The 69,202-nt window shown below is 53.7% G+C and overlaps 2 protein-coding genes and 1 non-coding gene across 11 annotated transcripts in view; 2 read left to right on the top strand and 1 right to left on the bottom strand.

Annotated features, from left to right (window-relative positions):
- MAP2K5 (mitogen-activated protein kinase kinase 5) overlaps window positions 1-11,107 on the top strand; it is a 271,177-nt gene extending 260,070 nt beyond the window's left edge. For all 6 annotated transcript variants that reach the window (XM_060175660.1, XM_060175659.1, XM_060175661.1 and 3 more), the window contains one exon: window positions 10,736-11,107. In XM_060175660.1, coding sequence (XP_060031643.1) covers window positions 10,736-10,840 — 105 coding nt within the window. In that variant the 3' untranslated portion in view covers window positions 10,841-11,107. The remainder of the gene's footprint in view (window positions 1-10,735) is intronic.
- Window positions 11,108-29,380: 18,273 nt separating this feature from the next.
- On the top strand, window positions 29,381-37,585 carry SKOR1 (SKI family transcriptional corepressor 1). 4 transcript variants are annotated; one of them, XM_060175636.1, is made up of 8 exons: window positions 29,381-31,390; window positions 32,086-32,179; window positions 33,014-33,121; window positions 33,583-33,654; window positions 35,027-35,101; window positions 35,209-35,283; window positions 35,748-35,813; window positions 36,833-37,585. In XM_060175636.1, exons 1-8 carry the CDS (start codon window positions 29,387-29,389, stop codon window positions 36,925-36,927), a joined length of 2,589 nt encoding a protein of 862 aa, XP_060031619.1. In that variant the 5' UTR covers window positions 29,381-29,386; the 3' UTR covers window positions 36,928-37,585. The 4 variants fall into 4 exon arrangements, with proteins under 4 accessions (XP_060031619.1, XP_060031618.1, XP_060031616.1 ...); XM_060175635.1 differs by having other exon boundaries at window positions 33,538-33,654; XM_060175633.1 differs by lacking the exon at window positions 36,833-37,585 and adding an exon at window positions 36,666-36,810 and having other exon boundaries at window positions 29,382-31,390; window positions 33,538-33,654.
- A 2,877-nt stretch (window positions 37,586-40,462) lies between these two features.
- On the bottom strand, window positions 40,463-40,569 carry LOC132533569 (U6 spliceosomal RNA). The gene has a single exon (XR_009545433.1). It is a non-coding gene; the product is annotated as a U6 spliceosomal RNA (small nuclear RNA).
- Window positions 40,570-69,202: the final 28,633 nt, after the last annotated feature.

Genomic DNA, 69,202 nt, shown 5'->3' with positions numbered 1-69,202 from the left:
GGTTTAGAGTCATCAGTAAAATACAATAGTTTGCACATGCATAACATTTCCCAGTTTTCCACATAACAATTCGACCCCACTAGGTCCTCCTCTGCCATCGTGTTCCAGGACCTGAGCCCCCCCTCCCCCCAGTCTTTTACTTTGGTGCAGCACCCCAACTCCAGTCCAAGCCCTGCTTTGAGTTTTCCATTCTATATGAGTGACATCATCCCACGTTCATCCTTTTGTTTCTGACTTATCTCGCTTCGCAGGATTCCTTCAAGCTCCATCCAAGATGGGGTGAAGAAGGTGAATTTATCATTTTTCATAGCTGTGTAGTATTCCATGGTGTATACAGACCACAACTTGCTCAGCCGCTCATCTGTTGTTGGACACCTGGGTTGCTTCCAGGTTTTGCCTATTACACATTGTGCTGCTATGAGCATAGGCATACACAGATCTTTTTTGGATGGGTGTGTTGGGTTCCTTAGGATCTATCCCCAGGAGAGGAATTGCAGGGTCATAGGGTAGGTCCACCTCTAGCCTTGTGGGAGTTCTCCAGACTGCTCTCCACAGAGGTTGGACCAACTGACATCCCCACCAGCAGTGCGTGGTGATAAGTGCACATGACAGGGTGTGCCTGGGCTTCGAATGCACGGGCCTGGGATCTCTGTCAAATGGTGCAGTTGGCTCAAGGGGGTGGCTGTGACTTTTGAGCTGGACAGTGAACTCAAAGATGTGTTGCAGAAGACGGTCCCTCCACTCGCTGCCAGCACCTGGCAATACCTGTGTCTCTCTCCCGCGGGCTTATACGGGGTCACCTTTGAATAAGTGCCCTCCCTCACAGCAAAAATGATAAGAGCAAGGGTTCTGGGATGGCCCCCACTCCCCAACCAGGGGGCCAGATGTGGGCTCACAGCAGAACCAGGTGTAGGACAGCCTGCCCTCTTCCTGCCAGCAGAACAGAGGGGCAGGGCAGCATCTGTACCCTCCCCCCAGTCAGGCATGGAGAGCCAGTGCCCGCTCAGGCTGTGCCTTGGCGCTCAGGACAGTGACAGGGAAATGAGGGAACCACCTTGAAGTTAATCTGAGCACCAAGAAGGTCCTGGAGAGACGGGAGGAGATAAAGCCAAGGCCAGCCGGGCCCCCAGTCCCTGGCAGAGTCCCCAGGATTGGGGAGAGACCGGCACTGAAGCTTCCAGGACCTCTCTTTTGACTTTTGGTGAGAGACCAGCACTGAAGCTTCCAGGACCTCTCTTTTGACTTTGAGCTGTGCTAGGTTTGGACCCAGGACCTTTGGTTTCCCTCAAGTGGGGACCAGAGGTCCCTCAGGGGTTAAATCAGTCTCAGTAGCCACCAGGACTTGAAAACCAATCCCGTGTCAAGAAAACCAGAAGTGACAAGTCCATTTAAAAAGCCTGGTTTGTCATTGTTTATCTAATTTTCAGCGTTGACACAGAGGATTAGAGCAGCTGACAGTCACTCTGTCACCGCCAGGGCCACCCCCCCCCCCGCCCCATTCATTCCCTGGCCCTCTCCCGCTGACCCCTGCACATGTCCAGGGCTCTGCTGCTGGCAGAGCTGCCCGCTGAGCTTCCAGGTCACCTTCCCCTGGGTGAGGCTCACCCCCAAACCAGGACAAGCTTGAAAACCCACTTTCTGAGGGACCCTAAGTCTCAGAAGTCACCCAACTCCCTGCTGAGGAAGCCATGAGAAGCTTAACCCGTAAGTGGCTCCCAAAGCCTGAATTCAGGGCTCAGGGGTCAGCCCCCGAAGTGTGTGACAGTGACACTGGGACACCCACAGGACAAGTGTCTCTCTCTCCTTCAGCACCTTCGGTGACATTCAAGTCCCAGCACCTCGTGGGAGCACAATGGATGGCCCCGGGGGAGGTTCCTGGAGATGGCGGGCCAGTGTTGTGGTGCTCTCTCTCTCTCTCTTTAAGATTTTATCTATTTATTAGTGAGAAACATAGGAGGAAAGAGAAACAGCCAGACATCACTCTGGTACATGTGCTGCGGGGGATTGATCTCAGGACCTCGTGCTTGAGAGTCCGATGCTTTATCCACTGCGCCACCTCCTGGACCACACTCCTTCCTCTCTCTAATGAAACTGTTGACCTAAGGACGATGGTGTCACATTCAAAAGACCCTCACACCACAAAAAAGGAAATAAATCAGGATTGTCTTAAAAGACTGAGATGTCTAGGTAGAGTGCATTCCTTACCTGAGCCAGGTCTGTGGGTGGTGGAGACCTGCTTCGGTGTCTCTCTCTCTCTCTCCTCCCTCCTCTCTCACTTTCAAATAGACACAACAAAAAATCATGCTCTGGGGCATGGCACTTGGCAGAGTTGCTCACGCTCACGGTCCTCTGTTCACTTCTTAGTAGTAAAAATGCTTTCCTTGCTTTTTTTTTTAATGTGCACTTTTCATTTTTTTAATTTGTGGTTAACAGTAGGTTACAAGACTGTCTAGTTCCAGAGCACGCCCACCAGCAAATGTCCCCACCCTCCCACCTCCCATGAGAACAAGCCTTAGAAACGGTTTGCCTGCTTCTGTTTTGTTTTGTTTTCAAGTTCATGCATATCAGATCTCTAGATTCCACAAGTGAGTGAGCCATCCAGTAAGTGTCTTTAGTCTCTTTACTGATTTTCACTAAGCACAAGCACCTCCAGTTCCATCCATCTAGTCCCAAAGGACATGATAACGTCTTTTTGATGGCAGAGTAGTATTCCATGGAGTATATATCCTATAACCTCTTTAACCAGTCATCTGTTGAACATTGTGTGTGTGTGTGAGAGAGAGAGAGAGAGGGAGAGGGAGAGGGAGAGGGAGAGGGAGAGGGAGAGCGAGGGAGGGAGGGAGAGGGAGAGAGAAAGAGAGAGGGAGGGAGAGGGAGAAGGAGAGGGAGACAGGGTTATCCCTGGGGCTCAGTGCCTATATGATAACTGACCACTCCAGTTGAATTTTTTCCCTTTTTTTTTCCTTTTAACAGGACAGAGAAATAGACAAAGATCAGGAGAGAGAGAGTGAGAGTGAGAGTGACAACCCACAGCCCTGCTCTACCACCCATGAAGCCCCCCACACACACACACACACAGGTGGGGACTCCAGGCTTGAACTTACGTCCTCACGTATGATAACATGTGTGCTCTACCCAGCATGCCACCTCCCAGCCCCTTAGTGCCTTTTCCTTAGATCACTATGATGAGCTCAGTCCGAGGGCAAGCTGCCCTGTGAGTTTGTCTTGTGTGGAGCTGCTCACCGCTGTCACTCCCTGCCCTGGCCCTGGTCCCTCCTGACAGTTCTCCTTCTTCCCCTCCCACAAAGCCAGGTCTTCTGGGAGGTCAGGCAGCCTGTGGGTTAGCGCTGAGTCAGGCACAGACACACACACTGGCTTGAGCAAAAACTTGGGAGATAAGTCCCAAGTCAGGTGTCCAAGCTCGAGGTTGGCTTCCAGGCTCTTCTGCCTCCCTCGAGGTGTCACATCACGGTGTCTGCAGGCAGGAGATGTAAAGCAGGTTCTTTGGCTAACTATGTGGAAAGCAGATGCGGAGCCCGGCCCAGAGGAGCCCTTCTCAGAACCTGGCTGCACTTCATGGAATCAAAGACCCCAGATGTGGCGCAGCGATGAATCTCCACACTTGCAAGGTCCTCAGTTCAGTCCTGAGCTTAGCAGCAGCCAGAGTGATCTCTCTCTCATGAACAAATAGATAAGTCTTGGGAATCGGGTGGTGACACTCCCAGCTAAGTGCAAAGACCGGGGTTTGAGCCTCCCACACACACACACACCCCATCTGCAGCAGGCAGGGGAAAAGCTTCACGAGCAGTGAAGCAGGTATGACTCTCCCTCTCCCTCTCCCTCTTCCCCTCCCCTCTCAATTTCTGTCCATCTTATCAAGTAAGATGGGGAAAAATGGGAAGAGTGGTCACCAAAGGTGGTAGAGTCCTCGTGCTAGCATTAAGCCTCAGCAATATCCCTGGTGGCAATAAAAAAAATCAAAGAAAGGAAGGCAGGCAGGCAGGAAGGAAGGCAGGAAGGCAGGGAAAGAAGTCAAGAAAGAAATCTTTAAAGAGAGCAGAGAAAGCTTTTCCGTGGGCAGTCCCGTTGTACAGTGCAGCGTCAGCACCGAGAAACCCTCTGTCACGGAGTGACCCCCCTCTCCGTCACTGTCTCTGTCACCCTCCGGCCTGGGGAGCACCGGGGGAAGGGGGCCCTGGGCGAGGTCATGGGTGCGTGCTGGGGTCTCACTGCAGACCTGCCGGGGCAGACAGACCAGCCCGCCCCCCACACACCCCCGGAATCACATCCCAGGCTTGCGCATTCTCCATTTTCTCCCACATCACCTTGCAAACCGCGGCAGATCAATAACAGAATAGTTAAGTGTCACGGGTCCTGGCGTCTGGTGTTAGGAAAGCTCGCTCAAGGCTGCAAGGGGGGTGGTTCTGCTGATGGCTGGAATTCACAGCCAGGACACAGGAGGAGCAGAATTTTCCAGCAGTTTTTTCTTAAAAAAAAAAGGGGGGGGAGGTGGTTTCAGAAAAGGCATGTTGGTGGCCGAGGGCGCCATTCTAGAGTCTTTTTGAACCCTGTGTTTCGTAGAGGAGCCTTCGTGAAACTCCCTGTTTTCCAAGAGGACTGCCCCCAGCCAGCTTCCTGGGCACCTCAGTGAGGGGGCCCTAATTTAGCAAGACTCCGACAATGACAACTCCCAGTCTCACAACTGAGCAGTTAAAAAAAAAAGTAGTTGAGGGTCAAGCAGGGGCACGTCTGGCTAAGCACTCACATGACAGTGCACAAGGACACCAGTTCAAGCCCCTGGTCCCCACCTGCAGGGGGAGAGACTTCAGGAGCCGTGAAGCAGAGCTGTAGGGAGGTGTCTCTCTCCCTCCCTACTTCCCCCACCCCTGTCAATTTCTCTCTGTCTTAGCAAAAATATATATTAAAGAGAGAGAGAAGAAGAAAAATTGCTGTGAAGCAGTCTTAAAAAAAAAATTGGCAAGGCCAGGCAGTGACGCACGCATCACCATGCAGGAGGACTCAGGTTCAAACCCCTGCCACCCCCCCAGGTCCCCACCTGCAGGGGGGAACTTCATAACTGGTGAAGCAGGGCTGCAGGTGTCTCTCTGTCTCTCTTCCCCCCTTTTTAAATCATTTTTATTTATTCATTATTGGATAAAGATAGAGAGAAATTGAGAGAGTAGGGGGAAATAGGGAAAGAGAGACACCTGTAGCCCTGCTTCACCACTGGAGAAGCTCTCCGCCTGCAGGTGGGGACCAGGGGCTTGAACCTGGATCCTTGCGCACTGTAATGTGCGCTCAGCCAGGTGTGCTACCACCTGGTCCCTCTCTCTGTCTCTCTCCCTCTCTGTCTCCCCCTCCTCTCTCAATTCCTCTCCGTCCTATCAAATTAAAAAAGTCTTTCAAGAAGATTTTTTATTTTTTAATTTTTGTTGTATTTATTTATTTAGTCCCTTTTGTTGCCCTTATTGTTTCGTTGTAGTTATTATTTTTGTTGTTACTGATGTCGTTGTTGTTGAGTAGGACAGAGAGAAATGGAGAGAGGAGGGGAAGACAGAGAGGGGAGAGAAAGACAGACACCTGCAGACCTGCTTCACCGCCTGGGAAGCGACTCCCCTGCAGGTGGGGAGCCGGGGCTCGAACCGGGATCCTTACGCCGGTCCTTGCGCTTTGCGCCACGTGCGCTTAACCCACTGCGCTACCGCCCGACTCCCCAAGAAGCTCTTTTTAAAATGACACTGCAGTCAAAGTATCTGCCCCCAAGCCATGCCACTGTCTCTAGGGACATTTCCGTATCTACCCACCCCCCCTGCTCTCTCTCTCTCTCTCTCTCTCTCTCTCTCATTGACCCGATGGCGTCAGGAAACCCCACTCAAGCTGCGCTTTGCAGAGAAGCTTGAGGTGCTGCCATGGGATGGGCGCCAGGAGAGAGCCGGCTGCGCTTACTCCGGTGTTTCAGTGAGATGAGAGAATGTCCCCGAAAGGGCTTTGAGAAGGCACAGCGTGTGACCAGGGCCGGAAGCCCTCGGCGTCCCAGTCACGACGATCGTCACCCTATACTGCACTGTCCCTCGGGGGGACAGCCACTGTGCTTTCAGATCTCGGCCCCGGCACCCATAGGGTCTGTCCTGGCCGCTCAGAGTGCTTTGCTGGATTTGAGGCTGGCTGTCCTCTCTGTGCCTCCTGGTCTGACCAGCTGACTCACCTTTAAAGATGTCTTGCTGCGGGGGGAGGAGGTGGGGGGTGGCAGCGGGTTAAGCGCATGTGGCGCAGGGACCGGCGGAAGGATCCCGGTCCGAGCCCCCGGCTCCCCACCTGCAGGGGGGTCACTTCACAAGCGGTGAAGCAGGTCTGCAGGTGTCTATCTTTCTCTCCCCCTCTCTGTCTTCCCTCCTTTCTCCGTTTCTCTCTGTCCTATCCAACAACAACAGCAGCAATAACAATAGTAACAACAACAAAGGCAACAAAAATGGGGGGAAAATGGCCTCCAGGAGCAGTGGACTCAGTAGTGTAGGCACCGAGCCTCAGCAATAACCAACAAAAATGTCTTGCAGATTTGCTGAGCTTTTATTGAACCGGTCACCCCATTGGTAGCTCTCTATTTTACTGGTTTGTGTTCTTTGGAATTTACCATCTTGTGTTTTCTTTCTTTCTTTTTTAAAATTTAATTATCTTTGTTTATTGGACAGAGACAGTCAGAAATCCGGAGGGAAGGGGGTGATAGAGAGGGAGAGAGACAGACACCTGCAGCCCTGCTTCACCACTCGCAAAGCTTGCCCCCTGCAGGTGAGGACGGGAGACTCGAACCTGGGTCCTTTAGCACTGTAACATGTGGGCTCAACCAGGTGCGCCACCGCCCAGCCCCCAATCTTGTCATTTCCTAGGATTTACTCTTGGGGACTCGTAAGGATAAGTACTGAGTTGAATTCTTGCTTAGATTATGCATTTCCGTTTCTCCCACCCCCAAACCTGGATGTCTACGTAGGCGGCCATAACTTCCTCTAAAAATCACTTTAGCGGGCTGGGGCAGATAGCTCTGCAAAAAAGGGTTTCCTGCCAGAGGCATCACAGATCCCAGGTTCAAGCCCCAGCACCACCTCAGCCAGAGCTGGGCAAGGCTGTGTGTGGTACAGACTCCAGGGGTTCTGGTGACGTCCCTGTTGTCACTCAGTGCCACACAGCTGCCTGTCTCACTTGGGATTTCTTGGTAGCCGTGACTTACATAGAAGGATCTTATTTTTATCTCTAGTGCCCAGAGGCTTAGTATCTTGCTTCTGGTTCACCGGGATCAGGTGGTACGGTTGGTATAATCTCAGATCTTTCTTCATCTAGAGCTGGCTGGGCTTTTTGTCTGTTGTTGTCTTGGTGGGGTTTCTTACGTCTTCTTTGAGAGCGGCGCTGACGGAGGGAGGGGTGCAGTGAGTGCCCTGTGCACATCCCTTAGGCCAAACTTCCTATCGTACCACTGAGGTTTGCCACCCTTGACTGGCCGTCCTAACTACGAAGCAAGTGGGACTGGCGTCTCCCACCCTTGGTGCGGCTTTGTCTGTTTCTCCTTGCAGTTCTGTCCCTGCTTGTCTGTCTGTCTGTCTGTCTGCAGCAACACTCAGTGCCACCAGGCTGCTCTCTGTCACCTTGTCTCAAAGTACCTTTTGTCTTTACGCAGTACCTCTCTGTGGCACGTGTTGTGCTTTAGACTTTGACTTTGATGTCAATATACCTACACTGGCTGCTTCCGGTCAGCACTTGTCTGCTGTTTCCTGCCCCTTTGCTTTGACCCTCCCTCCCTCCCTCCCTTCCTTTCTTCCTAGCCCTCCCCACACCCTTCCCTGCCTTTCTTCCCCAGAGTCCTTTACTCCGGCTCAATATGCCAAGCCCAGTCCAAGTTTTACTTTGTATTGTCCATTTCTGTTCCTGTTTCTCCGCTTCTGTCCACGAGTGGGACCATCCCATATCCATCCTTCTCTTTCGGGCTGATCTCACTTCACAGGGTTCCTTCCAGCTGCACCCAAGATGAGGCAAAGAAAATGAATGAATTCATCATTCCTTATAGCTGAGTAGAATTTCATGGTGTATACAGACCACAGCTTTTTCAGATACTCATCTGTTGTCGGACACCTGGAATCTACCAAGTCCCTCCTCTGCATGATGTCACAGGCCACGGCTTCACTGTCCCCTGGTTTTCCAAAAGTAGCTCTTGTTTTACTTTTTTAAAGTCCTATTTACGTATTAATGAGCATCGCTTTGGCACCTGTGACCTGAGCTTCCCCTAGTGCGGTGGTACTTCCACGAGTGCCTGGGGCAGGGGGTGGGCACGCCTTACCTAGTGAGTCATTTCTCCAGCCCTCAAGTAGGTAAATTCTTCTTCGGGAAGAAACTCAGAGACCAGCTAAGATGTCCTTTGACATGCACCAGAGTGTCCTTGGGCCTCCGGCTGGCTCACTGTCCCCTGCCACACACAGGCTCCGAGCTGACCAGCTGTCGGTCACCGGATGGCACATGTCCACGGCAACTCAGGTGGAGCCAACACTGGGGACCTGACTGAGGAGGGAGCTCAGACTCCGGCGAGACGCCCCAACATGGGGACAATTGCTGGCTCCAGGGGCCTGAAGTTGAACCTCCGGAGTGAACACAGGGACTCTGTAGGGAAGTTGGGACAAGTCCTTGGCCAGGAGGTGACTGACAGCACTTAGTCGGTGGTACTGAACACAGTACTAGTACCCAGTAGACTCGGACTTTGGCGCTGATCTCAGTATTATCTAGTATATTCCTGTCGTGGTGCTGAGCTCAAGTCCTCCTTGGTGTTGCTCAGTACTGCCTGGTGTGCTCAGGCTGTGGGTGAGGTATGTGACTAATCAGCTGTCTATCCTGGTCACATCTGGGGTACTCATGGACACCCCACATGCCTGCAGTGCCCATGTCCCAGGGCTGCCAGCTGGGGGGAGGGGGGACAGGACATGGACATGGGGACGCCCTGCCGCAGGTGTGGGGTGCAGAGACCCCCTGGGTGTGGACCCAGCCCCTTCACCCAGGGCCATTCACCCAGACGTCCCCCTGCATGTCCGTCTGTCCTCTCCATGTCCCCTGAGCCCCCTCAGGCCTCCCACACCCAGCTGGGGTTGTGCCCTCACACGGGCCATCCAAGGGGTGCCCCCCGCCCCCCACCCCAGCCACTGGCCTGCAGTCAGCCTGGCTCCTCCTGGGCTGTGCCCCCACCTCCACGCTTTTGCCCTGCAGAGTTGGAGCATATGGCCCCCAAAGTCACCGGCTGCCTGGCTGCAGGGAGGGGCCCTGGCTGCTCCTTTGTTCTCGGCAAGGGCACGAGGTCGGCTCCCCAGAGAACCAGACACTGGACACGGACAGGGGCACCTCCTGGCCGCCCAGGGCAGTCTCGGGGCGCCTGTGGGCAGATGGGGGGCCTCTGCCGTCTGCCGGAAGTCTCTCTGCCTGTACTCCTCCTCCACTCCCCCTGGACAGCCTGCCGCAGCCCCTGCTTCCCCAGCGGTCTGCCAGATGTGTGAGCCCCCCTGCCCCAGGGCCAGGCCAGACCGCAGGGAGCAGCAGCTGGGCCCCGGCACTGCACCCCAGCCCCCAGCCCAGCACCCGACTTCCTTTTCTTGGTGAAAGAGCTGTGCTGATTGGGCTGGGAGCCAGTGTGGCCGCAGAGCCCTGGACTTGCACAGTGGGACCAAGGTTCAATCCCAGCACCACCATGTGCTCAGGGGGAAGCCTCTGGGACATCCTTCCTGACCCCAGTGGCCCCTCTCCCTCTGGCCTGGTCCCCAGGGCTCCCGCCAGCCCTGGGTGAGGCCCTCAGCTCCCTGTCCTGGCCCCCTCCCCACGTGCCAGGTGCAAGGCCAGCCCCCAGAGGAGCCCCGCAGGCCCAGTGGAGTGGTGGGAGGGGCCAGAAAGGAGCAGGACAGGCCCAGGAGGCACATCTGAGGTCCTGGGTTCGATCCCCAGCACCGCAGGAGAATAGCAAATACAAAACCCATCAGTGCTCTGTGTCCTCCCTTGACAGATAAAATAAATGTGTGTGTGGTGGGGGGGAAGTGGGGCAAGGAGCAGGAAGGTGGGGGAAGAGAGGGAGTTTGTGGTGGGGGGAAGGCAGGGGACCCCCATCCCACCGCATCCCCAGTAGCCAATGTGTTTGATAGAGGAGGAAATTTCCAGAAGTCCCTTCCTAAGTAGTCACCTAGCAAGGCAGCATCCAGAGAATCCTTGACTCTCTCCCTTTGACCTTTGGCTTGTAGCCAAGGGGGACCCCTGGGGACCCCAGCTACTTGGTGCCCCCCCCCCCCCACACACACACACACACACACTACCTCCCCCTCCAGCTCTAGCTCGGAAGGCCTGGCTGTGAATCTTGATTCTTATGGTCTGGAGAGGCTTCTAGAAGAATATAGCCCCCTTCCCTGCAGGCAGTGAGGGCAGGGGTGTTGGGGGGGGTGTGTACAGGACATACAGGGTGACCAGCACTCCCGAGTCCAGCCTGGCACCTTGCTTCTCACAGGGTGTCAGGAAGGGTATCCATACAGCACCACCCCACACTGCCCTCTGTCACACGGGCTGTGACTTACAAGAGAGACAGAGACAGACGACGGGGTGGGGGCTCCAGACTGTGCACCCCCAGAGAGAGGAGTGTGTCAGAGAGAAGTTCTGCTAAAGTAATGGGGAGGGGGCGGGCGGGAAGGCCGCCCCAGGTCCCGTCAGTCACACCCCTCCTGTCCCACAGGGTCATCCGTTCATCCTGCAGTTTAACGACGGCGACCCCACCGCCGTGTCCATGTGGGTGTGCCGGGCGCTGGAGGAGAGGCGCCGCCAGCAGGGGCCCACCTGAGCCCTGGGGCGCCCCGAAGCCGGGAAGACTCGCCACCCCACCCCCCAGCTGCAACCCCCTCCTGTCTCCACTCACTGCTTCCCGCTCCGTCCACTGCCCGCAGCTGGCCCTGAACCTGGGATCTGGAGCCTCTCCCTCGGGACAGGGAAAGGGGGCTGGGGGGGGGGGGGCTTCCCCGACCTCTCTCCTCACTCGCAGCTCTGTAAAGGTCCCCCTGAGCCCCCAAGCACTGATGGGAATAAAGTGTCCCTGCTTTTCTCTGCAGAATCTGACGCAGGTGGGGGCACCACTTCTGCAGGGGCGTAGGGGGCTCCCCCAGAGTCCAGAGCTGCCTGCCAGGGCCAGAGCCCCTTATGCGTGAGCCCCCACACAGATGAGAAGCGGGGGTCACCCCCTGGAGCTGGGGTTCCCAGCACCCCCCATCCTGGTCGTCTGCTGGGTGGGGGTGTGTCCAGCTGGGCCGCAGGCAGCCCCCCGACACGCACACTGCTGGGGCTGGAGTTGTCAGGGGAGGCCAGGAGCTGGGAAGGGCCACCCCACCGCATACTACCCACCCTCTGCAGAAGGGGTGCTCTCAACCCTGTGCCCCCTCGGCCATGCTCCCAGGTGACACCCCCCCCCCAGGTAAGTGTGGCTGCTTGCACAGGTGAGGGAGGCGGGCTCAGAACCTCCCCAGAATCTCTGGCTGGGTGGGGGGGACTCTGTGGCCTCTGGACATGGGAAGAATCCCTCCCTCCTTGCCGCCCTGCACCTTCACTCCCTGCACCCTCACCCCCTGCACCCACGCCCCAGCCTCCACACACCTCCAGGTTAATACCATGCCATCCCCTGTGGTCTTGGCTGCCTGCCCCCCCAGCTTGCTGCCCCCCCAGGCCCCCTTGGCCGCTCTTCCAAGCCCAGAGGGAGCCTTTAACTCCAGGCAGATGCCCTCTGCCACCCTCTGGGCTGGGGAGCGGGTAGTTCAAGGACTGGGGAGATAAGAGCTCAGTGGTGGAGCACCAGACTTGCATGTCTCAGGCCCAAAGGCTCCAGGTTCAACCCTAGCACCACTGTATGCCAGAGCTGAGCAAGACGCTGGTGTGTGCCCCAGTGTGTGTGTGTGTGTGTGTGTGTGTGTGTGTCTGTCTGTCTGTCTGTCTGTCTGTCTGTCTCTCTCCCCAAAATAAAGGTTTAAAAATAGAAACATCAGGGGTCGGGCCGTGGCGCAGTGGGTTAAGCGCCTATGGCGCAAAGCGCAGGGACCGGCGTAAGGATCCCGGTTCGAGCCCCCGGCTCCCCACCTGCAGGGGAGTCGCTTCACAGGCGGTGAAGCAGGTCTGCAGGTGTCTGTCTTTCTCTCCCCTTCTCTGTCTACCCCTCCTCTCTCCATTTCTCTCTGTCCTATCCAAAAACGAATTGCGTCAACAAGGGCAATAATAATAACCACAACAAAGCTACAACAAGGGCAACAAAAGGGGGGAAAAAATGGCCTCCAGGAGCGGTGGATTCATGGTGCAGGCACCGAGCCCAGCAATAACCCTGGAGGAGGAAAAAGAAAAAAAAAAAAATAGAAACATCAACCCCACAGCCCATGTGGCCCAGTGCAGCCCGCTCCCTCAGCTCTCGCCCCTCACCCCAAGCTCTGTCAGCTCAGTGTCTGGGGAACCCCACCCCCACCCCACCCCTCCCCAGGGACACAACAGAGGCATCTCACCAAACTGGGGCCATGGGGGAACATGGGTACTGGGTGCTCGGTGCCCAAGGCTGAGGGAGCCTGAGGAAGGAAGGACTCCGGGTACGTGAGCTGAGAGACAGCAGGTGAGACATACCCTTCCACCCGGTCTCCAGGTGTCCTCAAACGGCATCTCCTAGAGGGTGTGAACCCATGTCACTCCTGTAAATAAGAAGTCACAGAGGGACCGGGCGGTGGCGCACCTGGCTGAGCGCACATGTTACCATGCGCGAGGACCCTGGGCTCAAACCCCCTTCACCTGCGGGGGGGGGGGGGGGGGGGGCTGATGAATAGTAAAGCAGGTCGGCAGGCGTCTCTCTGTCTCTGTCCCTCTCTGTTGCCTCTACCCTCTCTATTTCTGTCCCATCAAATAAAATTAAAACAAGGAAGGAAGGAAGGAAGGAAGGAAGGAAGGAAGGAAGGAAGGAAGGAAGGAAGGAAGGGGAGGGAGGAAAAAATTACCTTCAGAGTGGTGGATTCCTAAGTGCCAGCACTGAGCCCCAACAGTAACCCTGGTGGCAATTTACAAAATGTGTCACAGCAAGCCCTGTCCCCACCTCTGTGACGTCCCAGCTCTCCACAGATGGCACCTGGGAGTAGCACAGATGGTGGAGCGGTCCTGTGGTGTCTGTCTGTCTGTCTCTCTCACTCTCATAAAGAATGAGAAATTGGGTTGGTGAGATAGCATAATGGTTATAGAAAAGAAAAAAGGAAAAACTCTTGCCCGAGGTACCAAAGGTCCCACCCAGGTTCAATCCCCAGCACCACCATAAACCAGACAGAACTGAGCAGGGCTCTGGTAAAGAAGAAAAAAAGAGGGGGCTGGGCGGTGGCGCAGCGGGTTAAGCGCACATGGCACAAAGCCCAAGGACCAGTGTAAGGATCCCGGTTCGAGCCCCTGGCTCCCCACCTGCAGGGGAGTCACTTCACAAGCGGTGAAGCAGGTCTGCAGGTGTCTGTCTTTCTTTCCCTCTCTCTGTCTTCCCCTCCTCTCAGTTTTTCTCTGTCCTATCCAACAACAGCAATGGTAACAATAACAACAAGGTCAACAAAACGGGAAATATGGCCTCCAGGAGCAGTGGATTTGTAGTGCTGGCACTGAGCCCCGATGATAACCCTGGAGGCCATAAAAAAGAAAAAAGAGGTCAGACACTGAGCCCTCACCGGCATGAGACCCAGGCTCGTCCCCAGGGAGGGGCAGCATGTGGGGGTGCTGAGCCCCCGACCTTTCTGTCTCTGGGGTCACAGTGGGGTGGATGGCTGCTTCACCCTTATCCAGTTCTGGGTCACCAAGAGGGGAGAACCAAGGGGGTGGGCAAGCCATGGGGGTAGCACTCAGGGCCACGGGCAGGCAGTGGGGCAGTGGTGGGGCAGGGGCACGGGCCTGGCATTTCAGCAGTTGGTCCCCAAGCCTGTTCTTTGGGGGCTCTGACTGCTGGCATAGCAAGGGGCACGGGGAGAGTGGAGGGCCAGCCAGCTAGCTGCAGCTGCCTAGGGGGGTGAGGAGGGCTCCTTAGTCTTTTTCCCTTGTCAGAACTAAGGCCTCTGCCCAGCAGAGACCCTCCTAAACCAGGGGCCAGGCAGTGGCTAGGGTTTGGGGGAGGCCAGCTGGAGTCAGGGGTCCCCCTACACACACACACACACACACACACACACACATCAGCACCAAGCCACCATGGTGGTCACAGCACAGGGCAGGGGGCAGGCAGTGACAGATTTCCCACTGAGCAGTCACAAATCTCGGCTGGGACTTGGGACCGGGTCCGAGAATGCCCGGCTCCCTCCCTGGGCGGTGTCATTTGTCTTGTTTTGAAGCCCGGTGATTGCAGCCACCGAACTTGGAGCCAGAAGTTTGTCTTAATTGCCGCCTCGCCGCCACCTTCCTGGCAGATAACAGCACAGTGAGCGAGTCGATGGGGCCGAGCCCTCCAGCTCCTCCTGCTAGAGTGAGACAAATGTCCTCCTGCGCAGAGGCCTCTCCAGCCCTGTCATTTATTTCCCGCCCTAACGCTTTGCATTAACTTGCGAGGGATAAAAAGTGTCTGCCCGCAGACTGCATGAGACAGACAGCCACAGAGGAGGCTGTGACGTGAGTCCTACTGGGAAGTCTTTCCCTTTCTTTGGGGAGGGGGAGGGGCAGAGAGGAAAAATACCAGGGTAGGCCAAGTCCACAGGGCTCAGAGATTAAAAATAAAAGTGCAAGGGGCGGAAGACAGTTCACTGACCATGTGCAAGGCCCTGGGTTCAAGCTCCAACACTGCATGGAAGCACCAGGGAGCCACAAGCTGTGCGGTCTCTCCTCTCTCAGCACCCTGCACAGCACCCAGGGAGCCCATGGAGGGTAGGCAGGGCTGTGGGGTCTCTCCTCTCTCAGCACCCTGCACAGCACCCAGGGAGCCCCATGGAGGGTGGGCAGGGCTGTGGGGTCTCTCCTCTCTCAGCACCAGGCACAGCACCCAGGGAGCCCATGGAGGGTGGGCAGGGCTGTGGGGTGTCTCCTCTCTCAGCACCCTGCACAGCACCCAGGGAGCCCATGGAGGGTGGGCAGGGCTGTGGGGTGTCTCCTCTCTCAGCACCCTGCACAGCACCCAGGGAGCCCCATGGAGGGTGGGCAGGGCTGTGGGGTCTCTCCTCTCTCAGCACCCTGCACAGCACCCAGGGAGCCCATGGAGGGTGGGCAGGGCTGTGGGGTCTCTCCTCTCTTAGCACCAGGCACAGCACCCAGGGAGCCCATGGAGGGTGGGCAGGGCTGTGGGGTGTCTCCTCTCTCAGCACCAGGCACAGCACCCAGGGAGCCCATGGAGGGTGGGCAGGGCTGTGGGGGTCTCTCCTCTCTCAGCACCCTGCACAGCACCCAGGGAGCCCATGGAGGGTGGGCAGGGCTGTGGGGTGTCTCCTCTCTCAGCACCAGGCACAGCACCCAGGGAGCCCATGGAGGGTGGGCAGGGCTGTGGGGGTCTCTCCTCTCTCAGCACCCTGCACAGCACCCAGGAAGCCCATGGAGGGTGGGCAGGGCTATGGGGTCTCTCCTCTCTCAGCACCCTGCACAGCACCCAGGGAGCCCATGGAGGGTGGGTAGGGCTGTGGGGTCTCTCCTCTCTCAGCACCAGGCACAGCACCCAGGGAGCCCCATGGAGGGTGGGCAGGGCTGTGGGGTGTCTCCTCTCTCAGCACCCTGCACAGCACCCAGGGAGCCCATGGAGGGTGGGCAGGGCTGTGGGGTCTCTCCTCTCTCAGCACCCTGCACAGCACCCAGGGAGCCCATGGAGGGTGGGCAGGGCTGTGGGGTCTCTCCTCTCTCAGCACCCTGCACATGTACCCAGGGAGCCCCATGGAGGGTGGGCAGGGCTTTCTGTGGGGTCTCTCCTCTCTCTGCCTGTCTCCCTCTCTAGACAGAAAGCGAGTGAACTGCGAGGGTCCCCCAGCAGTACTGTACTTCACAGGGGCCCAGGTTTGGTCTCTGGTGCCACATTTTTAAAGTCTAAACAGACAGTGAGGAGGGTGCTAAGAGGTTCCAGTTGAGTGAATGGTGGGGGAGGGGTGTGTGGCTTCAGAGAACTTAGAGACGTGGCCCCAGCCTCCCTGCTCAGGACGTGACCCTAACAAGCACGTCTGGTCTCTTGTTTCCAACACAACACATCTTTTATCAGTAATAAAAGTTGTTTATTTCTAAAAGACCTTAAATCTGCAGGGTCACAGGGAGGGGAGCATCATGGTTCTGCATGTGGCTCCAATGTCCTGGGTTCAGTCCCTAGGATCATCATCAGCCAGATAATTAAAATGAAGTCAACTTGATTTAAATTTGGGGCCGTAAGAGTGCTGCACGGGGGCACAGAACATACATGCAAGCCCAGACCTCACCCCCAGCACAAAGTGCACCCGGGCTAAGCCGTGTTCTGAGCAAAGACCATCTGAAAACCAACAAAAACTTTCCATCTGGGTCTTCACGGTGGTGGCAGAGGCCCAGGAGCTCCCAGGAACCCAGGGAAGACTTCCCTCTCCTCCTCCTCTTCCTCCTCCTCCTCTTCCCCCTCCTCCTCCTCTTCCTCCTCCTCCTCTTCCTCCTCCTCCTCTTCCTCCTCCTCCTCTTCCTCCTCTTCCTCCTCCTCCTCCTCTTCCTCCTCCTCCTCTTCTTCCTCCTCCTCTTCCTCCTCCTCCCCCCTTCTTCTGCTCCCCCTCCTCCTTCTCCTCCTCCTCCTCTTCTTCCTCCTCCTCTTCCTCCTCCTCCCCCCTTCTTCTGCTCCCCCTCCTCCTCTTCCTCCTCCTCCTCTTCCTCCTCCTTCTCCTCCTCCTCTTCCTCCCCCTCCTCTTCCTCCTCTTTCTCCTCCTCCCCTTCTCCTCCTCCCCTTCTCCTCCTCTTCCTCCCCCTCCTCTTCCTCCTCCTCCTCTTCCTCCTCCTCCTCCTCTTCCTCCTCCTCTTCCTCCTCTTCCTCCTCCTCCCCCTCCTCTTCCTCCTCCTCCTCTTCCTCCTCCTCCCCCTCCTCTTCCTCCTCCTTCTCTTCCTCCTCTTGCCCTTGTGATCCTATACAGGCTGCATGACCTCTCTGGACGTCCGTGTCCTCCATGCTGAAAAGAGACAGCCCCCACCTCTGGGGTTGATGCTGCAGAATCATGGCCCTGGGACCCGGGAGGTGGCACAGCGGTAGAGCACAGGACTTGCAGGCATGAGGTCCTGAGTTCAAGCCCCAGCACCCCATGTGCCAGAGTGACATGTAGTTCTCTCTCTCCCCCTCCCCCTCTCCCTCTCCCTCTCTTTCTCTCTCTCTAGTTAATACATAAATTGATCTTTTTTTATTATTATTTAAGAAACCATATTCTTTGCTGACCACAATGCTCTAACCCTTGCAAAAAGCTGGGTTCCCCCCTCCCTCCCCCCAGACCCCCAGACCCCCAGACACAGCCACTCTTCAGCTGTTATGTCTCCCCACTTTACTTTTTAAAAAATTTTAACAGTTAATCACTATTAAAAATTTTTTATTTTTAATAGTGATTAACAAGATTGTAAGATAACAGGGGTACAATTCTATACAGTCCCCGCCACCAGAGGTCTGTGCCCCCTCCCCTCCACTGGAAACTCCCCTGTTCTTTATCCCTCTGGGAATATGGACCCAAATTCTTTATGGGGAGCAGCAGGTGGGAGGTCTGGCTTCTGTCATTGCTTCTCCACTGGACATGGGTGTTGGCAGGTGGACCCACACCCCCAGCCTGTGTCTGTCTGTCCCTAGTGGGGCAGGGCTCTGGGGAGGGGAGGCTCCAGGACACATGGGGAAGGTCGTCTGCCCAGGGAAGTCAGGTTGGCGACATGGCAGCATCTGCAATTTGGTGGCTGAAAGGCAGGAAGATATGTAGCAGGACCAAATGATTAATAAACAGGAACGCCAAGTCCCCACTTTTTCATCTGGCTCCCAGCCTTCACCCAGCTCTGCAGCAGCAGGTTGCAGTGTGGGAGGGGCCCTGCAGCATGGCCCTTGCTGCTCAGAAGTCTGGAGGAGCCAGGAGTCACGCCTCTTCTTCCAGAATCCGGAAGCAGCCAGGAAGTGGAGTCTTCTCAGAGCCTGCAGGAGGAGCACAGCCCTGCCCACCTAAGATCAGGGGATCTTAGCCCTGGGAAACCCCCAAGCAATTCGCAGCCTCGGCCTCCAGCCACCACTGGGGAGCACCCTCAAGGGGAAGGGGGACTTAAGGAGTGATGGAGAGGCGCTGTGGTGCCTCCCCTTCTCTCTCCCTCTCTGTATCCTGAGCTATAATCCTGGTGACACATGAATACATCTGTGTTAAAGCACCGTGTGTAGTTCCCTCTGTGTCTGTGTCCGGGTCTCTGAAAAAGCAGCCTAGAACAATAAAATTATAAAAAGTGGTGCTGGGGAAAGGGCACTGTGGTGATTAACTTCTGGGGTGATTTCTCAGCTCAGGCTGTCTGTCCTCAGCTGACCTTCCCACCATGCTCACACCCTGTGGAGTTTAAAGAGCGCCCAGGATGGAGAGGCGGTCCTTGCCACAGAAGGCGCGGGGAGGCAGGGAGCATCCATACACAAAGGAAGGGATTCGGATCCCTACCTCACACCATACCCAGAAGCTAACTCAACATGTGCCCCACACACCTCAGCATGAGTTGAAACTACACACCCCTTACAATCTAGGAGTAAATCCTACGGTGTTGACTTTGGCTAAATCTCCTTAGCACAGACTCCAAGCGATGAAGTCGACACAGTGAATGTGATCGGAAGTGAAGCCTTTTTTTGTTGCCCTTGAGAGAACAGAAGATGTGCGCAGATGTGTCTGGTAAGGGACTTGTGCCAAGAATACAGGAAGGATTCTTTCAATGTGGCCGTGAAAATACACAAGTGGAAGTCGGGCGGTACTGCAGCGGGTTAAGCGCAGGTGGTGCAAAGCACGAGGACCGGCGTTAAGGATCCCAGTTCGAGCCCCCGGCTCCCCACCTGCAGGGGAGTCACTTCACAAGCAGTGAAGCAGGTCTGCAGGTGTCTGTCTTTCTCTCCCCCTCCCTGTCTTCCCCTCCTCTCTCCATTTCTCTCTGTCCTATCCAACAACGACGACATCAACAACAATAATAATAACTACAACAATAAAACAACAAGGGAAACAAAAGGGAATAAATTAATATTAAAAAGGGGGCAGGGGTAGATAACATAAGGGTTATGCAAACAGTTTGTCATGCCTGAGGCTTCGAAGTCCCAGGTTCAATCCCCTGTACCACCATAAACCAGAGCTGATCAGTGCTCTGGTAAAAAAAAAAAAAAAAGGAAAGAAAGAAAAGAAGAGAAAAAAAAGGGAGTCGGGCTGTAGCACAGCGGGTTAAGCGCACGTGGCGCAAAGCCCAAGGACCAGCTTAAGGATCTCAGTTTGAGCCCCCGGCTCCCCGCCTGCAGGGGAGTCACTTCACAAGCGGTGAAGCAGGTCTGCAGGTGTCTGTCTGTCTCTCCCCCTCTCTGTCTTCCCCTCCTCTCTCCATTTCTCTCTGTCCTATCTAACAACGATGACATCAATAACAACAATAATAGCTACAACAATAATAACTACAACAACAATAAAAAAACAAGGGCAACAAAAGGGAAAATAAATAGGTAAATATAAAATAAAAAGCCACACAGGTTTACAAAGGTGGGCCAAGGAGCCAAGTAAACACTTCTCCAGGGAAACTAAACAGCAAGATGCACTTTATTATTATTTTTTTAAATATATTTTTATTTCCTTTTGTTGCCCTTGTTTTTTTTATTGTTGTTGTAGTTATTATTATTGTTGTTGTTGATGTGGTTGTTATTGGATAGAACAGAGAGAAATGGAGAGAGGAGGGGATGACAGAGAGGGGGAGAGAAAGACACCTGCAGACCTGCTTCACCGCCCGTGAAGCAACTCCCCTGCAGGTGGGGAGCCGGGGGCTGGAACCCGGATCCTTACGCCGGTTCTTGCGCTTTGCGCCACCTGCGCTTAACCCACTGCGCCACCACCCGACTCCCTGCCCTTGTTGTTTTAAGATGCACTTTAAAAGGTGCTCAAGATCAGAGTCATCGGGGAAATAGGAAGCCCACAAGCTGCTACTGCACACACCTGCTAGGATGGCTTACATAAAGACAAGTTCTGTCTGAAGGACCGAGGTTCAAGTCCCTGGTCCCCACCCACAGGAGGAAAACTTTAAGAGCAGCGAAGCAGTGCTGCAGGTGTCTCTCTGTCTCTTCCCCTTCTCTATCATCCCCTTCCCTCTCAATTTCTGACTCTCTGTATCCAATAAAGATAATACCAAAAAAAATTAAAAACCTTAAAAATAATAATAAAAGAAGTACTGTCTGGGTGGAGGAGTCAGAATCCTTCTGTGTGTCTGGATGGACTATATAATGGCACATATGTTTTGGAAAAGTCAGTGACCTAAAAGACTCCGGGGTTGGTGCGTGAGGGGGAGAATACAGATCCAAAAAGGATGACAGAGGGCCTAGTGGGGGTTGTATTGTTCTGTGGAAAACTGGGAAATGATTTGCATGTACAAACGATTGTATTTACTGTCGAATTTAAAACAGTAATTCCCCAATAGAGAAATAAAAATAAATAAATAAGAAGTCCGTGACCATACAGCCCAGTATTTTCACAACAAAATACTAAACATATTCCCCGAGGGACATTAAACACAAAAGTCCGGGCGGGGGAGACAGCATAATGGTTATGCAAACAGGTTCTCATGCCTGAGGCTCCTAAATCCCAGGTTCAGTCCCCCGCACCACTGTAAACCAGAGCTGAGCAGTGCGCTGGTGTTTCTCTGTGTGTGTGTGTCTCTCTCTTCATCTGTCTAAAAAAATAATAAAGGGAGTCAGGCTGTAGCGCAGTGGGTTAAGCGCAGGTGGCGCAAAGCACAAGGACCGGCATAAGGATCCCGGTTCGAACCCCGGCTCCCCACCTGCAGGGGAGTCATTTCACAGGCGGTGAAGCAGGTCTGCAGGTGTCTGTCTTTCTCTCCTCCTCTCTGTCTTCCCCTCCTCTCTCCATTTCTCTCTGTCCTATCCAACAACGACGACAACAATAATAATAACTACAACAATAAAAAACAAGGGCAACAAAAGGGAATAAATAAATAAATTTTTAAAATAATAATAATAATAAAATAAAAATTAAAAAAACAACACAAAAGTCCCACAAAACCCGCACAGAATTAGTCATAGCAACTTCATTCATTAATAGCCCCCAAGTGGGAACAACCCAGACAGGTATTAGTGGATAATGACATCAACAAAATGTGGTGGGTCCAGGCGCTGGGATGTTACCGGGAGGGGAGGAGTGACATGCTGACACCACTGCAGCGGGCAGGAACCTTAGGCATCTTAGTGTGTTTAGTGAAAAGACCCACAAAAAGATGTGTCTGTGTCTGGGAGGGGACAGAGCAGCAGACCTGCTGCTAGATTTAGAGAGGAGGTCTCCTGGGGGCGGGCCGGGGCGGGGCGAGGGAGTGCAGTGAACGAGGGTGCTGCTTCCTGTGACTCTACTGCGTGCCAGGACCCGGGTTTGAGCCCCTGGGCACCACACGGAAGACGCACCACGCAAAGGGGACTTACACAAGCAGTGGGGCAGAGCTGTGCTGACCCTCCTCCTCCCGCTCCTCCTCCTCTTCCTCCTCTCCCTTCTCCTCCTCCTCCTCCTTCCCCTCCTTTCTCCTCTTTCTCCTCCTCCCCTTCCTTCCCTTTCTCTTTCTCCTCTTCCTCCTCCTCCTCCTCCTCTTCCTCCTCCTTCTCCTCTTCCTCCTTCTCCTCTTTCTCCTCCTCCCCTTCCTCCTCCTCCTCTTCCTCCTCCTTCTCCTCTTTCTCCTCCTCCCCTTCCTCCTCCTCCTCTTCCTCCTCCTTCTCCTCTTCCTCCTTCTCCTCTTTCTCCTCCTCCCCTTCCTCCTCCTCTTCCTCCTCTTCCTCTCCCACCCCTTCCTCTTCCTCCTCCTCTTCCTCCTCCCCCTCCTCCTCTTCCTCCTCCTCCTTAGTCTCTCCACCAGACAGGGAGTCATTCAGGCATTAATCCCTAGTGAAGTCCTGGGAGCAAGGGAAAAAAATTAAAATTAAAAAGTCAAAGGGAGGAACTGGGTGGCGGCCACCTGGTTGAGAGCACACACGTTGCCACAGGGAAAGACCCAGGTTCAGATCCCAGTTGCCATCTGCAGCGGGGAAGCTTCTCTTTCTCTATCTCCCCCTTCCTTGCCTTATTTCTCTCTGGCTCTACCCAATAAATAATAAATAAAACTTTTAAATAAAAGGGCCTGAAAATAGCTCACTTGGATAGTGTGCTGCTTTGCCGTGTCTGCGACTCAGGTTGAAGGCGTGTCCTGGCCTCCCCCACCCTCTGTCCCTACCTAGTGAAAAATAAAAACTGTTCAAAAAGAAAAGAAAGTGGGCATCCAAAGAACAGAATAAGAGGAACAGGCGGTGGTGCACTGGGTTAAGCATACACAGTATAAAGCTCAAGGGCCACGTAAGGATCCGGGTTCAAGACCCTGGGACCCCACCTGCAAGGGGGTCGCTTCACAAGCAGTGAAGTAGGTCTGCAGCTTGCTCTCTCTCTCTCTCTCTCTCTCTCTCTCCCCATCTCCCCTCCTCTCTCAATTTCTCTCTGTCCTGTCCAAGACAATGGGAAAAAATGGTCTCCACAAGCAGTGGGTCTGTAGTGCCAGCTGAGCCCCAGTGACAACCCTGGAGGCAGAAAAGAAAAGAAAAAGGAAACAGAATAAGATAGTGTGCGTCTGGGACTAGGAGGTGGCACACCCAGGTGGACACACACATTGCCGTGTGCCAGGACCGGGGTTCAAGCCTCTGGTCCCCACCTGCAGGGGGGAAGCTTTACAGCAGTGAAATAGGGCTGCAGGTGTCTCTCTCCTTCTCTATCTCCCTTCCCTACCAATTTCTATATCCAATAAATAAGTAATATATATATATATATATATATTTAAAAAAAAAAGACAGTATGAGGCTGAGAGGGCCAAGGGGCACAGGCAGCTTAGAGGAGGAGCCTGGGCTCCTAGTGGACAGGGAAGTACCAGCGACAGGGCAGGTGCCATCTCTGTGCTGAAGGGTCGCTGGGCTCTGTCTGTGGGCCGGCAAGGAGCTTGGCGGGAGGCTTGCAGTTGGGGGGCAGCAGCAGGAGAGCTGTGGGGCTGGGGCAGCTGGATTAGGGGTAGGGTCCCCAGCTAGGGGTCTGCCTGGAGAGGAGTCCTGAGCCCAGCCAGAGTTTCCCAATTCCATCCTTCCCTGAGGGACTTGAAGCCTCTATGAGGACAACAGAAAAATCTGATCTTGGGCTTCCTCTCCGAGCTTTCCCTCCCGGGTCTCCCCAGGAGAGGCAAAGTGGGGCCCTTGCGACCACCCCGACTTCCTCCTGGCTCTCCCCCTCCCCCTCCGAGAGGCTCTGCGTCTGGGGTGGACCCAGTCATGTGCCCAGAGCATGTGTGCCTGTCACCACCCCACTGAATGAGCCCGGTATCCAGGCCTGAGGAGTATGGGGTGACACTTGGCCTCCCTCCCTGTTGTCCCAGGAGGAGCTAGTGAGCTGGTCCGAGCTCTGACGCCCAAGGCTGGGTCTGGGCGACTGGAACCCGGGGTGATGGCAGGGGCAGGTCCTGGTCCCCTCGGCCGCCCGGGTCACCTGCAGTTCTGGGCACTCGCCGCTCACTGCCAGGCCTTGCCACCACCGTCCCTCCCAGCCGTCCTGCCGCCTCGTCTGTCCATCGGATTAATATCTGGATATTAAGTAAACAATAAATTAGCAAGACTACAAGAAAATTTTACAGCCCTTTGCATTTGGCAATCATTGGGTGTTAATTAGAAATTCATTACAATTAAAACCCTGCCTAAACAGGGCCTGCGCGCCTTAATTACATCTGATTTTTAATTCAGAATACGTGTTTACACAGCAAGAGCTACGTACCCCGTGATTATCCCCAATCCTCTTTATACTGTACTAATTATGTAAATTAAACCCAATTAACTGACGAAAACTGCCGTTAATTCAACTGGTAAAAGATACGTACTCTCAAAGAAACCAGCCCCAGGCCCAGCCCCAATCCGGAGTGGGTGCCGGGTGCCAGGCGGTGTAGACGCGACACCCGGGTCGGTCGCCGAGGCAACCCGGACTGGGGGGGGGGGGGCGGAGGGAGCGGGCTGGGGGCGTCTCTATCCCGAGTCCCCGCCCTGCGACCTCTGGCGACCCCACCCCCATGAAGAAGGAGGTTCAGACTGAGCAGCTCCTGAGCAGCTCCTGGTCCAGCGACACCCAGAGACGCCCCTCCCTCCCCGCACCCCAAGGAGGACCCCAGCCTCACCTGAGCAGGTGACCCGCAGTGCCAGGCCTGTTTGCAAACCCGCCTGGCGCCTCTGCCGGCTACGCTCTGTTTAGCTGGTCACCAAGATGAGCCCGCCCCCACCGTGTGCCAAGCAAGGCACTTGGGGACCTGGGGGCACCTCGTACCTTACTGACCCCAACCACCTCCGCAAGATGGTCTCTCTCCACTGCTTAGAGAGTAGTTGATTCCCACCGTCACCACCCCTGCTTTTTTATTTTTCCTTATTTTAGTACGAAAGAAAGACACCCAGGACACTGCTCAGGCATGGAGATCCAGGCTGGGCACTCTATGTCTGCAAACCCTGGGCTCTGCTGCTAGGCTACCACCCCACTCTTGACCCTCAGTGTCTGGCCTGTAAAGTGGGAATCAGTGGGGGAGGGAGTAGCATGCCTGGTTAAGCACACAGATTCCCAGGCACAAGGACCTGGGTTTGAGTCCCTGCTCCCCCCCTGCAGGGGGCTGCTTCCTGAGTGCTGAAGCAGGTTTGCAGATGTCTCTCTAGGTCTGGTCTCCCTCTCTAGTGCTCCTCCCTTCTCAATTTCTGTCTGTCCTGTCCAAATAATAGAAAAAAAGAAAAGAAAAGAAAAAAAGGAAGAAATGGCCGCTGGAGCAGTGGATTTGAATGCAGGCACCAAACCCAGCAATAAACCTGGTGTCAATAAATAAAATAAATATTTTTTAAAAGTAAAAACTGGGAACAAGTGGCCAGGCGGGACTTATTCCTCCAGCTGGCATCTGAGCTCTTCTTACAAACTGCAAGACTGAGGTGCCATTAACCAAGCGTGGCCCCCAAGACCTCCTCTCTAGAAGTCACTGTCCCCTCCACAGCCTCCCCCCAACACCCCTCACCCCATCTTCTGCAGGCCTCCAGCCCAACTGCCACCCTGGCCAGATGAGGGCCTGAGCAGCCAGTGCAGGGAGCTTTTGGTGCGGCCCTGCCGTGGACACTGGCAACACCTAAACACTGGCCCCTGAGGTCTTGATGGTTCTTACCATGCAGCAGGCCCTGCACAAAGGGGGTCCCCACCCCCCGCCCCCACCTCAGGAGGCCTCCAGGCTCTGCAATCGTTGTCACCAAACTAAATTCTGAGACACCTCTCAAAAAAAAAAAAATCATTAGGAGACTAAGAATAATTACCAAACAAGACTGTAATTATGGGGTGGGGGTGGGATGAGAGAGGGGCATCTAGGTGGGGGCTAGAGATGTTTCCTGGACCAAGCTAGGCAGTAGGTTCCTGCTTTTCTCTGAGGGCTCAGGTGGAGAGGGTCAGAGTGTGGGGGGGAGGGCCCCCCAATGGAAGGGCAGGGACACAGAGAGAGAAAAGGGAGCAAAATGTGTCTTGGGGAAAACAGAGAAAAGGCAAGATCATCAGAGAGGAAGAGGGGGAGAGAGAGGGTCTGGGCCTAGCAAGAGCTCTGGAAGAGATCCCCAAGAGTAGCAGAACTTGGGACTAGTTCTCCAGGCCTTGGAAAACATTTTGGTCGAGGGGGTGGATGGCACTAGACCCCAGGACAACACCCCTCCCCCAACCCCCAGCTGGGTCCTGGCTTCTTCCAGGTCCAGCCCTGGGGCCCCTGGGAGCCTAAGGGGGGGTGGAGAGGGGGAGCGAAGGGGAGTGCTCGCACCCGGGTGAGGGCAGCGCAGGGAGGGCGGTGGAGGCGCCGCTGGCCATCCAAGATTGATGGCCAGGCCGGGGTTCCAAGGACGAGTAGAGCCTGGCGCCCAGGCCACCGCGGGCCGCTGCCGAGGCCCTGTGCCCCCAGTCCGTGCGGCCCGCCGTGCCCCGGGCCATCCACGCCATTATTAACTTCTGTTTGATTAGGGTGATTGTTCAAACTTGGGCAGGACAGTATGATTAATTACAGTTTAATTAACGTGTCCATTAAGGACACTTAATGCCACGGGGTGGGGGGTGCGCCTGGGTGCAGGGAGAGGGAGGGGTGAGTGTTAGCTCCAAGGTTCCGGAGACCGAGATGGAGAGAGAACACGGGCCCTACTGGGGGGGGGGGGGATTGTGTGTATGGAGGGCAGAGGGGGAGTCAGTGAAGACAGACAGTGAGGAGAGAAGGGACTGAGAGAAAGGGGGGCTCTGGGAAGAAAGAAGGTAGAAGGATGTCTCTGACGTCCAGAGGCTAGACCCCCACGACAGGGAAACTGAGTCAGCAGGCTGCACAAGCTGGAGGAGCCGCTCCCAGGTACCTCCCTGCCTGGGGTGGCTGGGGTCCCGGTTGGGGGTAACTTAGCCCAGCGTCCGCCCCCCCAGTCCTGGAATAGTCGATCCAAGTCAGGGGCGGTGGGGCAGTTGGTTCTGCCTCTTCCCGGCTGCCACCCCTGGGCCCCCACCCTCATGTTGGTGACCCTCGGGCAGAAGCCCGTCCCTGCCCCGGGCTTCCTCCTACGCCTGGGTCGGCCGCCTTCCCTACCTGGCCTTGGCCGGACGCTCCTGGCCTCTTGGCGCGCTGGCTGGACCCTCCCCACCGCGCGGTTTCCGTCCAACTTGGAGGCCCTGCGTCCTTCCTCTCACCCGCCACTCTGGCGAGAGCGGGGCGCAGGTGCGGGGCGCCGGGCGCAGGTGCGCGGCTGCTTACCTGGGGCGCTCAGGCCTGGGGGGCTGCCGGGAGGCAGCGGACCCTGGGAGAGCCGAGTGGCTGTGCGGGCGGTGGGTGTGGCGCCCCGGCTCACAGCTGTCAGGCGAGTCCAACCCCCGAGCCGCGTTCCGGCCTAGCCATGGAGCAGTGAGCTTGGGGCCTCGGCCTCGGCTCCGGGCCACGCCGGGAGCCTCGGGGGCAGGAGCGCAGCGCTCGGGTCCCCACGCCCCCCCGGCCCCGGCCCCGCGTCTCGGCTCCGCGTCCTGCATCCCCAGCCCCCGCCCCTGTCCCCACGCCCCCGGCCCAGCTCGGAGACCCCCGGCCCCGCGCCCTCCGTCCCACGCCCCCGGGCTGAGCCCCGCGCCCCCGTCCCACCTCCCCGCGTCCCCACGACCCCAGCTCCGCGCCCGCGGCCCCGCACCCCCAGCTCGGTGCCCACGAAACCGCGCCCCCCCAACCCCGCGCCCCGGGCCTTGCCTTCCCGGCCCGGCGTCCCCCGCACCGCGCCCCCCGGCCCCGCGCTCAAAGCCAAGAGCTGGAGCGGCCGGCGGGAGGGGGGCGGGGGCGCGGTGCGGGGGGCCGGGAACGCGGCTGTGCGCGCGCGCGGGGAGGGGCCGCGCCGTCACCCCGAGAGCCCGCATCCCCACTCGGCCAGCGCCGCACCGCCGCTCCGCCCGCCCGCCCGCTCCCGCCGCCGCCGCCGCCGCCGCACGGTGAGTCCCTGCCGCCCGGCCCCGCGCCCTGCGCCGCGGTCCTTCTCTTCCTCCGGGGCCCCGCGCTGGTCGCTTCACGCCCGGACCCTCAGACTCCGCGGGAGCACCCCGCCGGCCCGGCTCCGGCCCCGCACCTGGTCTGAAAACCCGCCTCCTTCCTTCGGGTCCCCCAGCTCCTGTCTCGGGGGTCCGGAGTCCCCTCCTCTCACGCGGGGACCCCAGACCCCGGCTTCCGGAGGACGCGCTCCCTTCACTGCAAGCGGGCCAGGCGCGGATTTCGGGGAACCGAGAGAAAGGCAGAGCCGCCGCCTCCCGAGCCGCCGCGGCGCGGGGCCACCTCCACCGCCCCCCACCCCCCACCCCCGAGGCCGGGCCGGGAGCCTGGGGGCTGGCCTCCCGGTGACCCCGCAGCGGGCGCCCGGGACAGTGCTCTGTGCCCCTACAATGTCGTGCGGGACTTGATCGCCCGGGAGCGTCAACTAGTTGGAATTCGAGCCGAGCGGAGCCCAGCCGGCGGATACACAGACCCCGGGATCGGGGACAGATGGGCGACAGGCAGTGGGCTGAGAGACTGGCAGCTCGGGGACAGATGAGAGCCACAGCCCGGGGACCCGCGGGCGGGAGGAGGGAGCGGGACGGAGAGAGAGAGAGGGAGGCCCTCACGGAGGACGGTCGCGACTCGGGGCTGGACCCCGTGGGCTGGGAGCTGGCCGCCCTCCGAGCAGGGACCTTCCTGGGGGAGCCTCCGGGCCTGGGCTGCCCCTCCACTGGGGCGCGGACAGGATCCGCCTGCGACACGTGGCCAGCCGGCCGCTCCACCTCCGGGCTGCGCCTCGGTGTCTAGGGCCTCCGGCTGTCCATGTCCATGTCCTCGGGCGCGCAGCCTGGACCAGCGCTGAGGAGGGACAGCCTGTGACCGTGGCGGCGGCTCAGGACCGCTACCCAAACTGCCGCCGCCCCCCCCCCCACTCCAGCGGAGCACAGCTCGGACAGAGGCCCTGAGCCCCAGAGCCCGGGAGCCAGGAAGGGACGAGTGTGGGAAGTAGGGAGAGTTGAGGAAGAGTTGAGGGGCGAGCAGTTGCTCGCGAAGGAGAAAGTGTCTTCCAGAAACTTGGAGAGGCTCTGGGCCGCCGGCCCCCGCTAGACCTGAGCTCCAGGCTGCGCGACCCAGCGCGGGGAGCTTCCCGTGGGGCCCGGGCTCGGTGGGCGCAGCGGCGGCGGGGCGCCAGGCACAGGGGAGAGGCGGGCACCCGGCGGGGGTGCTCGGGCTCAGCACCTCGGACAGCGCTGCTCCCCCTCGCCGCGCCCCGCCCCCTGCAGCCTGCCCCCGCCCCAGCTGCAGCCCCTGCCCGCACCCCGCCCGCCCGCGTGCGTGCGTGCACTGCCGAGCCCGCGGCCAGTCGGCCCCCAAGTCCGGACTTCAGGACCCCGGCGGGCAGGGCGGGCCGATAGGGTGGCCGAAGGCGTCCGGCTCCCGGGATCCCTCTCCGGCCCCCGCCCCTCTCCTCCCCCCACTCTCCGCTCGGGCCATGGCTCTGATGTGTGGCCTCCAGCAAGTCCCTCTCCATCTCTGGGCAGCCGGGCACTGCTGAGGTCCCTCCCCTCCTCACCCCGCGCCCCCGCCCCCTTCACCCCGCGCTGCTGACAGCAGCCGGACGCCAGAGGATGGCGGGTGCTGAGCGCTGTGCTTGTGTCCTTGCAGGAGCGCCGGCATGGAGGCGCTGGGCACGCAGCTGGGCCCGGCCGGCGAGGGCAGTGCGTCCCCCGGCGCCAAGCAGGAGCTGCAGCCCTACCCGGGCGCCGGCGCGCTCAAGCCCAACCAGGTCGGCGAGACGTCGCTGTACGGGGTGCCCATCGTGTCGCTGGTCATCGACGGGCAGGAGCGCCTGTGCCTGGCGCAGATCTCCAACACGCTGCTCAAGAACTTCAGCTACAACGAGATCCACAACCGCCGCGTGGCGCTGGGCATCACGTGCGTGCAGTGCACCCCCGTGCAGCTGGAGATCCTGCGGCGGGCCGGGGCCATGCCCATCTCGTCCCGGCGCTGCGGGATGATCACCAAGCGCGAGGCCGAGCGCCTGTGCAAGTCGTTCCTGGGCGAGCACAAGCCGCCCAAGCTGCCGGAGAACTTCGCCTTCGACGTGGCGCACGAGTGCGCCTGGGGCTCGCGGGGCAGCTTCATCCCCGCGCGCTACAACAGCTCCCGCGCCAAGTGCATCAAGTGCGGCTACTGCAGCCTCTACTTCTCGCCCAACAAGTTCATCTTCCACTCCCACCGCACGCCCGACGCCAAGTACACGCAGCCCGACGCGGCCAACTTCAACTCGTGGCGCCGCCACCTCAAGCTCAGCGACAAGTCGGCCACCGACGAGCTGAGCCACGCGTGGGAGGACGTCAAGGCCATGTTCAACGGGGGCACCCGCAAGCGGACCTTCTCGCTGCAGGCAGCCGGCGGCGCCGGGGGCAAGGGCGGCGCGGGGGCGGCGGGCGCCCCCGGGTGCGGCGGCGCGGACCTGGGTCCCCCCGGGCCGCCCCCGCCGCCGCACAAGAGCCTCCGCTGCGCCGACGACGAGCCGCCCGGGCCGCCCCCGCCGCCGCCGCCGCCCCCGCCGCGCGCCCTGGGCCTAGCCGGCGCGGGGGCCCCCGCGGGCCCCGGGGGTGCGGGCGGCGCGGGGGTGCGCAGCTACCCGCTCATCCCGGTGCCCAGCAAGGGCTTCGGCCTCCTGCAGAAGCTGCCGCCGCCGCTCTTCCCGCACCCTTACGGCTTCCCCGCCGCCTTCGGGCTTTGCGCCAAGAAGGACGAGGCGCTGCTGGGCGACCCCAAGGGCGCGGCGGGCGCGGCGGGCGCGGCGGGCACCGGCGGCGGCACCGGCGGGGGCGGCGGACACCTGCCCGCGGGCCCCGGGCCCGGGCCGGCCGGCGGGGCCATGTTCTGGGGCGCCCCGCCGCCCGGGGCCGCCAAGGATGCGGTGGCCGCCGTGTACCCGCCGTTCCCGGTGTTCTGGCCGGCGGCGGGCAGCCTCCCGGTGCCGCCCTACCCCGCGGCGCAGAGCCAGGCCAAGGCGGTGGCGGCGGCCGTGGCGGCGGCGGCCGTGGCGGCGGCGGCGGCCGGGGGCCCCGAGGCGCTGGACGGGCCGGACGCGGCCCCCGAGGCTGCGGGCGCGGAGGAGCGGTGTCCGAGCGCGCGGTCCCGGGGGCCCCTGGACGACGACGGCGCGGACGAGGCGCTGCCCCCGCCGCTGGCCCCGCTGCCGCCGCCGCCGCCGCCGCCCGCCGCCCGCAAGGGTCCCTACGTGTCGGCCTTCCGGCCGGTGGTCAAGGACGCCGAGAGCATCGCCAAGCTGTACGGGGGCGCCCGCGACGCCTACGGCCCACCGCGGGCGGCGGGCGGCTACACCAGCCCGGACTTCCTGAGCGAGGGCAGCTCCAGCTACCGCTCCGCCTCTCCGGACGCGGACACGGCCGAGGAGCCCGAGGTGGACGTGGAGTCCAACCGCTTCCCCGACGACGGCGGCGCCCCGGACCGGGCCGAGCCCGCCGGCCCCGACGCTGACCCGGCCGCGGGCGCCCCGCTCGCCGACGGAGCCCCGGACTCGCCCGCCGGCGGCAGCCCGCGCCCCCTGCGCCGCCCCGCGCCGGCCTTCGGGGAGCTGGCGGCCGAGAGGAGCCCCCCGGGGGGCGGCGGCTTCGAGCTGGGGGGGCCCACGCCAGCCAAGGTGAGCCGGGGACCCCCGCGCCGCCTCCCCCAAAATAATACACAGGCGGGGCGCCCCGGGGACCCAGTGCGGCCCGGCGGGCGGGGCGGGGGCTTGGCCTGTCTGGGGGGAGGCTCGCTCCTGGGGTGCCGCCGGGGGCTTCGGAGGACCCGGGGGCTCGGGCCTGAGAAGGCGCCGGACGGGAGCAGCGGGGAGGGGCGGAAGGACAGGACTGGCCGCGGCGCTGGAGGTGGAGGGGAGGGAGGCTTCCGGAGAAGCGCCCCTGCCGGGCCGAGCCCCCACCCCGGCCCTGGAGCCCCAGCGGACGGAGCCCGAGGCCTGGGGTCCCCTGACCACCCTCCAGCCCCAGCCCCAGCCCCAGCGCGGCCTGCGGATTGGGGGTCGCCGATGAGGAGGGATCCCGGGCAGGGGGCGGCTCTCTGGTTGGGGCGCCCACACCTGTGTTTCCGTTCCGTTCGTGTCATTGAAACACGGATCCCTGGCTGGTGCTGAAGGCTGGCTTGTTTGTTGGCGGGATGTGTGTGCATGGAGGCTGGTCCCCCGAAGATGCGGGGTGGGCGGGGGGGGGGGGGGGGGCGGCTCTCGGCCTGGGCGCTGCTTTGTGTCCTGGGTCCTTTGCTGCCGGGTCGCCCCAGGGCGGGACCCCCGGCCCCCTCCCCTGCCCCCAGCGCCCCCCTAACCGCCGGGTCTCTCAGCCGCCGCAGGTGTACGGGCCCCAGCGGGACGAGCACGGGAAGAGCGCGGCGCTGGGGCCCGCGGCCTCCTACCTCTGCAGCCCCGAGGCCCACGGTAACCCGGACCCGCCCAGATGGCCCTGGGGACTGGGGGGGGGGGTGGGGTGGGTGCGAGGACGACCAGAGAGTGAAAGCAAGCGGCTCTTCCCAAAGCAAAATAAAATAAGAAAAACGAAAGCTAAAAAGAGAGGAAGAAAAAGCAAGAAAAATAAAGAGAAAGAACGAGAGAGAAAGAAAGAGAACGAGGGGGAGAGAGAGAAAGCCAGATTGCTGGCAGCCTTTGGCGATTTAGGGACAAGCCACCCTCCGGCCAGCAGCAGGGTCACCACAGAGCCGCCAGCCGGTCCCCCATCTCCTCAGCCAGGGTGTGAAGTCGCCGGATCTCCAGCGGCCTAACCATGCGGGTAGGGGTGCACTCAGCAGCAGGCCAGGGCACCCCCAAACCACTGGGACGGCAGCCGCTTAGGCAGGGAAGGAGGGCTCTCTGCATGTGGGGGCGCGGAGAGCACAGCTCCTGCCCTGGAGAGGTTGAGGGGCTCAGCAGCCGACCAGACCAGGTGGGGAGGGTGTCCCCAAAACCCCCCGCACAGGCTAAGGGCTGCCGCTGCGCTCCACCTCGCCTGCCCCAGAATCCAGAGATGTAGGTCGCTGGTCCCCGGTGATCTGGGCTGCTCAGTTCAGCTAGCTTGTTCTTGTCTTTTTATTGTTTGTGTGTGGGGGGTGCGGGGGATGGTGGTGGTGAAGGGGGACAGCTAGTGCAAGCAAAATGAGGTGCACAGTCCGGCAGCCTCGGCTGAAGCACCTTCTCTGGGCTGAGCCTCCAGACCAGACCCCTCGACAGCTTCAGGGATCCTAGTCTCTGCGCTGAGCCTCCTGTGTTGCCTTTAAGAGCCAGACAAGGACGACAATCACTCAGCGGCGGAAGACCTGGAAGCCAGGAAAGGCTACCCAGACCAAAGGAGCCTATCCCAGCCCAGCCCCGCCAACACTGACCGAGGTGAGCCTGGGGACCCTCCTGGGTCTCGCTGGCTGGTGGGGTGTCAGCACTAGGGCGCTTTCCTAGGAGGTACACTTTAACCCCAGGAGGGAGGGGGCAGACTGGGTTTTCCTGCCTTTTTCCCCTTGTTGGATTTGGGGGTTCCCCCTTCCCATGAGGTGCAAGTCCACTAAAAGGTCTGAGTACCTGTCACCCACATAAGACAGTGGGCAGAGGGCCCTTGCTGCCCTCAGGTATCCTGGCCTCTAGTATGTGACCCTAAAATGTGGCTGTAGCCCTAATATAACGGCTTGGAAGGTGATCTGATGTGGGTGACCCCACAGAGTCTTGGTGACCCTCTCCTCTAAGGGCCGGGGGTCTGGACTAGGTGCCTGACTTAGCTCAGTTTCAGAGAAGACCCCCCTTCCCCTCCCAAGGCGTCTCTCAGGACAGAATCCCTCTTTCCTGCCCTTGCACCCCAGGAGAAGATGGACTCACTCTGGATGTCACCGGCACGCAGCTGGTGGAGAAGGATCTGGAGAACCTGGCCAGAGGTGGGGCTGCACCTGTGTGTGTGTGTTGGGGGGGGGTGCCTGCTGAGGGAGAGGGGCTCTACTGTAGGCTGAGGAGCTGGGCCTTTGGGTGGGTCCCTGGCCCTGAGTGGCCCAGGCTCCGTGGGAAACAGGCCCTTCTGAATACACAGCACAGGGAAGTGTTGGGGGAGTGTCTGTCTGAGAGGTTTGTTTACCCTCCCTGGACTTGGGGTGCAGCCCCTGCCCCCACCTGCCATGCAGTGGCTGCTTAGTCTGTAGGAGGGGCTGGCTGGCAGCAGACCCCACTCGCCTCCTGTCTGGGGGGGGGTTGCCCTAACCCCTGCTGGGTGGGGTGTTCTCAGAGGTGCTTTGACTTAAATGGGCTCCAGAAATGCTTTGCTCAGGGAACTCCCCCATTGCTGTCACCCCACTGGGGCTGGTTTCTGAGGGCAGTCATAGATAGGGCTTTTTAAACTTGGATGCTCTCTCCCCCCCCCCAAAAAAAAAGTCAAGTAACAACAACAACCAAAAAATAGCCGCATGGGTGGTCTTGAATTTTTCAACTCCTTCAAATGAGGGCATGATACTTCTAAAGTTTATGGGCAGAATCCTCTGTGCTCAGTATGGAGGCTTCTAGCATGGTTTTGGGGTCCAGGAGCTCTGAAGTTGTGAGCAAATGGTTGTGAGTCTGTGTATTTCCCCCCCCCCCTCTCTCTCTCTCTAGATATATATATTCCCTTTTGTTGCCTTTGTTGTTTTATTGTTGTAGTTATTATTGTTGTAGTTGTTGATGTCTGTCGTTGTTGTTGGATAGGACAGAGAGAAGTGGAGAGAGGAGGGGAAGACAGAGAGGGAGAGAGGGGGAGAGAAAGACAGACACCTGCAGACCTGCTTCACCTTCTGTGAAGCGACTCCCCTGCAGGTGCGCTACTGCCCGACTCCACTGCGCCCAAGTCTGTGTATTTCTTAAGGACTTATTTTTTATGGGGGGGGGGCGGAGAGGAAGAGGACCAGAGCACTATTCAGCCGTGGCCTAAGGCGGTGCCAGGGATTGAACCTACAGCCTCTGAGGCACACACCCAGAGCCTTCTTATGCTGGACTGTGTCACCCCTTTCCCCTGGGGATTTGGCTGTTTGTTCTGTGTGATAGCAGGAGAGAGGGGGTGCGGCTGGGCCCTAGGGGTCTTTAAGGTTTTGTGACAGGTGTCACCGGCCCCCTGCCCGCTTACCTCCCGCCAGCCTGGGGGTGAGGGCCCTCTCCCAGCCCTGCTGTGTCTTCCCATGCAAACAGGGAGGGGGAGTCTGGGTGCTGGTGCTGGTTCCTGGGCCCTGGGGCTGTGGACCTGGGCCCTGCACCCACCCTCCCGTGACCCCCACTCGCACCCCTTGGCAGAGGAGTTGCAGAAGCTGGTCCTGGAGCAGGTGGAGCTTCGCAAGAAGCTGGAACGGGAATTCCAGAGCCTCAAAGGTACTTCCTGCTGGCACCCTGGCCAGCCAGGAGCTTTGGGGCTGGGGGGCTTCCTCTCCCTTCTGGGGGTCCTGACATGGATGGGCCTCACCCATCACTCTGTGCAGATAATTTCCAGGACCAGATGAAGAGGGAGCTGGCATATCGGGAAGAGATGGTCCAGCAGCTGCAGATTGTGCGAGGTAAAGGGGGACAGGCAGACATGGGGCTCAGCCCCCCCCCCCCAGGCTTGGCTGTCCTGGATTCCCACGGAGGCCGTCTCATGATTCTTTTTTTGTATTTAATATCCTCCCTGAGCTCCGCTCAGCCCCTGCGTGGCAGGCGTGCCCTGCAAACGGCTTGCAGGCATCATTACGTGTGGAGTGATTGAACTTCTTAGCGCCGCAATTTCCAGGGTTTCTAAATTAAAAATCGAGGCGTAAAATTACCTGGGAAGTAATGCCCAAGTTTGCTTTAATTTTGGTGAGATCTGCCTGCCTCCCTGCTCGGAGGAGCCAGGCTATATCCTGCCTCCGCCAGGCTGCACCCATGCCCCCCCACCCGTCCCCCCCACACCCACTTCCGCTAGGTGCTGAGCTCTGGGAGGGGGCGAGGCCGGGCTGGAGGGCACCCTCTCGGCTCATGCAGCCCTGCCCTCGGCCTGCAGACACGCTGTGTAACGAGCTGGACCAGGAGCGGAAGGCCCGCTACGCCATCCAGCAGAAGCTGAAAGGTGTGTGGCCCGGCCTGGGGACAGAGAGTCTGTGGGGGGAGTGACGGGACAGAGCGAGTAAGTGAGTGAGTGAATGAGGGAGAGAGCAGCCTACAAGGGCTACAACAGAGGAGGGAGGGATTTATTATTGTTATTATTATTATTACTAATAATGATAATAAGAGAGAGAGAGAAGAAGACAGAGAAAGACAAGAGCCCTGCTCAGCTCTGGCTGATGGTGGTGCTGGGGATTGAACCTGGGTCCTCAGAGCCTCAGGCAGGAGAGTCTTTTGCAAAACCACTATTATTATTATTACCATTACTATTATCACTATCATTATTATTTTTCCCCAGAGCCCTGCTCAGCTCTGGCTGATGGTGGTGCTGGGGATTGAACCTGGGACCCCAGAGTTTCAAACAGGAGAATCTTTTGCAAAACCATTGTACATCTCTGCAGTTATTATTATTATTATTATTATTATTAATTTTCCCCAGAGCCCTGCTCAGCTCTGGCTGATGGTGGTGCTGGGGATTGAACCTGGGACCCCAGAGTTTCAAACAGGAGAATCTTTTGCAAAACCATTGTGCATCTCTGCAGTTATTATTATTATTTTTATTATTATTATTATTATTATTATTAATTTTCCCCAGAGCCCTGCTCAGCTCTGGCTGATGGTGGTGCTGGGGATTGAACCTGGGACCTTAGAGCCTCAAGCAGGGAGAGTCTTTTGCAGAACCCCTGTGCTGTCTCCCCAGCCCTGGGGGTTGCTTTTGATAGGAGATGATTCTAGAAGGTGGCCAGGCTGGATGAAAGGCCACCCAGGAGGGAATTCACCAGAGGCTCCATATCTGGTCTCTCTTACTCTGCCTCAGTTTCTCCTTCTGTACATCAGCTCCCTGGGTGACTGGGTCCCTGACCACCTGCAGCCCCCTCCACTGCCAGACCTGCGCATCCCATCTCTAGAGGATGCCTGGGGGTGGCCGTGGGGACCCTGGGGGACCCAGGATGGAAGGGGTCTCACCAGGCTCCCTCTCTGCAGAAGCCCACGACGCCCTGCACCATTTCTCCTGCAAGATGCTCACGCCGCGGCATTGCACGGGCAACTGCTCCTTCAAGCCCCCGCTGCTGCCCTAGTTCCCCAGCGCCCCCCAGCGCTGTGCTCTCAAGCCGTGCTCCTCCGCATGGGGTCCCAGCCAGGAACAAGCCATTGGGCCCCCAGCGATGTGAATAATGACTCTGCACTGACCCCCGGGGTCGGGGCCTGGCCGTCCCCACCCAGGTCACCTCCCTTCTGGGGTCACCCCGAGTTCCTTTCTGAGTGTAAATAGCAGCCTCCTCACAGTCGAGCTCGGGGCGGCAGACTTCAGGGGGTTCCATGGGCCGAGGGGGTAAGAAAGAGGACGGGAGGGGGGCTCCCCCAGCCTGGGCCCCCCCCTTGTGAGTACACCGGCCGAGGCCGTGCCCTCCCACCCCTCCACTGCCACACCTGGTTCCCGTGACAACGTGGCAATGGGCACCCTTGTGCTGGGGGCGGCTCCTGGCCTGGACCCCCCAACCCAGTCCTGGTTTTGTTTGTTTTGTTTTGTTTTGGGCTTTGCTTTCGCCTTCCTGGCTTTGTTTCTTTGTGAACTCCTGATGTCACAGCACTTTAAAAAGAAAAAAAAAAAAAAAAAAGGGCGACCACGGACTAGGACCACGGACTAGGACTCAAGGCGGCATGGAGACCACCCGGAGCCTGTTTGGGGACACCACCCTGTATCTGTGACTTTTGTTTGGGTTTTAATAATAAAAAAAGAAAAGCTCTGTCACTCGCCTGATCTTCAAGGTGGGGGTGTGGCAGTTGTAGGGACAGTTTGGGGTTCAGGGCTGGCCCCCCCCCACACACACACACACACACACACACGAGGGTAGCAGCCACTGTGGCCCACTGCCCACTCACTTTCTTGGACGAGACCCCCAGCAGTGTCCTTGCGCCCACGGCACAGGGGGGACTCCACTCCCTGCTCAGGGCGCCCGGCCAGGACCCCAGGCTCAGACAGAAGGGTTCCAGGGAGGCTGCAGGCCTGGCCCAGCAATGCCCAGGTGGTGTGGGGGCGAGGGAGGTGGGGTTCACCCCCAGAGCCAGACCAGGCCAGCCAGCCCCAGCACCTGGGACTATGACGCTTTCTTGCTCTGTCTGTGAGCAGGTGCAGCTCTGTGGGCCTGGTGCGGGGGGGGGGGGGGGGGGGGAAGGTAGGAAGGCAGCCCCCTCACTGGTCAGGGAAGGAAGTTTGGGGCACCCTTGGGCCTCAGCCTCTGCTGCTGGGCTCCAGCCGTGGAGAAAAACCACAGAGCACTTTGGGGGTTCATGGAGTGGGGGCTGCTTTCTGTCTCTGTCGATGGCATTCAGACTCCTGTCCCCAGACAAGCGCCCTGAGTGACTCTAGTGCCTCTGTGTGGGAGAGAGGAAGGTGGACAGAGTGTGTGTGTGTGTGTGTGTGTGTGTGTGTGCGCGTGCATGTGCGTGTGTGTGTGTGTGCGTGCGTGTGCGCGTGCGTGTGTGTTCTACTGCGGGTGGCTGACCAGTGCTGGGGTGCGGCAGGTGAACAGGGGCTCTCCCCAGGGCCCCTCAGGGAGAGGGCCATCGAGGTCTGTCTAGGGTTACACCAGAGACCTCACCTGCACTTTGAGCAGTACCCCACAAACTTGAAGGGGGTTCTCATCCCCAGCAGGGACCCTTGGGGAGTGGGGACACATCACCCTCTTCCTTCTCTGCAAAGTGGGGTGACGATCCCTCCTAGGACCAGTCTGTCTGCCCCGTCACCCCCTCCCCCCACAGAAGCCCTTCCTGCCCCCCCAACCCACCTACCCCCCACACACACCCAAGCCGCCAAGGGTCTACACCGCAGGCAGCCGGTGCTCCCCAGAAAGGGCTCCCCTCGGCTGGCATTCGGAAGCAGAGTGAGTGCAGGCGGAAAGCTGAGAGCCACAGCCCTCCTGGGCCCAGGCCCTTCCAAAGGGAGCTTTATCCCCCCAAATGTTAATAACCCAACGATTGGTATGGATGTAATTATCAATAATTATACAAATTATTGCTGATTGCAGGGCTCGTAGCTACTTTAATTAGTTTACCAGATTCTAATTAAGTTAAATGAAACATTAATAGGGAAAATATGCTTTCAAAAAAAAAAAAACAGCCAGGATTTTTTTTTTTGGTCAATTTCTCGCCTCAACGTCGCCACCTTGTGACACACTTTAGGCATTGCAACCTGAGAGGGAAAGAAAAAGCAGAGAAGTGAGCGCATCACCACATCCGCTGTGTTTTGGGGAGCCGGTTCTGTACCCCGACTCTACAGCAGGGTCCATCAGAAGTGTGGCTCTGCAGCCTAAGGTCTGGGGGTGAAGAGCAGGCACACACGCCCCTGCCACCCCATGGCCACTTTGAGCGGAGTGTCACTCTCCAGGATAATCAGTGGCTACAGCTGCAAATCGGAGTCACCAGGAGAAAGACAGCCAGCAGGTTGCCGGCTCCCAGGACTAACCTCTGTGCCCCTAGGGCTGGTGCAAGAGCTGGCGCAGCCTGGGGGCCCCCCACCCCGCCCCCAGTGCTGCCACTCAGGACGAGTCTTGGTGGATGGCGAAATCTCGGGGACAGACTCTCCAGGTGCCTCGGACTAGGGGAAGAGGGGCCCCGGGTGGCGAGGGGACGGGCAGGTGCCAGGGTGACTGGCAGTCTGGGACAGGAGCCCATCCGTGCGCTTCTAGCTGCTTCGCCTCCAGCTTTGGTCCCCTGGTCCCAGGCTCTGCCTCACGCTCTGCAGGCAAGAGGCTCCTGACCTCGAATGCAGAAACCCCAGCGGTGTGTGTGTGTTGGTGGTGTTGGTGGTGGTGGTGGTGGTGTGTGTGTGTGAGAGAGAGAGAGAGAGAGAGAGAGAGGGAGAGAGAGGGAAAGGGAGAGAGAGAGGGAGAGAGAGAGAGAGAGAGACTGGACAAGCTGTTGAATCTACTTCCCAAGACCCCAGAGACAGGGACACGGGCAGGGTGTGTGTGTGTGTGTGTGTGTGTGTGTGTGTGTGTGTGTGTGTGAGAGAGAGAGAGAGAGAGAGAGACTGGACAAGCTGTTGAATCTACTTCCCAAGACCCCAGAGACAGGGACACGGACAGGGTGTGTGTGTGTGTGTGTGTGTGTGAGAGAGAGAGAGAGAGAGAGACTGGACAAGCTGTTGAATCTACTTCCCAAGACCCCAGAGACAGGGACACGGGCAGGGTGTGTGTGTGTGTGTGTGAGAGAGAGAGAGAGACTGGACAAGCTGTTGAACCTACTTCCCAAGACCCCAGAGACAGGGACACGGGCAGGGCTCCCCCAGGCCTGGGAATGGTGTGGTTTTCCTAGTTGCAGAAGAACTTGCTTGGGGTTAAGGAAGCCCAGGCTGGCTGTTCCAGGTCCTTCCTCCATGGCGTTGGTTTGGGGGTGCAGATGTTTTAACTCCTTGGAGAAGGAGGGACAGTCACAGCCAACACTGGCCATTGACACTAACATTTTCTTCCTGGTAAGAAATGGTTCGTTAAAAAAATATATAATAATAATAATAATAATGAAGAAATCACCACAGACAGATAAAACATCTCTGGAACTTTTGCTTCCTGTTTCCGTGTTATGGAGGCGACAGGGCGGTGCAAGGTCTCTGTGCAAAATATGGAACGCTTCACGAATTTGCGTGTCATCCTTGCGCAGGGGCCATGCTAATCTTCTCTGTATCGTTCCAATTTTAGTATATGTGCTGCCGAAGCGAGCACGGAAGGCAGTGCTACTTGAGAAGTATATAAAGTCCACCAACGCTACTATTTTTCAGTTATGATGACTCAATTGTACGCGCGCTAAAGATGCTAATGTAGCGAATAAATGACCACGTTCTGTTTCACCAATGTACTTATTTTTACCTTGCAATATTGGCCGAAGCAGCTCGGATTATCTCCCCAACCGGCTCATAATGTGTATATGCAAATTAAGGGACGACGGGAAATCCGCCGGGCCGCGGGTGCTAGGCAACCTGTGGGTCACGTGGTGCGCGCCTGGTGGGGGGATGGAGTGTGGGCGTGGGTGGGGAGCTGGGGGTCTTCTCGGGAGCCGCGCTGGGCGGCGGGAGGTGTGGGCCCGGGGTCACCCGGGGCGTGAGGGGCTGTGCGGGGGTCCCCGCAGAACTCGGGGGCAGGGATCCCGAACTGTGGGCGCGGGACCTTTGCGCGGGGCTGGAGGTCACCTCGGACCCAGGACCGGGAGGGGCGGGGGGCGGGGGGGCTCGGACCCAGGACGGGGAGGGGCGGGGGGGGGGGGGGCTCGGACCCAGGACGGGGAGGGGCGGGGGGGGGGGGGGGGGCTTGGGGCGGCCCCTGCGCTGGGCTCTGCGGACCCCCAAGTCAGGGGGAGGAGAGGTGCTGAAGCCGGGGCCCAGGCTTTTCACGATTGAGGTTTATTTATTTATTTTATTTTATTTTTTTTATTTATTTTATTTTTTTATTTTTTATTTAAGAAAGGATTAACAAAACCATAGGGTAGGAGGGGTACAACCCCACACAATTCCCACCGCCCAATCTCCATATCCCACCCCCTCCCCTGATAGCTTTCCCATTCTCTATCCCTCTGGGAGCATGGACCCAGGGTCATTGAGGGTTGCAGAAGGTGGAAGGTCTGGCTTCTGTAATTGCTTCCTTGCTGAACATGGGCGTTGACAGGTGGATCCATACTCCCAGCCTGCCTCTCTCTTTCCCTAGTGGGGCAGGGCTCTGGGAAAGCAGGGCTCCAGCACACATGGGTGGGGTCGTCTGTCCAGGGAAGTCTGGTTGGCATCATGCTGGCATCTGGTGGTTGACAAGAGAGTTAACATACAAAGCCAAACACATTGTTGAGCAGTTGTGCTTGTTATTGTTGTCAATAGCTGCTGTTGTTGGATAGGACAGAGAGAAATGGAGAGAGGAGGGGAAGACAGAGAGGGAGAGAAAGACAGACACCTGCAGACCTGCTTCACCGCCTGGGAAGCGACTCCCCTGCAGGTGGGGAGCCGGGGGCTCGAACTGGGATCCTTACGCTGGTCCTTGCGCTGGTCCTTGCGCTTCGTGCCACCTGCGCTTAACCGGCTGCGCTACCGGCCCGACTCCCTGAGCTGGAGGGTTTTAGGGACCCTGAGTGGCCAGTCACCTAACTCAAGTTGGACGTGCTAAGATCGACCCAGTCTGGAAAAGAGAAATTTCCCATGAGTGGTCATCCCACTTCTGGTTATCTTGTCCATCTCCAAAACTCTCTCCCTTTACACTGTCTGAACTGGAAGACGCTTTGAAGAGGGTTAAACTCTTTGAGAGGCTGCTTCTGTCACGTATTTCTCCTCTTACAGAGAAATTCCTATCACCCGCTCAAGCTGGTTTCCGCCCAGGAAGATCTACCTGCGAACAAGCCCTGGCCCTCTCAACTTACATTGAGAATGGATTCCAGAAGAATTTAAAGACGGGTGCTGTCTTTGTTGATCTCACAGCAGCCTGTGACACGGTCTGGCACCGTGGTCTCCTGGTCAAGATCTCAAGATGCCTGCCTCCATGGGTGGCCAACACTATATCGTTTCTTCCCCAAAACAGAGGATTCTGGGTGCATCTGGGTGACAAGTCTAGCAGATGGAGACCTGTCTCAAGTGGCCTCCCCCAGGGCTCTGTTCTGGCTCCTACGCTATTTAATATTTACATCAATGACCTCCCAGAAACTTCTTCAAGGAAGTTCATCTACGCCGATGACATCTGCTGTGCAACTCAGGCATCCAAGTTCGACATCCTCGAGGAAACACTCACGAAAGACATGTCTCTGATATCTGATTATTGTAAAAAATAGCAACTAATCCCTAGCACTGCAAAAACGGTATCATCTGTTTTCCATCTACACCATGCCTCGGCCTCGCATGAGCTTAATGTGCAGCTTGGCGATACGAGAATCCGGCATGAAGCCCAGCCAGTCTATCTTGGCGTTACTCTCGATCGCACCCTGTCATTTCACAAACATCTCATCAAAACTGCAGCAAAGGTGGGCGCGAGGAATAACATCATTGCAAGACTGGCCAGCTCCTCATGGGGCGCGAGCGCTTCCACACTATGATCATCCTCTCTGGCATGATGCTATTCCACTGCAGAATACTGTGCCCCAGGATGGTTCCGTAGCCCCCATGTCCACTTGGTCGACTCCAAATTATATTCCTCCGTGAGGATCATTTCTGGAACCATCCGTTCCACCCCGGTTCCATGGCTGCCAGTTCTTAGCAACATCGCCCCGCCAGATATTCGTCGGGATGCGGCATCATCTAAGTTCATTTCCCATGTCTACGCTCGACCGGACCTGCCAATATACGCGGATATCTTCGCCCACCCTGTCCAACACTTGACGTCTCGTCACCCAATCTGGTCCCCTACGCCTACACTGAACTTCTCTGTTCCAGTCTCTTGGAAACAGAGCTGGCAGTCAGCTGAGGTCAAGAACAAACACCTCATCACAGACCCCTGCGAGCGTCCACCCGGCTCTGACCTAGCACATTACGATCGGGCCCTCCTCAATCGCTATGGAACAGGCCATGGCCGGTGCGCCGCTATGTTCCATCGCTGGGGAGCCAGAGACGACCCGAACTGCCCCTGCGGCTCCAGACAGACTATGACCCACATAGTCCACGACTGCCACCTCTCCAGATTCAAAGGAGGTCTCGAAACTTGACATCAGGCTCAACCTGATGCTGTTGACTGGCTGCGGAAGAAGGGCAAACGCTAGAAGAAGAAGGGGGACTGAGGCGTGTTCTCCCTCCTTCCCTCATCCTTTATCTTGCCTACATAAATAAATATCTTAACTATAAAATAATTAAATAAATACAAATTCACTACAGATAACTCCAATAAGCAGAAAGCTACCGAAATCTAAAGGTTATGAAAATCCTTGGGAACTGGGGAGACAGCATGATGGTTCTGCACAAGATTTTCATACCTGAGGCTCTGAGGCCCCAGGTTCGATCCCCAGCGCCACCAGCCAGACAGAGCTGAGCAGGGCTCTGCTCCCTGTTTCTCTGTATCTTTCTGTAGCTCTTAGATTTAAAGATTAAAATTCTTATATAGGCCATTTTATATAGCTGTGCTACTGCCCATACCCCGCCCCCCCATCTTATCCCTGAGGCTAAACTTCCCTAGGCACAGCAGTGCAGGAAAAGATAACAGTAACTAAGGCAACCAGCCTGTGAGCAGTGGGCCCCAATCCCACCCCTTAACCTCCGGGCCTCTGCTCTGTGACGAGCTTTCTGCTCTCAGCCTGCAGCCACCCCCAGCTGGACTGGAGGCGCAGAATCCTTTGAGAGCACGAGCTCTTTCTGTGGTTCATTAAAGTAAAGAAAGTTCCTCCTTGTTGACTCCATGGACTGGCTCTGAGTCTTGAACCCACAACAGCGTGACCACAGACAGAGCCCAGTCTGGTTAAACTGAGCTGTCAGCACTCAGCCGGCAGCCAGCCTGCCCCCAACGCCTACAGAGCACAGACACCTCCACCCTGGCCTTTATTATTCCCCGGGTGGTCGAGGAAAGTTAAGGGTGGTGGTGGGCTTTGTTCTTGGTGGCAGTTAGAGAGGCCCTGGCCCTTCCCTGCTAGTCCACCCCCAAGCCCAGCTCCTGCCTTGCCCGCCCCCACCCCCAGCTGCACCCCTAGAACAGCCCTGCTGTGAGACTGTCTTCAGGATAACTTTCCTGGCATCTTGGCTCCCCCTTTGGGCAGAGTTTAAAGCTGCTGTGGCAGACAGCTTCAAAACCTCCCTGGAGAGTGAGTGCGGAACCTGGTTGAGCTCTGGATAAACACCTGCTCTCAGGCAGGGGTAGACAGCATAGTGGTTCTGCAAAGAGATTCTCAGGCCTGAGGCTCCAAAGTCCCAGGTTCAATCCCCTGCCTCACCATAAGCCAGAGCTGAGCTTTGGTTAAAAAATAAAAATTAAAAAAAAATAAGTTAAAATATTAGAAAGGAGGGGCCAGTGCTTTGCTACCCCACTGGAAGTCAGACTAGATCAAGGAGAGTGGGGGAGACAGCATAATGGTTCTGCAAGAGATTCTCTTTCCTGCCTGAGGTTCCGGAAAGAAAGAAAAAAGAGAAGACATTAAGAGAACCAGAATTTCTCTCTCCCTCTCCTGGCACTCCTGGACAAGGCCTTCCCAGCTCAGGCCTTCATGTTCCTCCTGCCCAGCCCCTCTGAAGCCAACACAGGGCAGTGGTGGTGGGCAGGGTCCCTGTGGTCTCGGCTCTTTCCTTCCAGGAAGAGAGGAACAACATCCTCAGGGCTCCCAAACGCAGGCTGAACAGGGGCTCAGGAATGTCTGGGGAATAAGGGCCGCTCAGAAGGGTGACAGGGACTTTTGAGCTGCCACTTGGTGATGGAGGGCAGCCACAGGGGGCCGGGTGGAGAGTCCAGGCTGAGGTGGCATCAGTGCCACCTTTGTCCACGGACGCGCGAGGTCTCCGGGAACCGAGGGCTCCAGGCTGTGCTCTGGTGAGGGGACTTGGGGATCACTGTCCGGGGGGCGCCTGTCCTGTCCTTTGGGGACTTGGAGGCCACCCCCACCCAGGGGGTCTTTAAAACAATTTTTTATTATTTTTATTTATTGATTGGATAGAGACAGCCAGAAATTGAGAGGGAAGGGGGTGATAGGGAGGAAGAAAGAGAGACTTCTGTAACCCTGCTTCACTTCACCACTCATGAAGCTCTCCCCCTGCAGGTGGGGACCAGGGACTTGAACCTGGGTCCTTGTGAGCCGTAGTGTGTGTGCTCAACCAGCTGTGCCACCTCCTGGCTCCAACTGGGCGTCTTCAGTAGAGATGAAATCAGATGCAGGAGGCTCAGGGGGCAGAGCACATGCATGGCTGTGTTGTGTAAGAGCCCGGACTTGATCCTATCACCAGGGAGCTCTGTGGGTGGTGGGGCCACGCTGTGGTCTCTCTCTTCTTTCTGCATTGTTGTCAGCCTCTCCCTCCTTCTCAGTTTTCCCCTCATTTTCCTCTCTCTGTCTCTCTCTCTCTTTTAAATATATATTTTAAAGAATTTATTTATTTATTCATGAGAAAGACAGGAGGAGAGAAAGAACCAGCCATTACTCTGGTCCATGTGCTGCCGGGGATCGAACTCAGGACCTTGAGAGTCTAGTGCCTCAACCACTGCACCACCTCCCAGACCACTCTTTTAAATATTTTATTTATTTATTATAAGACAGAGATAAAGAGAAATTGAGAGGGGAGAAGAAGATAGGGAGGGAGAGAGAGACCTGCAACCCTGCTTCATCAGGGGCTTGAGCCTGAGTCCTGTGCACTGTAATGTGTGCACTTAACCTGCTATGTGACCACCTGGCCCCTCCTCTCTCTCTCTCTCTGTCTCTCCCTCTCCTCTCTATTTCTCCTCCTCACCTCTTTGTCTCAGCTCTCTATCTCCCCCCCCCCCGGCTCTCTCTCTTCCCCTCCTTTCTCTCTCTCTAAGCATGTAGAATAAGAGGAAGTCGTTGCGGGTGACCCAGCTTCTCATCGGACCTCCCTCTAGATAAGCAGTCAGCAAGCACACACCTTGGAAAGCTGAAATGGCCTTCATTGAACACTGAGCTAATCTGGGCAACGCCGTTTCCCTCGGATTTACAAAAGGGAATTGCAAATAAGCAAGAAGCATATTAGCACTGATGGGAGCTCGGCTGCAATTAGCAGGCGCATCTCCTGTTCCTCCTCACTCCTTCCCGCCACGGGCTGTGGGCACACGCGTTTGGGGACAGGTAGGTGGCCCTGCTCCTGGCAGCGGGGCTGGGCCAGCCTGCACCCCACTCCCTCCACTCCCGGCTGCCAGAGCAGGTGCGACGACGTGGCGGGTTTTGTTTCTTTCTGTGAAGCTGGTTGCAGGGCTGAGACCCAGCTTCTAGTCCCAGCTCCTCTCTGGTCTGCTTCTGCTTGGCTGGCCAGCTCCTGGGGTGCCCCACCTTGAAGATCAAGGCCAGGTGAGAGGACAGAGGTGGCCTGAGTCCGGTGGAGAGGAGGTCAGGGGACTGAGCGGAGAACCAAGGGGATCCAGGCTCCTTGTCAGTGTAGATTGAGGGGTACCCGAGGGAGGGTTGCTGGCTGGCAGCCTCGGAGCTGGGACGGAACAACGGGGTGGGGGAGGGGGCTGCAGAGCCCCAAACAGGAGAAGTGGACCCCTTACCCTCTGTAGGGAGGTCTTCCCATCACCGGGGCCAGCTTTGATTTGATTCTGAGCAGAGAAGAAATGGGTTTATTCAGTTTTTTAATTTTTTTAAATAGATTTTATTTATTGGGGGTGAGGCAGTGGCACACCTGGTTGAGCGCACATGTTACAGCACACAAGGACCTGGGTTCAAGCCCCCACTCCCCACTTGCAGGGGGAAAGCTTCACGAGTGGTGAAGCAGAGCTGCAGGTGTCTCTCTCTGTCTCTATCAAATAAATAAAAATTTATTTGATAACTAATTTTCTCAATTTATGGCTGCCTCTATCAAGTAAATACAAATAATTAAAAATAATTTATTTATTAATTTATTAATGAGGAAAATAGCAGCAGGGGAGAGAGAAAGAAGCAGACGTCACTCTGGCACATGTGCTACCGGGCATTGACCTCGGGACCTCATGCTTGAGAGTCCAGTGCTTTATTCACTATGTCACCTTCCAAACCACTGTTTCAGTTTCCATACTATATTTTCTTTCTTTCTTTAAATATTTTCTTTATTTATTAATGAGAAAGATAGGAGGAGAGAGAAAGAACCAGACATCACTCTGGCACACGTGCTGCTGGGGATTGAACTCAGGACCTCATGCTTGAGAGTCCAGTGCTTTATCCACTGTGCCACCTCCCGGACCACTATATCCCCCCCCCCCCCCCAGAGCACTGCTAAACTCTGGCTTATGGTAGTGCTGGGGATTGAATTTAGGACCTCAGGCATGACAGGCTTGTTGCATAACCACTATGCTATCTCCCCAGCCCCAGACTGTATTTTCTTAAAGATGCGAGCACCCAGGGGGTGGCACAGTGGTAGAATTCTGGACTTGTAAAGCATGAGATCTTGAGTTTGATCTCCACACTGTGATGATGTGTGTGCACATGTGTGCTATGCAATAAATAAAATAAACTTTTAAAAAACTGTACTTGCTTGCTTTTCTGAGATAGAATAGACTGACAGGGAGTGAGAGGAGAGCACTGCAGAATCCTGGGACAGGGCAGTGCTGGGGGTTGAAGCTGAGGTCTGTGGCGCCTCACACAGGCAAGTGCTGTGGTCTCCATGCTGACCGGGCTCCCCAGGCCGGGCCTTCCCTAATGGTGACAGGTCAGTGAAGAGGTGAACCAGGAGGCGGCAGTCCCATCAGCCCCTTGGGGGAGGAGGGAGCAGGGCATCAGCGTTCGGTGCGTAACCACGTCCTCAGTCTCCCCTGTTCCATTCCTCCTCTGCTTCCTCTCCTGCCCATCCCCTCTTCTTTTTTAAACTTTATTTCATAGAGACACCCAGAAATAGAGAGAGGAAGGTGAGCTAGAAAGGGAGAGAGGCAGAGGAGCCAGGTGGTGGCGCACCTGGTTAAGCGCACACATTACAGGGCACAAGGACCCGGGTTCAAGCCCCTGGTCCCCACCTGCAGGGGGAAAACATCACGAGTGGTGAAGCAGGGCTGCAGGTGTCTCTCTGTCTCTCTCCCTCTCTATCTCCCTGTTTCCTTCTCAATTTCTGGCTGTCTCTATCCAATAAATAAAGATACTAAAAAATAAATCTAAAAATATTTATAAAAATGTGGGAGAGAGAGGCAGAGAGACACCTGCAGCCCTGCTTCACCACTTGCAAAGCTTTCCCCCCTGCAGGTGGGGACCAGGGGCTCGAACCCAGGTCCTTGCGCACCGTAACATGTGCGCTCAGCCAGGTGCGCCACCGCCTGGCCCCGACCTCCTTTTCTTTTCCCTCTACTTCCTCGTCTTTTTCTCCATCTTCTTATCTTCCTCCTCCTCTTGCCCCTCTCTGTCTCATTCTCCTTCTCTTCACCTTCCTCTTCCTCCTCCTCTTCCTTTTTCTAGATAAAGACAGAGAGGTTGAAAGAAACGACCACACGGAGGCTAAACACAGTGTAGGCCAGTTTCAAACCCAGGTCCTGCACCTGGCGAGGCAGCGCACTATCCAAGTGAGCTATTTCCCCCGGATTGCCTTTTTTCTTCTTCTTTTTAGTATTTATTTGTCTATTCCCTTTTGTTGCCCTTGTTTTATTTTTGTCATCATTGTTGGCTAGGACAGAGAGAAATGGAGAGAGGAGGGGAAGACAGAGAGGGGGAGAGAAAGACAGACACCTGCAGACCTGCTTCACCGCCTGGGAAGCGACTCCCCTGCAGGTGGGGAGCCGGGGGCTCGAACTGGGGTCCTTACACCGGTCCTTGCGCTTTGCATTACCTGTGCTTAACCCGCTGCGCTGCCGCCAGATTCCCATGCCTTTCTTCTTTTAAAGATGTATCTATTGGACTGGAAAGGCTTTCATGCCTGAAGCTCTAAGGCCCCAGGTTCAATTCCTAGCACCACCATAAGCCAGAGCTGAGCAGTGCTCTGGTCTCTCTGTATCTCTTAGTCATTAAAAAAATGAATAAATAAAATATATATTTTAAAATATTTATTTTCCCTTTTTGTTGCCCTTGTTTTTTAAATTTCTGGTGCAGTTATTATTGTTTTTCTATTGATGTCATTGTTGTTAGATAAGACAGAGAGAAATGGAGACAGGAGGGGAAGACAGAGAGGGGGAGAGAAAGACACCTGCAGACCTGCTTCACCGCCTGTGAAGTGACTCCCCTGCAGGTGGGGAGCTGGGGGCTCGATCCAGGATCCTTACAGGGGTCTTTGCACTTGGCGCCACCTGCACTTAACCCGTTGTGCTACCACCAGACTCCCAAATAAATAAAATATTAAAAAATAAAGATTAATTTATTTCCTATAGGAGAGAGAGCACCCACCAGAGTGCCAGTGGGACCAGAGAGATGAGCTGACACGCCTGCCTGTCAGTGTCCATGCCGGCCTGTGACCTCTGACTCCCGGGGCTAACCATGAGAGGGACTCCGGACAGGAATCCTGTTCTCTCTTTCCTTCCCATTTTTTTTTTTTTTTTTTTTTTTTTGCCTCTAGGATTATCGCTGGGGCTTGGTGCCTGCACCATGAATCCACTGCTCCTGGAGGCCTGTTTTTTTTTTTTCCCATTTTGTTGCCCTTATTATTATTGTTCTGCTTGCCATTGATGTTGTTGTTGTTGGATAGGACAGAGAGAAATGGAGAGAGGAGGAGAAGACAGAGAGGGGGAGAGAAAGACAGACACCTGCAGACCTGCTTCACCGCCTGTGAAGCGACTCCCCTGCAGGTGGGGAGCTGGGGCTCCAACCAGGATCCTTACACTGGTCCTTGCACTTTGTGCCATGTGTGCTTAACCCACTGCGCTACCACCGACCCCCCTTCCTCCTAAATTTTATGAGATAGAACAGAGAGAAATTGAGAGAGGACAGAAAAATAGAGAGAGAAAGAGATGGACAACTGCAGACCTGCTTCACTGATTGTGAAGTGGACTCCTGTTGGTATGCTTCTAAAAACCCCTTCTGTTTCATTTGGCTTAAATTCCCCCTTTCTTTTTAACTAAAATGAAGCTCAGACCAACAGACTCCCTGCAGGTGGGGAGCGGGGGCTCAGACCCAGGTCCTTGTGCTTGCTTCTTCTTCCAGCGTTTGCCTTTCTTCCGTAGCCAGTCAACAGCGCCAGGTTGAGCCTGATGTCAAGTTTCCAGACCTCCTTTGAATCTGGAGAGGTGGCAGTTGTTGACTATGTGGGTCATAGTCTGTCTGGAGCCGCAGGGGCAGTTCGGGTCGTCTCTGGCTCCCCAGCGATGGAACATAGCAGCGCACCGGCCATGGCCTGTTCGATAGCCATTGAGGAGGGCCCGATCATAACGTGCTAGGTCAAAGCCGGGTGGACGCTCGCAGGGGTCTGTGATGAGGTGTTTGTTCTTTCCCTCAGCTGACTGCCAGCTCTGTTTCCAAGAGTCTGGAACAGAGAAGTTCAGTGTAGGCGTAGGGGACCAGATTGGGTGACGAGACGTCAAGCGTTGGACAGGGTGGGAAGATATCCGCGTATATTGGCAGGTCTGGTCGAGCGTAGACGTGGGAAATGAACTTAGATGATGCCGCATCCCGACGAATATCTGTTGGGGCGATGTTGCTGAGAACTGGCAGCCATGGGACCGGGGTGGAACGGATGGTTCCAGAAATGATCCTCATGGAGGAATATAATTTGGAATCGACCAAGTGGACATGGGGGCTACGGAACCATCCTGGGGCACAGTATTCTGCAGTGGAATAGCATCATGCCAGAGAGGATGATCGCAGTGTGGAAGCGCTCGCGCCCCATGAGGAGCTGGCCAGTCTTGCAATGATGTGATTCCTCGCGCCCACCTTTGCTGCAGTTTTTATGAGATGATCGTGAAATGACAGGGTGCGATCGAGAGTAACGCTTGTGCTTGATAATCGGTGCCCTTGACCAGGTGCTCCACCACCGGGCTTCCCCGACGTTCCTGTCAATGATGCTGTTGTTCATTACAGTTTTTCACTTGTTACTTTCTTTCTTTAAAATATTTTTTAAATTTATTATTGGATAGACAGAGAGAGATTGAGAGGGGAGAGGGAGACAGAGAGGGAGAGAGACACTTGCTGTTCTGTTTCACTGCTTGTGAAGTTTCCTGCCTGCAGGTGGGGACTGGGGGCCTGAACCTGGGTCCTTGTGCACTGTAATGTGGGCCCTTAACCAGGTGTGCCACTGCCTACCCTCCCTTTCTTCCTTTTGTTTTCTTTTTTCCAGATAAAGACAAAGAGAAGCAAAGAGCACAGCACAGCTGCCTTCTAGCGCAGTGGTGGCTGGGCTCAAACCCGGGTCTCCTACAAGGCAGAGCAGGCACGTTCCTTGGTGGTGACCTTTGACAGGGACATTTTTATTTTATGTATTCCATATGAGATAGAGACTTTCGCATGAGAGGGAGAGAGACGCCAGAGCTCCAGTCCAGCACGCATGGTGCCCGGGATTGAAATGGGAGGCTCAGGTAGGCAGGTCCTGTGCTCCACCAGCTGAACTGTCTTTCTGGCCACTGGTCACTCATTTTCCTTTGTTTCAGGACAAGCTTCTCTGGGGCTCAGCCGCTTTCCCTCTGTGGGACTGTGGGGTGTCAGGAGCTATGTGGCCTCGAGCCCTGGAGCCCAGACAGACAGAGCTCACCTCAGCTGCCACCCTGAGGAGCCTGGGGCAGGGACTTTGAGCCCAGGAGGGCCACATGTCTGTTCCCTGACATGAAGCTTAGTTTCCTCGTCTCTAAAATAGAAGTCAAGGGACTGGGGACATGGCTGTTAGAGCACAAAGCTTGCAAATCCAAGACCTGGAGGTCCCAGGTTCAAGTCCCATACCACCTTGTGGCAGAGATGAGCAGTGTGCTTCTCTCTCTGTCTCTCTGTCTCTCTCTCTCTCTCTGTCTCATAAAAACAACTAAACAAAAGTTGTGTTTTTTCCCAGCTTGCTTTCCATGATCCTGAAGCTCACTGGGAAATCCCACACCTTAAAGTGCTGAACTCCCAAATTAGGAATATTCTCATCTCATCTGACACCGTGGGGCCACACTGGCTCTGTCCTCACCCTCCCTCACCTGCTGGTGCTCTAGGCAGACACTCCAGGGACAGACCCAGATAATCCCAACTCCGAGATGAACCGTCATGTATTAATATTTTCACACCACTTAGCTCTCATTAAAATGTACTTTACTGAACTTAATATGTGATTTCAAATGACACAACATATTAAGTGCTTAATATACTAGAAATTATGAAACTATTATAGTCAGTGCCATATGAAATAATTAGACTGAATGAAACTTTTTTAAGTTTTATTTATTTAAATATTTATTTTATTTATTTATTCCCTTTTGTTGCCCTTGTTGTTTTATTGCTGTAGTTATTATTGTTGTTGTCGTTGTTGGACAGGACAGAGAGAAATGGAGAGAGGAGGGGAAGACAGAGAGGGGGAGAGAAAGACAGACACCTGCAGACCTGCTTCACCGCCTGGGAAGCGACTCCCCTGCAGGTGGGGAGCCGGGGCTCGAACCGGGATCCTTATGCCGGTCCTTGTGCTTTGCGCCACCTGCGCTTAACCCGCTGCGCTACCGCCCGACTCCCGGAATGAAACTTTTGCAGCCCAAGTGAGAGGAAGGACTTCAGCTGAGATTGTCTTAAAGGAGCTTAAGTCTCTGCCGGGGTCCCCTCAGCAACCTCCAGAAACCGGCATCTTTAAAGAGAAAGTCAGCCAGTGCCCTGTGTGCTGGGTGTGCCCGCTTCGGGGAGGGGACCTGGCAGGATGGGTGGCAGGGCTTGTCCTCTAGAGCCTGGCTTGGGGAGGACTAAGTGATTGGAGGAAGGAGTCCCATCACTGAAACAAAACATTGATTTTTGCCAGAAGATACTTTGTTGCCAAGTTGAAATTTAACTAACTAACTAAATAAATGATCTTATTATTTTATTTCAAGGAATGAACTCAAGGTCTTCCATGTGTACACCATCTCCTAATTTAATCATTATATTTTAATACTTAATTTATTTTAATGAGCAAGAGAGAGTGCAGGGCATGCCTCATCTTTGAGTGCTGGTGGTGCTGGGGATTGAACTTGGGAACTCAGAGCCTCCAGTAGGTACAACCACTAAGCTACCTACCTCCACAACCCAATCATTTTATTTATTTTATTTTATTACTTTAAAATTATTTTATTGGGAGTTGGGCAGTAGCGCAGGTGGTGCAAAGCGCAAGGACCGGCCTAAGGATCCCAGTTTTGAGCCCCCGGCTCCCCACCTGCAGGGGAGTCGCTTCCCAGGCGGTGAAGCAGGTCTGCAGGTGTCTGTCTTTCTGTCCCCCTCTCTGTCTTCCCCTCCTCTCTCCATTTCTCTCTGTCCTATCCAACAATGACAACATCAATATCAACAACAATAATAACTACAACAGTGAAACAACAAGAGCAACAAAAGGGAATAAATAAATATAAAAAACAAAAATTTATTTATTGGGTAGAGACAGAAAGAAACTGAGATGAAGGGGGGAGAGAAGGAAAGACACCTGCTTCTCTGCTTTCCTGCTTATTAAACTTCCCCTCCAGGTGTGGACCTGGGGCTTGAAAACAGACCCTTTCACATGGTGACATGTGCGCCACCACCCGGCTCCTCTGATCTTTTTTTTTTTTTTTAAGATTTTATTTATTTATTTATTTGTTTATTTATTTTCTTTTGTTTTTTCCCTCCAGGGTTATTGCTGGGCTCGGTGCCTGCACCATGAATCCATCACTCCTGGAGGCCATTTTCCCCCTTTTTTGTTGCCCTTGTTGTAGCCTCGCTGTGGTTATTATTATTGCCATTGTTGATGTTGTTCGTTGTTGGACAGGACAGAGAGAAATGGAGAGAGGAGGGGAAGACAGAGGGGGAGAGAAAGACAGACACCTGCAGACCTGCTTCACCGCCTGTGAAGCGACTCCCCTGCAGGTGGGGAGCCGGGGGCTCGAACCGGGATCCTTACTCTGGTCCCTGCGCTTTGCACCACATGCACTTAACCCGCTGCGCCACCGCCCGACCCCCAAAGATTTTATTTATTTATGAGGAAGACAGGAGGAGAGAGAAAGAGCCAGACGTCACTCTGGTACATGTGCTGCTGGGTATTGAACTCAGGACCTCATGCTTGAGAGTCCAAAGCTTTATCACTGCGCCTCCTCCTGGACCACTAATTTTATTTTTTAATTATTATTATTTTAATGTTTTACTAAGTTATTTTAATGAGAGAGATCTAGGCAAGGATCTGGGTTCGAGCCCAGCTTCCCACATGCAGGAGGGATATTTCACAAGCAGCAAAGCTGGCCTGCAGGCGTTTCTCTTTCTCTCTCTCTCTCTCTCTCTCTCTCTTTCTTTTTTTTTGCCACCAGGGTTATTACTGGGGCTTGGTGCCTGCACTATGAATCCACTGATCCTGGAGGATTTTCTTTTAAATATTTATTTATTCCCTTTTATTGCCCTTATTTTTTATTGTATGCACTTAACCCCCTGTGCTACCATTCAACTCCCTGGAGGCTATTTTTTCCCCATTTGTTGCCCTTGTTGTCTTATCATTATTGTGGTTATTACTGATGTCCTTGTTGTTGGATAGGACAGAGAGAAATGGAGAGAGGAGGGGAAGACAGAGAGGGGGAGAGAAAGACAGACACCTGCAGACCTGCTTCACCGCCTGTGAAGCGACTCCCATGCGGGTGGGGAGCAGGGCGCTGGAACCGGGATCCTTACGCCGGTCCTTGTGCTTCATGCCATGTGCGCTGAACCTGCTGCACTACCACCTGACCTTCTCTCTTTCCCTCTCTATGGCTCCCTCCTCTCTCAATTTCTTTTTTTTTTTTTTTTTTGAGAAGCAGGATTCATTTATTTTAAATTTTTTTTTTTTGCTTTGTGTTTCTACTTCTTTTTTTTTTTTTTTTACATGCATAACATTCCCCAGATTCCCATTTAGCAATACAACCCCCACTATTTCATTCATCATTTTTCATGGACCTGTATTCTCCCCACCCACCCACCCACCCCAGAGTCTTTTACTTTGGTGTAATACTCCAATTCCATTTCAGGTTCGACTTGTGTTTTCTTTTCTAATCTTGTTTTTCAACTTCGGCCTGAGAGTGAGATCATCCCATATTCATCCTTCTGTTTCTGACTTATTTCACTCAACATGATTTTTTCAAGGTCCATCCAAGATCGGCTGAAAACGGTGAAGTCACCATTTTTTACAGCTGAGTAGTATTCCATTGTGTATATAGACCACAACTTGCTCAGCCACTCATCTGTTGTTGGACACCTGGGTTGCTTCCAGGTTTTGGCTATTACAAATTGTGCTGCCAAGAACATATGTGCACACAGATCTTTTTGGATGGTTGTGTTGGGTTCCTTAGGATATATCCCCAGGAGGGGAATTGCAGGGTCATAGGGTAGGTCCATTTCTAGCCTTCTGAGAGTTCTCCAGATTGTTCTCCACAGAGGTTGGACCAATTGACATTCCCACCAGCAGTGCAGGAGGGTTCCTTTGACCCCACACCCTCTCCAGCATTTGCTGCTGTTACCTTTTCTGATGTGTGACATTCTCACAGGAGTGAAGTGATATCTCATTGTTGTCTTGATTTGCATTTCTCTGACAATCAGAGACTTGGAGCATTTTTTCATGTGTTTCTCGGCCTTTTGGATCTCTTCTGTGGTGAATATTCTGTCCAATTCTTCCCCCCATTTTTGGATGGGGTTATTTGTTGTCTTGTTGTTGAGTCTGGTAAGCTCTTTATATATGTTGGTTATTAAACTCTTATCTGATGTATGGCATGTAAAGATCTTCTCCCATTCTGTGAGGGGTCTCTTGATTTGGGTAGTGGTTTCTTTTTCTGTGAAGAAGCTTTTTAATTTGATGTAGTCCCATAGGTTTATACTTGCCTTAGTCTTCCTTGTAATTGGATTCGTTTCATTGAAAATGTCTTTAAAATTTATGCGGAAAAAAGTTCTTCCAATATTTTCCTCTAAGTATCTGATAGTTTCTGGTCTAACATCCAAGTCCTTGATCCACTTGGAATTTACTTTTGTATTTGGTGAAATACAGTGATTCAGCTTCATTCTTCTGCATGTTTCAACCCATTGTTTCCAACACCATTTGTTGAAGAGACTCTGCTTTCCCCATGTAATAGTCTGGGCCCCTTTGTCAAAGATTAGATGTCCATAGGTATGGGGCCTCATTTCTGGGCTCTCAATTCTATTCCACTGGTCAGTGTGTCTGTTCATGTTCCAGTACCAAGCAGTTTTGATGACAATGGCCCTATAATACAGTTTGAGATCTGGGAGTGTGATGCCTCCGGTTCTGTTCTTTTTTCTCAAGATTGTTTTGGCAATTCTAGGTCTTTTCTGGTTCCAGATAAACATTTGTAGCATTTGTTCTATTCTCCTAAAAAATGTGCTTGGGATCTTGATGGGGATAGCATTAAATTTGTAGATGGCTCTGGGTAATATATTCATTTTGATGATCTTAATTCTTCCAACCCATGAGCATGGAATATCTTTCCACTTCTTTGTGTCTTTTTCAATTTCTTTGAGTAGTGATTCATAATTTTCAGTATACAAGTCTTTCACTTCTTTGGTTAGGTTTATTCCTAGATATTTTATTGTTTTTGTTGCTATAGAAAAAGGAACTGATTTCTGGATTTCAATTTCTTCTAACTTAGTGTTTGCATAGAGGAATGCCACTGACTTTTGAATGTTAATTTTATAGCCTGACACATTACTGTATTGCCTGATGATTTCCAAAAGCTTCTTGCTAGATTCCTTAGGTTTTTCCATGTATACTATCATGTCATCTGCAAATAAGGAGAGTTTGACTTCTTCTCTTCCAATCTGTATTCCTTTAATTCCTTGCTCCTGCCTGATTGCTATGGCAAGAACTTCCAACACTATGTTGAATAGTAATGGTGATAGTGGGCAGCCCTGTCTAGTACCTGATCTGAGGGGAAATGCTTCCAGTTTTTCACCATTGAGTATGATGTTGGCTGTAGGTTTGCTATATATAGACTCCACTATCTTCAGGAATTTTCCATCTATTCCTATTTTTTGTAGTGTTTTGATCATAAAGGGATGTTGTATTTTGTCAAAGGCTTTCTCTGCATCTATTGATATGACCATGTGGTTTTTGGTCTTGCTTTTGTTGATGTGGTGGATCACATTGATTGATTTACGTATATTAAACCAACCTTGCATGCCTGGGATAAACCCCACTTGGTCATGATGAACAATCTTTTTGATATACTGCTGTATCCGGTTGGCTAGAATTTTGTTCAATATTTTCGCATCTATGTTCATCAGAGATATTGGTCTGTAGTTTTCTTTTTTGGTTGTGTCCCTGTCTGCTTTTGGTATCAGGGTGATGTTGGCTTCATAGAAGTTGGCAGGGAGTATTCCAGTGTCTTCAATCTTCTGGAAGACTTTTAAAAGTAGAGGTATTAGTTCTTCTTTGAAAGTTTTGTAGAATTCATTTGTAAAACCATCTGGTCCAGGACTTTTATTTTTGGGGAGATTTTTGATAACTGTTTCAATTTCATTAGCTGTGATGGGCCTGTTCATATTATCCACTTCCTCTTTACTTAGTTTTGGAAGTTGGTAGGTATCTAGGAAATCATTCATTTCTTCCAGATTCTCTAACTTGGTGGCATATAGTTGTTCATAGAAGCCTCGCATGATATGTTGAATTTCTGCAGTGTCTGTTGTGATATCTCCTCTTTCATTTACTATCCGATTTATTTGGGTCTTCTCCCTTTTTTGTTTTGTGAGTCTGGCTAAAGGTTTGTCGATTTTGTTTACTCTTTCGAAGAACCAACATTTACTTTCATTGATCTTTTGTATGGTTTTCCTATTCTCAATGTTATTTATTTCTGCCCTAACTTTAGTAATTTCTGTCCTTCTGGTTGCTTTAGGGTTCCTTTGTTGTTCTTCTTCTAGGTCTTTAAGATGTGCAATCAGGCTGTTTATTTGTGCCTTTTCTTGTTTCCTAATGTGTGCTTGTATAGCTATGAACTTCCCTCTTAGGACTGCTTTAGCTGTGTCCCAAATATTTTGATAGCTTGTGTCTTCATTTTCATTGAACTCTCGAAACATTTTGATTTCTTCTTTGATTTCCTCTTTGACCCAGAAGTTGTTAAGAAGTGTACTGTTGAGCTTCCACATTTTGGCACTGTTACTAATCTTTTGTTGATTGTTAAGTGTTAGTTTAATTCCACTGTGATCTGAGAAGATGCTTGGGATGATTTCAGTGCTCTTGAATAGGCTGATGTTGTCTTTGTGGCCTAACATATGGTCTATCCTTGAGAATGATCCATGTGGATTTGAGTAAAATGTGTATTCCAGTTTCTTGGGATGAATGACTCTGAAAATGTCCAATAGTTCTAGTTTATCTATCTCTTCGTTTAGCTCCCTTATGTCTTTACTGATTTTCTTCCTGGATGATCTGTCAAGTTGAGATAGTGGGGTGTTGAAGTCCCCTACTATGATTGTGTTACTGTTAATATATTGCTGTAGCTCTTTCAGTAGAAGTTTGATGTATTTAGATGGCTTCTCATTGGGTGCATAGATATTAATAATTGTTAAGTCCTCTTGATTGACTGATCCTCTGAGCATTAAGTAGTGTCCATTCCTATCTTTTTTAATCTTATCTATTTTAAAGTCTATCATGTCAGATATGAGAATAGCTGTTCCTGCCCTTTTTTGTGGGCCATTGGCTTGAATGATAGTTTTCCATCCTTTCACTTTAAGTCTGTGTTTGTCTTGTTGCGTTAGGTGAGTTTCCTGTAGACAACATATTGTTGGGTTGTGTTTTCTGATCCATCTTCCTACTCTGTGTCTTTTAATAGGTGAATTCAGGCCATTCACATTTATTGATATCAAAGATTGAAGATATTTTAACGCCATTCTTGTAGAGTTTTAGAGTGTTTTGATATATGTTCTATTTGTCGTGGTCTGGTTGTTTATAGGAAACCTTTCAGAACTTCTTTCAAGGCAGGCTTGGTGATGGTTGCTTCCTTCAACTGTTGCTTGTCTGAGAAGGTTTTGATGCTTCCATCTAGTCTGAATGACAATCTAGCAGGATATAGTATTCTTGGCTGAAAGCCTTTCTCATTGAGCACTCGATAGATATCTTGCCATTCTCTTCTGGCCTGTAGTGTTTGTATGGAGAAGTCTGCTGCTAATCTTATGGGTTTTCCTTTGTAGGTGACTCTTTGTTTTTCTCTTGCAGCCTTGAGGATCCTTTCTTTATCCTTATTCCTTTCCATTCTAAGTATGACATGTCTTGGTGTCTTTAGGTCTGGGTTAATTCTGTTTGGGACCCTCTGGGCTTCTTGAATCTTTATGTCTTTGGTGTTGTCTAGATTAGAGAAATTTTCAGCTATTATGGCCTGGAGAACGCTTTCTTCCTCCCCTTCTCTTTCTTCCTCTGGTAAGCCAATAATGCGTATATTGTTTCTTTTGAAGTCATCCCATAGGACTCTGTTGTTGTTTTCAGCATCTCTTAATCTCTTTTTGAGATCTCTTACTTCTTCTTTAGTTGTCTCTAATTCATCCTCAATCTTGCTAATTCTGTCTTCAGCCTCATTGATTCTATTCTCTCTGCCCTCTACTGCTTTCTGGAGTTCATCTATTTTGTTGCCCTGCTCTGATACTGTTTTAGCTTGTTCAGCTAGTTGCCTTCTTAGCTCAGCAATTTCAGCTTTCAGCTCTCTAATAACCATGAGATTATTAGAATTTTCTTCCATATTCTCATTTGTTGTTCCTGCAGTTCTGATTACAATTTTTTCAAATTCTTTACTCACTCCTGTTATTATTTCCTTAGCTAATGTTTGGATGTTGAACTCATTGTTTTGTGCTTCGCCCTCTGGAGGACTTTTAGCTGGACTCTTGTCCTGGTTCGAGTCTCCATTATTTTTTCTTGTTGTTTTAACCATTTTATATAAGTTAACAGTTTTTTCAATCCCTGAGTTGGAGTTCAGTGGTGTAAAAGCCTTTTTTTTTTTTCCCCTGTAGGCTATGGTAGCCTGAGGGCTTTTAAACTATCAATAGGCTTCTTGGCTTAATCAATGACTCCTGACCAAGAGATAAAGCAGGGTGTGGCAGAGATAATCCAGTGGTTATGCAAAGAGACTTTCACAGCCCTTCAGCTATGCCACCGAGGTATAGGTCTTCTCCTGAGTTTCCCGGTTAGATCTCTGTGCCCTGGTGTCCCTCCCTGTTGCTGCTCCAGATTCTGAGGGTAGTAGCAATGGAGACTCAGAGTTGTACTTGGTGAGTCTCTGGGGAGTCCTTTCCTCCCTTCAGCTGTCCCCTTGTTGGTGGAGCAGACTGGAGGTGGTGTCTCCACTGACAAACTGTTGAACTGTTAGCAGTCACTTAATCTCTCCTTAGGCCCCTCTCTCCTCTCTATCACCAGCCACGCGTGTTTGTACTCACGGGTGATTTACTGGGTTCCTGTGGTCATTATAGTCCTGTCTTGTTTTCGGTCCCGGTGGTCTCCTTTGGTATTCCTAGTTGATCCGGGAGAGGAGAGGAGAGGAGAGGAGAGGAGAGGAGAGAAAGCGATCTGCTGCTCGTAGCTCCGCCTCCGGAAGTCGAATCCCTCTCTCAATTTCTGTCTGTCTTATTCAATAAAATAGAAAAAAATGGCCACCAGGAGCAGTGGATTTGTAGTGCTGAGCCCCAGCTCAGCACTACCCTGGAGGCAAAAAAAAAAAAGGAAGGAGGGAAGGAAGGAAGGAAGGAAGGAAAGAAAGAAAGAAAGAAAGAAAGAAAAGAAAGGAAGGGAAGGGAGAAAGGGCAGGGGTAGATAGCACAAACTGCCCTGCCGGAGCTACCAAAAGTCCCAGGTTTAATCCCCTGCACCACCATAACCCAGAGCTGACCAGTGCTCTGGTTAAATAAATAAATAAATAAATAAAGGAAACAGAGGCTGGATGGTGGTGCACCTGGTTGGGTGCACATGTTACAGTGCACAAGGACCCAGGTTCGAGCCCCTGGTCCCCACTAGCGGGGGAAGGCTTTGTGAGTTCTTCTTCTAGGTTTGCCCTTCTTCCGTAGCCAGTCAACAGCGTCAGGTTGAGCCTGATGTAAAGTTTCGAGACCTCCTTTGAATCTGGAGAGGTGGCAGTCGTTGACTATGTGGGTCATAGTCTGTCTGGAGCCGCAGGGGCAGTTCGGGTCATCTCTGGCTCCCCAGCGATGGAACATAGCGGCGCACCGGCCATGGCCTGTTCGATAGCGATGGAGGAGGGCCCGATCATAACGAGCTAGGTCAAAGCCCGGTTGACGCTCGCAGGGGTCTGTGATGAGGTGTTTGTTCTTGACCTCAGCTGACTGCCAACTCTGTTTCCAAGAGTCTGGAACAGAGAAGTTCAGTGTAGGCGTAGGGGACCAGATTGGGTGACGAGACGTCAAGCGTTGGACAGGGTGGGCGAAGATCTCCGCGTATATTGGCAGGTCCAGTCGAGCGTAGACGTGGGAAATGAACTTAGATGATGCCGCATCCCGACGAATATCTGGCGGGGCGATGTTGCTAAGAACTGGCAGCCATGGAACCGGGGTGGAACGGATGGTTCCAGAAATGATCCTCACGGAGGAATACAATTTGGAATCGACCAAGTGGACATGGGGGCTACAGAACCATCCTGGGGCACAGTATTCTGCAGTGGAATAGCATAATGCCAGAGAGGATGATCGTAGTGTGGAAGCGTTCACGCCCCATGAGGAGCTGGCCAGTCTTGCAATGATGTTATTCGTCGCGCCCACCTTTGCTGCAGTTTTTATGAGATGATCGTGAAATGACAGAGTGCGATCGAGAGTAACGCCAAGATAGACTGGCTGGGCTTCATGCCGGATTCTCGTATCGCCAAGCTGCACATTAAGAGCATATTAAATTGAATCCACTGATGGTGAATCGAGCAGCCTCATCGACTGCTATATGTGTTTCTTGTAGGCAGATAACATCTGCCTGATGCTGTATCGCCAATTGACCAATAAGAACGCGTTTGGCAAAGGACAGCCCCTCAACATTAAGTTGGAGGACTCGAAGAGCAGGACCAACAGCTTGAAAGCTGTCAGGAGCTGCTTGTTGCTGGCTTTGAAAGTGACTGGGATCCATGTGGATTCAGTCGGCTAGGAAGGATCGTCAGTTTCCCCAATGAATGGGTACTCATGGGATGCACCGCGGGAAGGTCGATCCAATGCATCCCATGCTTTGTGAGTATGAAGCAGTGCTGCAGGTCTCTCTCTGATTTCTTACTATCTCTATCCAGTAAACAAACAAACAAACAGGGCAGGGGTAGATAGCATAATGGTTATGCAAAGAGACTTTCATGCCTAAGGCTCTAAAGTCCCAGGTTCAATCCCACACACCACCATAAACCAGAGCTGAACAGTGCTCTGGTAAAATAAATAAATAAATAAATAAATAAATAAATAAAAATAAAAAAAATAAAAAGGAAACTAGAGACAGAGAGGACCGGAGAGCATCATTCTGGCACATGGGATGCTGGGGGTTGAACTCACGACCTCATACTTGAGAATCTAACATGCCGTCCACTGAACCACACCCAGCACCAACATTCAATTTTAATGAGCTCTATGACATTAATTAATTACTAATTCATCCATCCTTGCATTGATTTATTTAGTTTTCATTTACGTTGGTGATGCAGATAAACTGAGGGGAAGTGGGAGGCAGAGAAAGAAAGACACTTGCAGTACTTGTGAAGTTTCCTCCTGCAAGTGGGAGCCAGGGGCTTGAACCCCGGTCCTTGTGCGCTGTGAAGCGCGCACTTAGTACTAAGTGTGCTGAACTAGGCACAGCACTGCCCGGCCCTCTAGTTTTCGTATTAAATAATTACTGAATTTTTTCTTTTTTTTTGGTAGTTGAATGCCAGATTCAAAGTCAACTTTTGGAAAAGCCCTGTGGCCTGGGAAGTGGCTCAGCGGACAAGGCACTGGACTCGCAAGCACAAGGTCTCGAGTTTGACTCCCAGCGTTGCATATGCGGAAGTGGTGCTCTAGTTCTGTCTCTCTCTCTCTCTTTCTCTCTGTCAGTAATGAATCAGCAAATAAACCTTGGACTGGGGAGACAGCATGATGGCTCTGAGGCCCCAGGTTCGATCTCCACCACCACCATGAGCCAGAGCTGAGCAGGATTCTATTGTCTGTCTCTGTCTCTGTGTCTCTCTCATTTAACTATATACACATATATATTATTATTACTTTTACAAACCAAAACAATTAATTAGGGACCAGCAAAACAACTCAGTTGGATAATGTATTGCTCTACTCAGGCTTGGAGCAGGTCCCAAGAGCTTTGAAGGAAGCTTTGGTGCTGTGACCTCTTTAATTTTATTTAGAAGAAGAAGGGGAGTTGGGCGGTAGCGCAGCGGGTTAAGTATACATGGCACAAAGCACAAGGTCGGACCGGCGGGCTTATGGATCCCAGTTCGAGCCCCCGGCTCCCCACCAGCAGGGGAGTCGCTTCACAGGTGGTGAAGCAGGTCTGCAGGTGTCTGTCTTTCTCTCCCCCTCTCTGTCTTCCCCTCCTCTCTCCATTTCTCTGTCCTATCCATCAACAACGACATCAATCATAACTACAACAATAAAAACAACAAGGGCAACAAAAGGGAATAAATAATAAATAAATATTTTTTAAAAATTAAAAAAAAGAAGAGTAAGGAGGAGAACAGGAGCAGACCTGTGTGGAGGAAGAGGGTTTTTTTTTTAATTGAATAATTTCCTTTTTCTTTAGTATTTATTTATTCCCCTTTGTTGCCCTTGTTGTTTTATTGTTGTTCTTACTGATGTTATCATTTAGGACAGAGAGAAATGGAGAGAGGAGGGGAAGACAGAGAGGGGGGAGAGAAAGACAGACACCTGCAGACCTGCTTCACCGCCTGGGAAGCGGCCCCCCTGCAGGTGGGGAGCCGGGGGCTCGAACCGGAGTCTTTACGCCAGTCCTTGTGCTTCACACCATGTGCGCTTAACTTGCTGCGCTACTGTCTGACTCCCTAGAGGTCTTTTTTTTTTTTATTTAAAAAATTTATTATTATTGTTATGCATGTACAAACTATTGTATTTACAGTGGAATGTAAAACATTAATTCCCCAATAAAGAAATTTAAAAGAAAAAAAAATAAAAATAAAACGATCTATCCTTTTATATATTTGCCCATTTTATTCAGAGCCTCCTGCATTTGTAAAAAAAAATATATATATTATTATTATTATTATTTCCCTCCAGGGTTATTGCTGGGCCTCAGTGCGTGCACTATGAATCCACTGCTCCTGGAGGCCATTTTCCCATTTCGTTGCCCTTGTTATGCTTGTTGTAGTTGTTATGTTTGTCATAGCTGTTGTTGTTGGGTAGGACAGAGAGAAATGGAGAGAGGAAGGGAAGACAGAGAGGAGGAGAGAAAGACAGACACCTGCAGACCTGCTTCACCGCCTGTGAAGTGACTCCCCTGCAGGTGGGGAGCCAGGGGCTCGAACTGGGATCCTTATGCCAGTCCCTGCGCTTTGCTTCACCTGCGCTTAACCTGCTGCGCTACCGCCCGACCCCCGCCTATCCCCATTTCTAAGAGCCTTTTTTCCTTTTTCCTTATTGGGGGATTCATGGTTTACAGCCAACAGTAAAATAAAGCAGTTGCACATGTGTGACATTTCCCAGTTTTCCACATAACACTCTAACCCGCCCCTAGGTTCTCTTCCGCCATCATAGAATTCTTTTTTTTCTTTTCTACAATTTTTAAAAATTTTTATTTATTTCCTTTTGTTGCCCTTGTTGTTTTATTGTTGTAGTTATTATTGTTGTCGTTGTTGGATAGGACAGAGAGAAATGGAGAGAGGAAGGGAAGACAGAGAGGGGGAGAGAAAGACAGACACCTGCAGACCTGCTTCACCACCTGGGAAGCGACTCCCCTGCAGGTGGGGAGCCGGGGCTCGAACCGAGATCCTTACACCGGTCCTTGCGCTTTGCGCCACCTGCGCTTAACCCGCTGCGCTGCCGCCCGGCTCCCTGAGCGGGAGGGCTTTAGGGAGCCTGAGGCGTGTTCTCCCTCCTTCCCTCATCCTTTATCTTGCCTACATAAATAAATATCTTAACTATAAAATAATTAAATAAATACAAATTCACTACAGATAACTCCAATAAGCAGAAAGCTACCGAAATCTAAAGGTTATGAAAATCCTTGGGAACTGGGGAGACAGCATGATGGTTCTGCACAAGATTTTCATACCTGAGGCTCTGAGGCCCCAGGTTCGATCCCCAGCGCCACCAGTCAGACAGAGCTGAGCAGGGCTCTGCTCCCTGTTTCTCTGTATCTTTCTGTAGCTCTTAGATTTAAAGATTAAAATTCTTATATAGGCCATTTTATATAGCTCCATCTTCTGGAAGTCAGCACAAGTGACAGTGCTGTATAGATCCCTGTGGATTTTTATATATAATTAGCTTATGCTTTTCTTACTATGAAATGGGGCCTTACCCACCATATTGTTTGTGAACTTGCTTGAATGCATTCCCTGGCCACCCCACTTCCTTTTAAATCTTTTATAGTGAGATAATTATTTTTTAAAATTTATCTTACTTTGTTAGAGATTTGTTAATGAGATCACAAAGGGGAGACAGACAGACAGAAAGATAAATGGAAATGGACCCAAAGCCTTGCTTTGGCACATGCAATGCCAGGGGACTGAATTCGAGACCTCAGACTCGAGAGTTTAACACTACCTACTGTGCCACCTCTTGAGTTGCTTATAATTTGTTTTTAAAAAAGATTTATTTATGTGGTCCAGGAGGTGGCGCAGTGGCTAAGGCACTAGACTCTCGAGCATGAGGTCCTGAGTTCAATCCCTGGCAGCACATGTACCAGAGTGATGTCTGGTTCTTTCTCTCTCTCCCTCTATCTTTCTCATAAATAAATAAAATCTTTTTTAAAAAAAGATTTATTTATTTATTTATTATTTTATGAAAGAGAGAGAGAGAGGCAGGCCAGAGTATTAGTCAGCTCTAGCATACAGTGGTGCTAGAGAATGAATGTGTCCTTTTTTTAAAAAAAAAAAAGATTTTATTTATTCATTAATGAGAAAGTTAGGAGAGAGAAAAAGAACCAGACATCACTCTGGTACATGTGCTGCCGGGGATTGAACTCAGGACCTCATGCTTGAGAGTCTAGTGCCTTAGCCACTGCGCCACCTCCTGGACCACATTTTTTTTTTTTAAACTTGAATAGGATGTGACTTATTTTACATTAAATTAAGCTGCTGTGAATTTTCAAAATGTAAAACACCAGGATTTTGCACATCAGATAAAAGCCAGCAATGCTCCCCAATCACATCCATTAAACTAAAGCTAAAAAAAAAAAAGGAAGCTGGGCAGGTGCATGGGGTTAAGCACACGTGGCGTGAAGTGAAAGGACCTGCACAAGGATCCAGGTTCGAGCCCCCAGCTCCCCACCTGCAGGGGAGTCACTTCACAGGCGGTGAAGCGGGTCTGCAGGTGTCTGTCTTTCTCTCCCCCTCTCTGCCTTCCCCTCCTCTCTCCATTTCTCTGTCCTATCCAACATCGAGATCAATAGCAACAACAATAATAACTACAACAATAAAACAACAAAGGCAACAAAAGAGGATAAATAAATATTTTTTTACAAAAGAAAGTCAAATCACCTTTGTAGGATTCAGTGCAACACCAGGAGCTGAGACCATGCATTGTCACCTGCAGAGAACCAAATACTGATGATTTTTAGTAACCGTAATAAAATACATCTGAGAAAGTTTTGCTCCGTGTCTCTAAGAAGACCAGAGTTATCATTAAATTAAATACATTTATTCTTTTCATTTCCCTTTGAACTGGTGCCATCTTCTTGCCCCCTGGCTAATAATTTATTCCAGAAAATCTTCAGTAGGTGCTAGTTTAAACACGCCTTGTCAGTCCTTAGCGCAGGCCAGCTGTCCTAGCAGCTCTGGCTACGGCAGGTGCCGAGGACTGAACCACAGCCTGTGGCTGGTCCACCCTGTGCTCTCCATACCCAAAGGCATCTCTGAAGCAAATTGCTTCAGTGTGTTCCAAGGAAGAGACCCAACGCCATCCTTTCTTGTTCTTCCTGTGTGTCTTGGATGACTGACCTGTGTATCAGCCCTCTAAGACCCCAGGTCTGTAAGTCCCTCTTTCTAGAACATTCTCTCTATTGCAACAGCCCGGCATGATGTGCCTCAATTGCTAGGTGTCTTTAGCTGTCGTCAGGAGCAGGGGTGCCTGCAAGGGTGGGCAGGGATGTGTTGGGGTGGAGGGTGGGATGCAGGGTTCCAGGTTCCAGTTCAGGCTCACCTACTCTGGCTTGCTTTCACTTAGAACATTTTTCAGGGACCAGGCGGTGGTGCATCTGGTTAGGTGCACACATTACAGTGCTTAAGGACCAGGGTTCAAGCCCCTGGTCCCCACCTGAGGGAAGGAGTTTCAGGTGAAGCAGGGCTGCAAGTGTCTCTCTTTCTCTCCCCTCTCCGTCTTCCCCTCCTCTCTCCATTTCTCTCTGTCCTGTCCAACAACGACATCAATAACAACAATAACTACGACAATAAAACAAGGGCGACAAAAGGGGAAAAACTGAATAAAGTTTAAAAAAGATAGAGAATTAAAAAAAGAACATTTCTTCACAACCAGGTTCTCATGTCAACCATTCTTTCAGAACTTACACATGGGGCTGGGTAGTGGCACACCAGGTTGAGCACATGTCTTACAGTGCTCAAGGACCCAGGTTCAAGCCCCTGGTCCCCACCTGCAGGGGAGAAGCTTCGCAAGTGGTGAAGCAGGGCTGCAGGTGTCTCTCTGTCTCTCTCCATCTCTATCTTCTCCATCCCTCTTGATTTCACTCTGTCTAATAAATAAAAATTTAAAAAACTGACACGTCTGAGCACACCTGTCATAGTGCACAAGGACCCTGGTTTAAGCCCTGCCCTCCCACCTGCAGGGGGGAGGTGTCACAGACTGTGAAGCAGTGCTGCAAGTCTCTCCTTTTCTCTATCCTCCTTCCCTCTGTATCTATCAAAAACAAAGAAATTAAAAATTTGAAAAAGAAGTCATACATGTGACCTGGGGGTGGCTCAGTAGATAAAACTTGAGGCCTTGAGTTCAATTCCCGGCACCGTGTGCCAGTTTGATGGTTGGTTTCTCCACACTCTTTCCCCTACACGTATGTAGAGCACCTTTAGTTAAACATCTTTGTTGCTGGGTGACTGCCCATGTTTAGTGATAGTCCAACCCGTCATTTGATTTTCAGGACCGTTTCTTTGCCGAGGTTGCTTTCCCTGTTTTGCTTCTAAGATAACAGGGAGAGGAAGCACCTTTTAAACACCTCTCTTGCCAGCAGTAATTCTGGTAACTTCCCGAGTGGATTCTTGGGGGTGGGATGAGGGGGGCTGCCCCCTCCTGCAGTTAGGGGTCCCTGTCACGTGGGCATGTGAGGGTACCAGCTTAGTGCCCCGCCAGCAGTTGTCACTTCGTATGTGGCCACCAGAGGTCGCCGGCTCCGCGGAGGAAGGCTGGCGCTCTGTGCCCATTCCCTGCAGGGCCTTGCGGAGCGGACCCCTGCATCCCAGGCTCTGTTCCAGGCCCTCCCTTGGTGCCCTGCACCCCGCAAGTCCTCTCATTCGTCTCAAGCTCTTGGGAAGCCTGGAGTGGGGGGGAACTGAATGTAGGCTGGGGCCTCTAGGCCTCGGGTGACAAGGGCCGGCCCCCTCCCGCCCAGGCCCT

Source organism: Erinaceus europaeus, chromosome 16 (genome assembly GCF_950295315.1).
Source record: "Erinaceus europaeus chromosome 16, mEriEur2.1, whole genome shotgun sequence".
Taxonomy (NCBI): Eukaryota; Metazoa; Chordata; class Mammalia; order Eulipotyphla; family Erinaceidae; genus Erinaceus; species Erinaceus europaeus.
This window is presented reverse-complemented; position numbering and strand designations above follow the sequence as displayed.

Bases quoted from the DNA above. Each gene is read 5' to 3' on its own strand.
- SKOR1 (XM_060175635.1), top strand. From the start codon at position 29,387: ATGGAGGCGCTGGGCACGCAGCTGGGCCCGGCCGGCGAGGGCAGTGCG. The intron at 33,122-33,537 runs GTGAGCCTGGGG...TCCCCTCCCAAG, and splicing joins CCCCGCCAACACTGACCGAG to GCGTCTCTCAGGACAGAATC. The intron at 33,655-35,026 runs GTGGGGCTGCAC...ACCCCTTGGCAG, and splicing joins TCTGGAGAACCTGGCCAGAG to AGGAGTTGCAGAAGCTGGTC.